The sequence below is a fragment of the Amblyomma americanum genome, chromosome 2 (assembly GCF_052857255.1).
Source record: "Amblyomma americanum isolate KBUSLIRL-KWMA chromosome 2, ASM5285725v1, whole genome shotgun sequence".
Classification (NCBI taxonomy): Eukaryota; Metazoa; Arthropoda; class Arachnida; order Ixodida; family Ixodidae; genus Amblyomma; species Amblyomma americanum.
Window position 1 is genome coordinate 50,310,534 of NC_135498.1, and position 71,439 is coordinate 50,381,972.

General features: G+C 49.0%; 2 protein-coding genes across 2 annotated transcripts; both read right to left on the reverse strand.

Annotated features, from left to right (window-relative positions):
• Positions 1-26,396: 26,396 nt before the first annotated feature.
• LOC144121195 (fatty-acid amide hydrolase 2-A-like) lies at positions 26,397-45,517 on the reverse strand. Its single transcript, XM_077654266.1, has 8 exons — positions 45,351-45,517; positions 41,407-41,659; positions 32,579-32,798; positions 31,779-31,988; positions 31,077-31,196; positions 30,039-30,193; positions 29,135-29,230; positions 26,397-27,572 (listed from the first exon to the last, which is right to left on the reverse strand). The coding sequence occupies exons 2-8, from the start codon at positions 41,593-41,595 to the stop codon at positions 26,985-26,987; spliced, it is 1,578 nt and encodes a 525-aa protein (XP_077510392.1). The 5' UTR covers positions 41,596-41,659; positions 45,351-45,517; the 3' UTR covers positions 26,397-26,984.
• A 3,478-nt stretch (positions 45,518-48,995) lies between these two features.
• Positions 48,996-58,879, reverse strand: LOC144118553 (fatty-acid amide hydrolase 2-A-like). Its single transcript, XM_077651462.1, has 7 exons — positions 58,642-58,879; positions 56,388-56,607; positions 55,064-55,273; positions 53,720-53,839; positions 52,238-52,392; positions 51,176-51,271; positions 48,996-49,904 (listed from the first exon to the last, which is right to left on the reverse strand). Exons 1-7 carry the CDS (start codon positions 58,828-58,830, stop codon positions 49,332-49,334), a joined length of 1,563 nt encoding a protein of 520 aa, XP_077507588.1. The 5' UTR covers positions 58,831-58,879; the 3' UTR covers positions 48,996-49,331.
• Positions 58,880-71,439: the final 12,560 nt, after the last annotated feature.

Sequence of the window (71,439 nt, forward strand, 5' to 3'; positions counted from 1 at the left end):
GCTAAAGGTACCTAATAAAACACGATATCCCATTTCGCACACATGAATTATATACTGTTATATAGCTATAGCGAAAGTGTGCATGCAAGCCACAATTCGGACTTTGAATTTTCAGCATCCGCAGCGTTTCGATGCAGATTCACCTTGTGTTTATGTGAACACTCGTAGAATGTCGCCGTTACATTGTTACAGGCCACAAAACAGCTGACAAAAAAAAAAAGGGTGAGCATAGAAGCTCTTCCCGGACACTTTGCCATGACTGGAATCGCTGCAATCGGTTCACACTCATAGCGCCGACTCTTAGTACACCTGGTCATGGGAAATTCTCAAGAGCTGGAACAATAGACATATTCTCAAGAGCGATCCCCCGCAGCCTACCAAAGCAACTGATCGCATCTGGTGAACGATGGACTTCATGCACAACGTTCGGCCCTATTTGCACCGCAGATACGAATTAAATCCCCTGTGAGGTATCGTTGTGAAAAGCATGCTGCTATTAACTGCGGTTCGTTTGCTGCTAAAATCTGAAAATAGAGTGGAGGATAATACATAAAACTGCGGCCGCCAAGAGCCACACCGTTCGACTAGGCGCGCGTTTGACTTGGGCCTAACTTGTTTCTATTCGAAAAAGTATTCTATAGCAAAAGCCCACGCCACTCGAGATGTTCGAAATGTCCTCCTGAAGTGCGAAAATACGTTTCCTAGACGCGCTCATTTGGGTGCCGGTGCTTTGATGTAACTCATGTCATTCAGTGACAAGTACAGAGTGCTTACCAAGGTAAGCGTCACAACTCGAGTCGGAAAATCGTGTTTAAAAGTTCATGCAAGTGTACAACTCCTGGATTCACTTTCCAGCAGTCGTATCACCGCCATTATCATCATCAGCCTGACTACGCCCACTGCAGGGCAACGTCCTCTCCCGTGTCTCTATAATGTCATTTCTGGACGGTAAACTTAAAGCAGATTCGTTCAACAAATATTTTCAATCAGTCTTCACTGTTGGCCAGATTGCTCCACAACAATATGGCCACGAGCATTTTGCCGGTACGCCTACAATTTCTGAGGCTGGTGTACTATCCTTGCTTCTAAATGTTGATGAAAAGAAAAGTAGCGGCCCAGATGACATTCCTAATGGTTTTCTGAAACGTTATGCCGAGCCTTGTAGCAAATATCTTTGTCTCCTTTTCCAGAAATCAATTCGTCAATGTCGTATTCCCTCTGAATGGAAAATCTCCAAAGTAATCCCTGTCCACAAATCAGGTGACAAACACTCCCCGAATGATTATCGACCCATGTCTCTGACACGCACATGTGGGAAAATTCTGGAACACATTTTCCTAAAATTTCTGACTTAATACGTAGAGGCTAAAAAGCTAATCCACCCTTGACAGCACGGGTTTAGAAATAAACTATCCACTATAACACAACTTGTTGAATTCGTGCATCATCTTCCGCAAGGTATTAACAATCAGTCGCAATTTGAAATAATTTTCCTTGACTTTTCCAAAGCGTTCGACCGGGTGTCGCACCAAAACTTGATGTACAAACTCAAGCATTTAATTGGTGATGGTACCGTCACACAATGGATCAACAGTTATTTATCTGAACGTTACCAATTTGTCCAATTCCACGGACATACCTCCGAAATTATTCCCGTGGTATCCGGTGTCCCCCAAGGATCTGTACTGGCGCCTCTTTTATTTTTGCTATTTATTAATGATATAACTAACCAAAAGGAAGTACAAATGAGACTGTTTGCAGACGATTGCGTCCTTTATCATGAAGTTAAACATCAGTCTGACCAGATGAAACTAAATAGCGCTTTGAATAAGGTTTTTCAGTGGTGTCACGATTGGAGTATGGTCATTAACGAAGACAAGACTGTTTCTATGTCCGTCACAAAGCAAAAAATTCCGCTTAATTTCACTTACGGTTCTGATAAGACTGCGCTATGAACTGTTAAGGAATACCGATATCTGGGCATCCTTATTTCATCCGACCTGAACTGGACAACGCACGTTCAGTACGTAGCAAATAAGGCAATGAACAAACTGCCTTTCCTCAAACGTGCCTCGAATAACTCGCCTCCCGGAATAAAGCTTCTGGCATACATTACGCTTATAAGCCAGCTGTTAGAATATGCTAACATTACATGGTTCCCTCATACAGGCACTAGCGTAGCCGCACTGGAAAGTGTGCAGCGAAAAGCCGAGCGATTTATCTATAGCCAGCACAGACGCACAGATTCAACTACTGAACTTTTGCATCGCGCAGGACTTAGCCTTTATCTATCCGATCGAAACTGCACCGCTTAAAATTCCTATACTTACTTCTGCACAATTCATTTAAGCTTAACTCTGAAGACTTCGTCAATATAAGCCACTCCAGAATCACCCGCCACAAACACCCTCTCACACTTGGGGATTTTTTTTTTTTTTTGCAATAACACATTCTATTTTTCCCTTTTTCCGCGAGCAGTGTGCGAATGGAATGCCCTTGACGCTTAGATTGTAATGCAGCCGACAGTCCTCAAATTTTTGGAGCTTGCCGAGCTGAGTATACTCTCACAAAACTCACTAAATATTGTTACAATGTTGGTGATATATCCCTTGTACTGTATCACTGATGACCTCGAATTTGTTTGTTCTTGTCTCTGCTTTAACTAAACCCATCCCTTTCATTGTACAACTGCTTACTGTTCTATAACTGTTTCATCTGGAAGTTGTGTATTTTTTAAAGTGCGCCCACCCCTGTAAAAACCCAGGTTGGGTTTGGCAATATATCGAAATAAAAAAATTAAAAAATTAACCCTGTACTGTACCAGCTGCCCCGCCACCCTACCCCGGCAAACTTCGTAATCTCATCCGCCCACCTGACTTTCTGCCGCCTCCTGCTACGCTTGTCCAGCAGTTATCTTGCCTTCGCATTGCATGCTCTAACCAAGCCCATTTCTTCCTCTTGATTTCGACTAGGATATCATTAACCCGCAGTTGTTCCCTCACCCACTCTGCCCGCTTCCGGTCTCTTAACGTTACAATCAAGGCGGAAAGCTGGGCTAGTTGGTGTTTCATCATGTTCGTTTAGCGCTCGTCCTGTCTACTTCTTTGTCTGTGTCTCTGTTATATGCGCTAGTCTTTTAATTCATGACTTAACGTTACACCTACCATTTTTCATTCCATGGCTCGCTGCGTCGTCCTTAACTTAAGCTGAACTGTTTTCGTTACCCTCCACGTTTCTGCTCCGAAGGTGAGCACCGGTAAGATACAGGTATTGTATCCTTTTCTCTTGAGGGGTATTTGTAAACTGCCACCCATGATCTGAGAGAACCTGCCATATGCGCTCCAACCCATTCGTATTCTTCTAGTTATTCCCCTCTCATGATCCGCGTCAGCGGCGGCTACCTGCCCTAAGTAGACGTATTTTCTTACCACTAGCACCGCACTACCAAGTGCGGACTGCTGTCCCTTTGCTAGACTCCTGAACTTTACTTTGGTTTTCTGCATGTTAATTTTAAGACCCACCGTTCTGCTCTGCCTGTCAAACTGATTGATAATGCTTTGAAATCACATTTCGGCGCACACAAAGACCAATACGGCGACTTCAGACACAAACCAGAACAAGGGGACGGCGGCGTACACAGCACACACGTCCCCCGGAACAAGTTAACGACCGCAATCCTGTCATTCGCGTCGCCACGCTGCCACGGTGGCCACGCCGAACGACCGTACACATCCACTACCCTACGACACGTACGCTGCGACAAAACCCCTTTCCCGCACCGTGGGCCTTCGCCGCCGCTTCGTTGACAGTCCAAAGGCAAGCGTACTCACTCGGCAGCCGGGGTCGCCGGTACCCCTAAACGGGCTAATCCCATTCGCCACGCTCGGCGGCGCGGCGCACACGTCGTCTCCGGGAGCCGCACAAACACACGTCCGGCCTCAGGCCTCACCTGGTCCCGCACTGACCGCCAGCAAATCTTCCCACGGTGGTGGCAACGGAGTCAAGTTGGTGGGGGGCAGGAGGTTCCCGGAGCAAAGTACTTCATTAGTCGTCTTCCGTCTCGCCGTCTCGTTACCGTTAATGCGCCTCGTCGTTAGCCTCAGGTACGCATTCCGTCTTCGGCAGTCGTCGAAGTCTTCTTCGCTGCAAAGCTACAGCTTAGCACGTAGTCGTGGGAACCATCTCCGCCCGCTTGTGCGGTCGCAGTGTGAGCGCCGGCACTCTGCGATAACCTTTAGCGCGAAAGTGTCCCCACTTTCAGAGCGGCGCTGCCCCTTTTTTCTTTCCTTTCCTATCGTTCTTTCTATCTCTTTCTTTCTCCGGTTCTCACGAAGAATTTCGGGAGAAAAACGGGGCTTCTTCCTTTCGGTCAGCCGGAGGGGGAAAAAGTGACCGCTAAAAGCAAAGCGAGTTGCCGGAGGGAGAGACAGAGGGCGCGACAGGTAAGAAAAATTGACCCCGCGGGAACCGCACCACCGCTTCCCTCATTTGGACCGCAGCAGTAGCGAGCGAGCAGCGGCAAGAAGAATGGAGCCGCGGGGAGCGCTTGACCAGCTCGTTCCGTTCTCTGCCCCTTCGTTCCGCCCCGCGTATACGCCGCACATACGTTACTCTGCGTCTGCAGGGATCTGCGCCAGAGACAAGCTTCAGGGAATGTCTCGTTGCTCGGTTTCATTTTTCTCCTGTTTTTTTCTCGCGACTTCTGCATTCTTTCTATTGTTCGTTCAGCGAGGAATATACGCGGGCAAAAAAGCGGGGCCGACGATGGGCGCCGGTGTGTATGGTGTGCATATATGGCCGGGGTTCTCTCGCCTCAGTTCCTTCGAGGTGGTGGACGTGGATGGCCCGCTCGTTTTCCCGACCCTTCTCGGTCGGTCCCCGTTCTCGGAGCGAGCCGCGCACTCCACAAAAGGCGCAGAAATGCGAGGACATTACTCATCTTTTATAAGAGCTGCCAAGACGAGCCTTTATCGCTGGGCCGAGCAGCGTTTCTTTGCGTCTTTCATATTTTCCCCATTCATATCGGCCAGGCGTTCATGAGCACCCGGGTATACGTGGCTGCTTTGCGGGAGGAGGGGGGAAGAAGGGTCGGAAAGGTGGCACGACGGAATGAGTCGACGTTTTTCGGACAGTCGTGACCCATACGTGCCGCAGCACCCCCTTCCCCCGCCCTCCCCTACGAAAATGGAAGATCCCTGGAAGACCTGCTTAACGTTGTTTTTGCTGTTCGGTGCTCAGACTGCCGCGATAAAGACAGAACTTGATTCATATTTACTCACGCGCATTTTCATAGTGCAGCTATTGTTGTTGGAAAACATCTAACCAAAAACGAAGAGGTTGTGTGGCGCACGCTCCAAACCGGAGTATTACCTAACCCTCAGCTTTATAGCAAGTGGCACCCTGAGATTTTCAGCCCCAGGTGCAAACGTTGCGACGGCATAGTGGACACGATCCATATGATATGGACATGTCCGAGCTTTGGACAACTTTACAGAACATATGAGTCCTGGGAGGCGCTGCTTCACAACGAGGACGAAACTAAACAACGTGAAGTCATCCGTCTCGCCCTTGCCTCTGCTGAGATCCAAGAGATCCCGGTCGACGGCTGAGGGGGAGGACATGGCTGGGACCGAGCGGCGCCTCGGATACCCATCATCCTTTTGACGGGTGCTAATAAATGTTTTTTTTTTCTCTCTCTCTCTGTGCAGCATTAGAAAACATATAACGCAGGGACCACACTCGTCAAACTGGTCGTTATAGTTCACCGTGGTCATCACCGTGATGACAGCTGGTCGGACGATTTCAGGGCCACTAAGCAGACGTTGTTCATGGGCAGCAGGCACGTTTACCCCCTGCCGCTGAAAGCCATTTCACACCGAGATGTCTCTAATGGACAGGAAAATTAGGCTACGAAGGCCTAGGAAAAACCTCGCCCCGTCGCTTCTTCCACACTTACACGGGGCGTAAACGAGGTTTTAAGCGACGATCCACTTGGCACCGTAGCGTCCCGAAGAACGGAAAAGGAACGCCGCGGCGCTTCCTACTGCGGAAACTGTCGCGGAACCAAAACCAGATGCCAACACAGCATGCGGCTGTATGCACGAGCCGTCAACGATCTCGCGCCGCCGCGGCGCGAATCGTTCAGCGAAGCACGAAACGAGGTCACCCGCAGCGCAAAAGCGGCGAGTCTCGAGAGCTCGGTTCCGCAACATTTTGATGCGTTCCGAGTGAAACTAATGCTCGGCGGTCATCCATCAGCCGAGAAAAAAAATTTCACGCCGCCACCGCCAATGGACGTTTCGGCAGCATTTCAGCGGCCGTCAACGTCGTCGCGCGAGAAACAAAACCTCCTCCTCCTCCTCCTCGCCTCCCTCGTTCTCACTCGAGAAAAAGCCCGCAACACGGAAACGCTTTCTCATTTCTTTCCTTGTTTGTTTATATTGCATCAAAATATCACTTTCTGCGTGGCATCTCTTTTCAAGAGAAACAAAGAAAGAAAGCAAGGGTTGTGTTAGTTTGCGCCCCCCCCCCCCCCCCCCCTCTCTATGACGGGGCGTTTCAAAGCTAACGGATAGCGCTTCTTCGAGAGGTCCTCATTTTGTTGCCAACGTTGCGTCACGCTTGCGGATGATGCATATACGTTCGATGCGCGATTAGGGCCGAATCAATCACCGGCTTGAATAAACAATCAGTCACTGCCGCGCGCAAACTGTGAGGGGCCTCTATGGAACGGCCTGGCCGCGCAGTTGAAATGACACTGCTGATACATCACGCGGCTTTATGTCGAGATATTTCACAACTTGCGGCGGCTTGATTGAGGAGCTGCTGCTTCGAAGACAAGGCGCGCGGCAAGAAGAGGCCGGCGCGCGTTGCGTACACGCGGAAAAGTCGAAAATCGCCGCGCCTACAGGTATACTGCGGACGCGACGCTTTCCGACCGGTTATATAAGCGCTCGCGACGCCTCGATGCTGGCGTGGGAAGAATCCCTTTGTTTCGCAACAACGTGTTTTGGATCTCGGGTACATGTTTTACTGATCACGAGATGGCGCTGCAGTTGGTGACACTTGTAAACAGCGTTGATGACAAGCGATAATCAGTAATCGTTACGTTAAGAGAGTGGATTACAAGGGAAGGAAAACCTAGCCAGTACCATGCAACGCATCAAACGAGTTGAGATTAAAATATCTGCAAAAATATTTGTGAAGCAGGGTTCGTTACACATCTTTTAGTGAAACCAATTTGGCCGTTGTTATTGTGTATGATGATGCCGATAATGATGACGATAGTGGCGATGTATGGTGGCGATTTAAACAGCACGTGCCGCCTTTCACAGATTTGATGTGAACTTACTTCAAACCGCTGCGATGCGTAGCTGAGAGCATTTTGAATGAAACACTGCATGCACTCTTTCACCACCGCTGGTCTCGGGTTGCATCGCGGAGACCTGCGGCCGCAGATTGTGCGCTGAACTTCGTATTAACTGTCGGCAGTTGGACACCATTTCGAAGCTTTCAATGTTTCATTGTCGCTTACTGCTCAAAGCTGCCAGAAGTGTCTGCAAAATGGTTATGTGTATGGATTTCTGTGCCTACACTGTGCACTTGACTGGCATACGTTCATCCAGATGTTGTTTTTGCTGTGTGAGTGGGCTTTAAAGATGGACCGCAACTTACGCTGCAAATTCGCGCTCCGCGGTGGGAGGTTGACCAGTACACACGTCGTTAACATCACTATTCCGTCAACCCGACATCGCGTTTTCATCCATTCACCTATAGCCTGTTCGAACGAGAGCAGAAGTGTCGAGTTCGATCCCTGAACCAGGAATGCTTTTTCTTCAAGTGCGGATGCTTCACCCCTTTCCTCTATGCCTCATTGCTGCTTTCAAGTCGATATCAGTGACAATTATTCTTTCGATACTTGTTTATTAATAAGCTTAGTCCGTTCGTTATTAGAATAACTGCATAAACAACACTGTAATAGTATATGTATCCCGTAACACCATATTGAAAACCTATGGACCTCCTGCATGTTTGTAAACAAACGAGGTGGCGCTGCAGTCGCTAGCGAGCTCGTGGTAGGCAAAAGGTCGGGGAGTGGCGTCGCGGATAGGTGTTGTGCGCGGGTTTTCAAGGCTTGTAGGCGCGTTTCCGGTTTCTGCGAATCACAGCAATGGTCGATGCTTCCAACTTAGTAATTTGTCGAAGTACACGAGCTCGCGTTGTCCACGTGCGGCCTATAAAGAGAAATAGTTTGCCACTGTGTATTGTATATATGGTGAGTAGTAAACATGTAGAAAGCGTTCCTGCCGTTTATTTACGCGCTAGGCATTGAATAAAACAAGTTTTGACACTCTGCACTAGCCGGAATGATATTACTTCGGGACAGTAGTGAGGGGAAGTGCTGGCGTTGTTTCGCCGGAGCAGACATGAGCTCATCGTCTGCTGACATACGTAACGTGTCGCGCTGCGCGAAAAGTGGGGACAGAGTCGTGTCCCCGATCTCCTGTCTCGCTTAGCGCTGTTTTTAGCCGCATGACCACGCACCAGCCAGGCCGACTTGTCCTCTTGTTAAGCTGGTCGATTTGGTGAAAATTTTTGATTTCTAGAATTATTTCCTTTCCTAGCCCTGAAGTCTAGTTTCGTGACGAAAAATTATAGCAAAATATTGAGTACAAATTTATAAATTACGCTTTTTAGAAGTGTGGTCGTCAAAAATTGTGAGGTAATTTCTTTGATTTCAGTGCCGCATTTCTTTGACCAAAGCGAAAGCGAAGATGCCATAAACGAGGGAATAAACTTTAAGGTTCGTTTTCTGACCTCTCACATTTTCTGCGACTGGATCACTCACCTTCGTAATTCGCATGAAAATCAAATGATTCCATTTGTCGCAAACTATTCCTGAGACGTTGAGGAGCGTAATAAATCTCTCGATTTTTTTCCCTACACGTGCAGTATTGTGTTAGTTATTTTTTGTAAGAAACGTTTTCATGTAACTATCCATGCATAAGTACTGATCATATAGAAAAACAACTAATCGCGTCATCATACAGAACAGGGCTTTATGCACACGCTGGCATAAAAAAAAAAACTGCGCACTATCTACTCAATTATTTGAGACCTAGCTTGGGGGGACTTGACGACGGTGTTAATTATAATTACCCAGAACTGCGCCAGGTATAGCTATAAATAAAAGGAATGACTGAAACTAGCATAGGAATTTCATATTTGCACCAAGTTTAGTTACATATCGCATGCATGAATAACGAAAACACTTTTCATGCCGCGTCCCCTCAATCTCGCCACGTGTCTGTTAGTAGCACGCCTGCGGCTGGTTCTTTCCAAACAAGCTTCGCGATCATGTATTACCTCATGAAACATGACACATGCATGATGCAATGAAAAAGCATATGGCGTTTAGCACACTTAAGGTACGCTATTCTAAGCACACCAACGCGACCGCGCAAGATTGACACAACTTACCAGACTTCTTTCTACTCGAATGAAATAATTACGTCGTCATATCAAGAAACAGTTTCAAGTAACTATTAAATGTCGCAAAACGCGCCATTTAAACATGGTGTGCTATTAACAAAAAAACGCATTCCTTGGGGGCGAGTGAACCTGTCGGCGCCCCGTACACTCCGGCTCAAGGTGATAAGTACGTGTGCAGCTACATGTCTTCTTTTTTTCCTTGAGCAATTATCAGCCTACTATCCTGAAGTTCAGGTGAATGAACGCAGTAACTTGCATGCATTAAGTGCATTGAGTGGCAGTGCCTATCGACTCCCAGACTTCGCGCTTTACTACCGTGGCCCAATGCCTGTTAGCCAGTTTCCGAATGCGGCATTTATGCGCGAGAAACCTATCGAGGCTAATTTAATATTTTTTATGCTACTACGCGGATCCAGCAGTGACGCAGCTGGTCAATATATGCTGCTTCTGCAGTGCACAGGCTTGAAGCAGCCGCCGGTAACTGCGGCAGCTGCGGTAGGCACGGGCAAGCGGAACCTGTTTTGCCTACCATGCGAAAGTCGCTGCTAACATCAGCGCCACCGCATTTTCGTGACGTCGCGGGGTGAAGGAGGTCCATACATTGGAACAGAAACGAATGGGAAACGGTAGCAGGGGGCAAATACCGTTATCGTGCCGAGATTACAAAAAAAAAAAAAGGATGTGCTACATTGCGTTGTACATGTCATACCACTATAAAAAAAAATATGAAGTACTGAAATGTAAATTAAGCCCTCGCTACCTGCAAGCTAATTATTTCTCACAGCAACCGAGGTGATCAACGGTGTTCTGACTTATAGCAGCATAATCGAATGTTTAATAATGCCATGTCTTGTCCCACAAGATATCAACGAAACAGTCAAAAGCACTTCTTTTTCGCCCTGATATGGTGCAAAAGGTCGTGGGACCATTCCATCTTTCGTTCACCTTGTTAAGTAAATGATTGTATTCTTCCTTAGCGCAGCTTTCCAATGCACTAAAGTAGAATATCACCTCTAATTATGTATAACACCTCATTAAAAAGTGAGTGGTCGTTAAATCTTACAAGTGTTTCCATTTTCTTCGAACCGGAAAAGTGCTACGTAAGCAAACAGCCACCTGTCTCAACCACGCATCACATGGCTCGGGCATTTATTATGGCTTCCTGTGCGCACTGCCACTATATTATGAATTTATCGCGAGCTCATCCTTCTAATCTATGCCGTGATTTCCCGCGCGGCTTCATTATTGTTGTTGTTCTGTGGAAGTTGTTCTTATAATAAGGGCTCGCGCAAACATTTAAAAACGACACATGGGTGCGCCTTCATAGCGTTTTTAACAAAAATGAGCTTATCGCTTTATATGAATTGGTCTGTATAATGGAGGTTAAATCTTGTCACGTTAGAGGCACCTTGTACATACGACACATACTGAAAATGACCAGTGGCCTCTCATTGATAAATAGCTATATTTCTTTGTTGTTTGCAAGTGCGCGGTATGACGGGGGGTGTCTGGTTTATTCTTTCCAAGCTTGGAACTTGCAATCACGTTTCCTTTCAGTGATACTTATTTATTGCTAAGAATTTGTGATGTTGCGTCAGAAGCAGCAGCTATAGCTCCGACAAATGACGCCTGTGAAGGGATCGAATGGGCAGCTGCGTTGAATCACTGTGAGGTCGATCACGCGCCCAGTCCGTGGGCTGCCAGGACGCGTCCCCAACACACTCTCGCCACTTCCGGCACATTATGGTTCCTGCTGTCTCTGCGGCAGTGATGAACAGCCCTAATGGGGGCCCACTCGGCTTCGAAGGTCAGGCACCTGCGCTGCACAACGCTGCGCGGGGACCGAAAGGCCGACGCTGCCCTCGCGCAGAAGGTTTTCATTACGGGAAAACGGGGTCTCTTTCCGAGGCGGGAGCATTTAGCTGCTCGCCTTAAACAAACACAGCCGCGTCCACCGCCGATGGCTCGCGGCGCCGCGGCCCGCCGCCTTTGCCGACACCCGACACACTGTCATTGCGTCCCGCGGGGGGGTCCCGTGCCGTGAGCTAATGGGGACGTCGGTTTCGGGGAATTGTCCCGGGCGGCGGACGTCCATTTTAACCCCCGTAAACAACAGATGCGGATCCCTCGTTGACGCCGCCGCGTGCATTAGTGGCACCGCGGACACGCCGGCGCCTCCTTGAAGCATCTGTCGAGAGACGACTCCCAGTTGTTTGGACCCTCCCGGAATGTTGTCGCGCCTCGTCCGTAACAGCGGCAAGCTAAGCCGCGTATGCGCACGAGAGGCGCCCCGCTGTGGTCCGATGACAGGACTAAGTGCGGAACAGCTGCGGGCCGGACGAGAGTCAAAGGAAAACGATTGCGCCTGCGGGCACAATGGGAGGTTGTTTTTGCTTTTTCTTCTGGGGGCGAGAGTGTGAGCAATACTGTGAAGGCATGGGGCGTGCCACCTAAACCTGGTGGGCCAATCATTTCGAGTGTCTATTCCCGGAATGCCATGTTCGTATAGCTATTTTGATGTTCTTTTCGTGTTGGGCATTTTAGGGAAAGGGTTTTGAACCTTGCCGAAGCGGGAAGGCGTGCCATACAGTTTTTGAACCAATCAGGTGTTAGTTGTTTGTGATTGGGTGATGCAAGGGGTGGGCCAGTCTCCTAGGTCTTTAAAACCAGGTCCGGAGCCGGGAAAAGGCGTTCTGAGCTAGATTTAGATCCCTTGCATCTTTGGCGATGCCAAGGAGGGAAGATTTTCCCTTAGCCAGTTCCATGTAATCATGCTTGCCGTTTATTCTGTTGTAAATATGTGAATTCCTGTATAAAGTTTCAGTTTTCCTTCCTTCAGTCAAGTTTTGCCGGATCTCGTCTGTTATACCGTCTCGTCTCGGACGGTGGGGCACCCGGTGGTGGAGCCCGGTATACGAGTTATACGAAATCTCACCACGACCAAGAAGAAGAACGAACCTATCTTTACTGGCGCAGTCGAGCAGGATCCTTTCGTTATCAGGAGATAGCAAAGGAGGAAGAGACGACGTTCCGGCAACGGGCCAAGCATCGGCGGCTGAGGAGGAGCAAGAGCTGAAGGCAGGAATCGGCAGCTTCCAAGGGAACCAGCAGCGGAGACTCCAAGGGTGGACCAGCAGCGCAAGGCGGTAGCCGGTCGGGAGAAGCTGCGTGGGGAAGCGGGCGGCGACAGAGAGACAGCGACAGCGACGAAAGTCGGACGCCAGCGAGGTGCATCTCATCAGTGGGTGAGTCCTCTTTGCCTTTCACCTTGGCGGGGGCATTGCTGTCTGGATAGGCGGTCTGGGAGTGCATGAACACCCGGTTCGCACACTTAAACCCGGACAGGCGGAAAGCGAGCACGATGAGTGAGGGAGAGGAAACGGTTGTTTCGGAGGACAGTTCGTCTGTGTCTGACGCTCAGATTAGCAAGATGGCTCTGGAAATTAAAAAAGAAGAGGCCAGAGCTGCTGAGGAGCACCGTCGAGCTCTCGAGGTCCAGCTTGAACTTGCAAAATTCCAAGCAAGCAACAAAGGAGTAAGCCTGGAGCAGAACGCCACGGCGTTGGAGAGAAGCGACTCGCGAGCGGAGTTCTGTCGGTACTCGAAATGGTTGTCGGGAGTGCTCCCGAAGTTCCCGGCAGAGGCAGAAGTGCCTGTCTGGTTCGAGTCGATTGAACACACCCTGGAGGCCTACGCGGTCCCGAAGGAACAGTGGGGCCAAATTGTATTTCCGCTAATAGTGGATAAGGTGCGGTTCTTGTCGACGCGCTTGACACCTTCGCAGCATAAGGAGTACGAAGTCCTGAAGAAAGTGGTGCTAGAAGAGCTTAAGCTCTCAGCGGGAGAATATCGCAGAAGGTTCATAACATCGAAAAAACTGCCTAATGAGAGCTGGAGGGCGTTTGCGACTCGCCTGCAGAGTTATCTCAATTTCTATGTGGAGGAAAGGGGGGTGAAAACGTTGGAGGGAATTGTTGAGTTGCTAGTGGCGGACCAACTAAAGAACACCCTGTCTGAGGACGCCCTTCGATACGTAACTTTGCAGGAGGGTGAGGGATGGAAGAAAGCGCCAACGTTGGCGGCATTACTGCAGACGTTCGAGGAAGCGCAGGGAAAGAACAGCGCAGTGAAAAAGCACGAGCAGAAAAAGGGGGAGAGCTCAAATGGTCGAGACGGAAAGCGAGATACGTACCAACCCAAACGGGAGGCGACAGGAATACAAAGGCCGGACACGAAGCAGAAGTATAAAGGGTGCTTTTCGTGTGGGTCGATGGGTCACAGGAGGGCCGAATGCCCGCATGGCTCGGGACGAACACCCACGAAAGCGCTTAACGCTAAAGGGGAAAGCCTTACTGCACGGGTGGCGACACAGGCACGAGCGGCCGCACAAAGCGAACTAAGACCGATAACTCTGTCTTGTCAGAATAGGCAAATTAATGCAATTCTGGACACAGGCGCAGAAATCACGGTTGTGCGGGAGAGCATAGTACCCCCGGGACTGGTGGAGCCACATGGGTCCATCGAATTGGTGTCAGCCTTTGGTGAAAAGGTACGGGCTAAGCTTGCAGTTGTGCCCCTGATGTTAAACCGCGGGGCAGGCATTTTCTCCGAGATTAAAGAAGCGGTGCCAGTGGTATGCGCTCTGACCGACAAGCTAGCGTCGAGAACGGACTGTTTGCTTTCGGAGGAAGCATGGGAGTCACTGAGGGAAGAGTGTGATATGAAGGGGCTAGTAGAGGCGAACGACGGTCAGGTGGCAGACCACGTGGGGGTGGAACGGGACAAGTTACACGGGCCGCTAGAAGAGAAACCAGTCAAGGAGGGCGTAACTCCCCACGCGGAAGTGCACGCGGTGGTCGGCAGGGCAAGCGAGAGCGGCGCATTAATCGCCGAAGACACAGCTTGTAGTGTAACCGAGGAAAGCAGCGCTTCGGCGGTTTTCAGGGAGGAGCAGCGCAATGACGCCACATTGCAAGAAGTGTGGAAAAACGCCAGGGCTGGGAAAGGTGGCATAACTGAAGTAGACGGTCTCCTCTACCATAAGGAAAACTTGCTTGGGCAACCAGTAATGCAGCTGGTGCTCCCTAAATCCCGACGTCAAGAAGTACTTAGGTTAGCCCATGAATCAAACTGGGGCGGTCACCTTGGATTCAGGAAAACTAAGGCGCGAATCAAGTACACGTTTTATTGGCCAGGTATTGAAGGGGATGTAAGGGCATACTGTAACAGCTGCCATGGGTGTCAGACAAGGGCGGATCGCCGCCAGACGGACAGAGTGCCGATAGAACCGCTAACGAGGCCTCGATACCCGTTCGAACAGGTCAACGTCGACGTTATAGGTCCATTGGATCCACCCTCAGGAAGGGGTCACAGGTACGCGTTGTGCATCATCGATTTGTGCACACGATGGCCTGAGGTGGTGTGCTTGCGCTCCCTCAGTGCGAAGGCCACCTGTGACGCGCTCCTGACGGTGTTCAGCCGGACGGGAATTCCGGAGGTAGTCGCCTCAGACTGCGGGACAAACTTTACGGCCGAACTCACACAAGAGTTTCTGAAGAGGCTAGGCTGCTCGCCAAGGTTTTCAACGCCGGGGCACCCCGAAAGTAACGGCGCGGTCGAACGTTGGAACCGGACATTTAAGAACATGCTGTATCATATCATCCAGGAGGAAGGAAAGGAATGGGACAAGTTTGTGCCCTTCTTGTTATGGGCGTACCGCGAGGTACCACATGACACGACGGGCGTCGCCCCGTTCCAGATGCTGTACGGGCGAGAACCAACCGGTCCGCTGGTGGTTTTAAAGCGCAGCTGGGCGGGACAGATAAGTGTACCAGCTATGCTGGGGCCGTCCCCATCACAGTATATGCGGGAGCTGAAGAGGCGCCTAGAGCATGCAGCGGAGGTGGCACAATTAGTGAGCTCGAAGCAGCAGAACGCGTACGCGACCCAGTACAACAGGCGGGCGAAGGACAAAACCTTTCAGATAGGAGACAGTGTGCTGGTGTTTGACGAGCAACGTCCTGGAAAAATGTTCCCGCAGTGGAAAGGGCCGGGCAGCGTTGACGGAAAGTATCGCGAACACTCGTACTTCGTGCAGATGCCAGGAGGTGCCCGAAAATTAGTACATGCCAGCAAACTACGGCCGTATCAGAAGCGCGTAATGACAGTTGGGGTGATATTTGATGAGGACAGGGCGTTTGGCGAAGTAGAGTACGTGCCTCGATCGGTGTCAACGCGGGCTACAGTATCGGTCCTCCCCAAGGACATGACGGCCCATCTGAAGGCGGAAGAAGGCGACCTCATTCGCAAAGTGTTCACCGAACACCGAGGCCTATTCGACGACAAGCCGGGAGTAGCGAAAATAGGAGAACACAGGATCGTTTTAGAGGAGGGCTTCACACCGAGGTCAGGTTACCCTTATCGAATGCCCGCAAGCCTAAAAGGCGAAGTGGGCAAGCAAGTAGATGAGCTACTTGAGATGGGTCTGATTTTTCCCTGCGAAAGCCCCCACGCCCATCCCGTGGTCTGTGTCCCCAAAAAGGACGGGTCGATGAGAATGTGTGTGGACTTTAGAAAGCTCAATGCGGGGACAGTGGCAGATGCCTACCCGATGTCGTTGCAGCAGGAGCTCATTCTGAGCGTAGGAAGGGCTAAGTACATTACGCTCCTCGACCTTAGAAGAGGGTATTGGCAGGTGCCCCTGGCACAGTCGGCTCAGCTACTCACCGCTTTTGTCTGCCATCGGGGGCAGTTTGCGTGGACGGTAATGCCGTTTGGGCTGAAAAACGCGGCCCAGACGTTTCAAAGAGCCATGAACGAGCTTTTACTCCCGCATTCTGCCTACGCGTGTGCGTACTTAGACGACATCGCCGTGTTCAGCGAGGCGTTGCCTGACCACATACGACACTTGCACGCCGTCTTCGCAGCGTTAGAGAGGGCGAACCTGAAAGTTAAGCTGGAAAAGTGTCAGGTGGCGAAAGGGTCAATCCGTTACTTGGGACACATAGTGGGCTCGGGAAATCACGCACCCGATCCCGAAAAATTGAAAGCCATTAGGGGACTGAGGGCACCGAAAACGAAGAAAGAGCTCCGTAGCGTGCTCGGGCTGTGCGGTTATTACCGGGGCTATGTGCCCAACTATGCGGAGGTGGCAGCGCCGCTGACAGAGCTAACGGGGAAAAGGATTCCTAACAAAATTCCGTGGCCCGCGGAAGCTGAAAGTGCGTTTCAGCGACTCAAGGCGGCACTCTGTGAAGCTGCGGCTCTCGGGACGCCCGATGCTGGCAAGCCGTTTTGGCTGTACACGGACGCCTCAGCGGTTGCGGCGGGAGCCTGTCTCTCCCAGTGTGCCGCGGATGGCTCCGAGCGGCCGATTGCGTTCGCGAGTTGCAGATTTTCTCCAACGCAGGCTCGATGGTCAACCATAGAAAGAGAGGCGTTTGCAGTCATCTGGGGGCTGGGGAAGTTCGACCTCTGGTTGTTCGGCGCTCAGGTTACTGTGGTGTCTGACCACAACCCCCTCTCCTTTCTTACTCTCACCACGCCTCAGGGAGCGAAGCTGACGCGTTGGGCACTTGCCCTACAGAGATATAATGTGTCAATAAAACACAGGAAAGGGAGCGCTCACGGTAACGCTGACGCGCTGTCTAGGTTGCCGAACGACAGCTGGGAGGCAGACAGCAATGATCACGCCGGGGGGCAAGGGAGAGAGGACATGTGTACCAAAGAGCAAACCCAGTGACGTGTGCTGTGGCAGTAACTGGAACTGCGGTGTAATCCGCTCGTTTGGGTGTTTGCAGTGTCGCAATGTGTTTGCAGTGTCACAATGTGTTTGCAGTGTCACAATGTGTTTGCAGTGTCGCAATTTGTTTGCAGTGTCGCAATGTGTTTGCAGTGTCACAGTGTGTTTGCAGTGTCACAATGTGTTTGCAGTGTCGCAATTTGTTTGCAGTGTCGCAATTTGTTTGCAGCGTTGCGATGTGTTTGCAGTAGTATCCCCACTACTTAGGTCGCCCTCAGAGCGATTTTATAGGCGAAAAGGGATCCCTCGTTGTGTTATAATTCTACAAGGTGCCATTTGGGCCCCTGGTAGAATCTTAGGGGGGGCGTGTGAAGGGATCGAATGGGCAGCTGCGTTGAATCACTGTGAGGTCGATCACGCGCCCAGTCCGTGGGCTGCCAGGACGCGTCCCCAACACACTCTCGCCACTTCCGGCACATTATGGTTCCTGCTGTCTCTGCGGCAGTGATGAACAGCCCTAATGGGGGCCCACTCGGCTTCGAAGGTCAGGCACCTGCGCTGCACAACGCTGCGCGGGGACCGAAAGGCCGACGCTGCCCTCGCGCAGAAGGTTTTCATTACGGGAAAACGGGGTCTCTTTCCGAGGCGGGAGCATTTAGCTGCTCGCCTTAAACAAACACAGCCGCGTCCACCGCCGATGGCTCGCGGCGCCGCGGCCCGCCGCCTTTGCCGACACCCGACACACTGTCATTGCGTCCCGCGGGGGGGTCCCGTGCCGTGAGCTAATGGGGACGTCGGTTTCGGGGAATTGTCCCGGGCGGCGGACGTCCATTTTAACCCCCGTAAACAACAGATGCGGATCCCTCGTTGACGCCGCCGCGTGCATTAGTGGCACCGCGGACACGCCGGCGCCTCCTTGAAGCATCTGTCGAGAGACGACTCCCAGTTGTTTGGACCCTCCCGGAATGTTGTCGCGCCTCGTCCGTAACAGCGGCAAGCTAAGCCGCGTATGCGCACGAGAGGCGCCCCGCTGTGGTCCGATGACAGGACTAAGTGCGGAACAGCTGCGGGCCGGACGAGAGTCAAAGGAAAACGATTGCGCCTGCGGGCACAATGGGAGGTTGTTTTTGCTTTTTCTTCTGGGGGCGAGAGTGTGAGCAATACTGTGAAGGCATGGGGCGTGCCACCTAAACCTGGTGGGCCAATCATTTCGAGTGTCTATTCCCGGAATGCCATGTTCGTATAGCTATTTTGATGTTCTTTTCGTGTTGGGCATTTTAGGGAAAGGGTTTTGAACCTTGCCGAAGCGGGAAGGCGTGCCATACAGTTTTTGAACCAATCAGGTGTTAGTTGTTTGTGATTGGGTGATGCAAGGGGTGGGCCAGTCTCCTAGGTCTTTAAAACCAGGTCCGGAGCCGGGAAAAGGCGTTCTGAGCTAGATTTAGATCCCTTGCATCTTTGGCGATGCCAAGGAGGGAAGATTTTCCCTTAGCCAGTTCCATGTAATCATGCTTGCCGTTTATTCTGTTGTAAATATGTGAATTCCTGTATAAAGTTTCAGTTTTCCTTCCTTCAGTCAAGTTTTGCCGGATCTCGTCTGTTATACCGTCTCGTCTCGGACGGTGGGGCACCCGGTGGTGGAGCCCGGTATACGAGTTATACGAAATCTCACCACGACCAAGAAGAACGAACCTATCTTTACTCCGCTATTGAACAAGAGCTTCAAAATACCCTGCCTGGAGCCTGGCACATACAGTCGCGGACAAAATAAAAATGGTCCACGGTTCCGGTTAAAAAGCGCGGGTCAGCGCCATCTAGTGGAAAAGCTACCTGGCGTCGAGACCTTTTCTTGAGCATGCGCACCCTAACTCGTATAGCCTCTCGAAAGTGCTCGCTTCTGCTCTGTATACGATCTAATCGTAGCGAGTAGCGCGGGACGACGCCGCTGTATACGCGCCGCGGATGATGCGCTGTCGGAGTGGTTTGGCCACGCGCAATTGTTCTTCCGCGTCCAGCTCTTGCGGCAGCTGCCTGCTGCTGCGTCGGTGCCGTCGTAGGCTGCATTCATTTTTCCCAACCGCATGAAGACAATCCTGCATAAAACGGCGGCCAAATGGTGCAGCCTGTCGTCTGCTAGGTTCGGAATTCTCGGTTAGCACCGGGTCGCGAGAATGACGGCCCGCAATCGGTCGTTGATACTGGCCGCACGGTATCTTACGCTGCAGGGCTTTTAAGCTGTATAGATGCAGTTTCGTGCGTCTGCTTTCCCTAAAGGTAAATCCCATACTCCTCTGCGCTTTTTTTTCCCCCTGGAGCGCGGGGTGCTGGACGCCGTGCAAAGACTCTACCGCCGACGGCTAGAAATTATCAGGCTTTCCTAAGAATGACCGCCTTGCCGTATAGCATGAAGCTTTTTTAGTGGGTTGCGAGTGCGACGTGCAAGCATAGCAGGGGCTAGATTACGCAACTGTGACAAATTCTGTCACAAGTTATTGACATCAAGATGACGATACGATGAGACGTCACCAAGTGACGCAACGAGGAATCAGCCAATTACAGCAGGGCGGCGCCCCGAGAGCATTCAAGAGACCGTCTGCTTATATTTTTGTAAAAAGAAATAAGACATAAGCAACGATGAAAATAACTAATATTTTATTTTGTCATAACGTTGTGTTTCAAGTTCGAAAATTTTAAGCAAAACAAGAAGCGTTCGAAGTTGTGCTATTAAACTGACTGGTGGGTAACTATCGGTGCCGCGGGGGTGTGCTGACGGCAGTAAAAAGGCCGCTTTGCACTAAAGTAGCTGTTTCACGCCGTGTTATTGTTTTTTTTTTTTGCACGGCGCGTCTGGAATTGAGCTACTGTGCGGTTGACCTAAGTGTGCAGAAAAATTTCAACGAATGCAGTGAAGGCTACGTGCCTGCTAAGCGAACTTGCAAGGAGCGCATGGAACGAAATCGACAAAAACAACACGTTGAAGTCTGTGTTGTTCGGCTCTTTCGATTGATGACAAAAACGCCAAAAGGTGAGGTGTTGCAGTATGTGATGTGTGGTGGTTTTCCCCTTGCGAAACAGAAGACGACCACCAAGCGCCATTTGCTGGGAAAAATAAAGTGCTTTACCAGCATAAGCGTGTCTTATTCATATGTAGCTGTGCGTCAGAGAGGTGACGACGGAACCCACCCCTTCTGCGCACCAACTTTACAAATTGCCTCCAACACCCGCTGTACGCATTTGCTCACCGCCAGTTGTGCGATGCAGACGTACGCCTCGTTACCAACGGCAGCCTGAAAGCCGCCCGTGGCAAAGAACCGCAGTCCACATAGCACCTGCCGCCGCACTGACAGCACACTAGCACGCAAACCTTCCAGTTCATCGGCGACTTCGTCGGACAGCCACTCCACAGTCTGCTTCTCCAGTCGACAAAGGCGTCGAAACAGCTCGTCCGGCAAGTCAAACATATTAAAACGTGTATTCGCGCGCTCTCCTTCGCTGTTGCTCGCGCCAGCGCAGCCGCCTCACTCGTATCGCCGCCTACACAGCCGCCATTTTCTGTCACAAAGGCAACGGTCAAATTGGCGGCTTCAAAACTGTAACAAAAAACTGTCAAATAGCGGCTACATAATTAGGTGTGCAACGTCACCACTTTTGCCACATCCGTGACGTCATCTGCAGCCACCCATGACGCAAAAAAAGCAATATGGCCGCCGGCCACGACCGACCAATAGGAGCGAGGCTTATTGACACCTTTGTGACAAGTTTTTGACAATTTTCCTAATTGACAGTTACGTAATCTGGCCCCAGGAGCCGTTGCGAGAGCTCTTAAACCTTATTTTTTTTTTTTTCATTTACGAGCGAATATCAGAGCTCAGATATCAGCGCACAATTTCAAAAAGTAAAAATTGATCTAGTCAGAGATACGCTACCCAACTACAGGACTACCCCACTACAGTAGAGCACTGTGTGCTTGTTTTGCCGAGTTTTGTCGATATTCGCAGACGGCTACAGCTCTCTATGATCAACCCGTTATGCACTTCTTTCGTTGCGCTTGTGTCCTGTGCCGTCGCTTAGGAAGGAGGGCGACCAAGTGGTCAATGGGAGCGACGGAGAAAGCGCGCTTGTTGGCGACTGTTTATTCGCACCAGTAGAAAACTATCTCGAATTGCTAACCAGCGACACTTTCTTCGCGTGTTGAATATTCAGTAACTACAAAGTTTCCTTCTGCTGACAAAACTTGAGCTACATAGATATAGATTCGTCCGTAAAAACTTTTAATTTTCGATGGTCCATTCCGCCATTTTCCTTGCGTATTCCAACCTTGTCCTTCTTTGTGATTCTGTGAGTCGAGGCTTCTGGGCAGTGATGTGGTTTTGCAGTGCAGCTTGTTGAAGCCTCCTCCGAATGGTTTTGCATGGCACATGCAGGGAGAGCGCCTCTCTGATGTCTCTTGCAGAAAGAAAAAGGTCTTCCACAACCGCGGCAACTATCAGCTGATCCTCTTTCGTTGTTCTTCGTCGCCATGTACGGCGTGCATCCCAGAGTCTGGCTTCGTCCCGGTATGCTTGAGTTATGCGACCTACTGCGGTTCTTGTTCTTCCTGTATGCCTACAGATGTCCCTTTGTCTTATAGACCTTCGATGTAAAGTCGCACGATGAATCTCTGGTCCTCAAGAGGCACTCGAGCCGGCATATCAGGTCAAGTTTGAATTCGTTGTTAAATACCCTTACAAAAATTTCGTTGCACAGTCTATAGACAGCCCATAGGCTTCTGTAAATGAACTCTATGGACTTTCTATAGGCAAATCTTAGAGTAGTCTATAGTCAATACAAATCCTATAGGAAGTTTATAGACGATTTATAGATTTATGGGCATACACTTTCAGGAGACTTTTCTCAATGGACAGTATATTGACTGTGAATAGACAAAAGTAAATATCCATAGGATAGCAATATAGTCTATAAGAAGTCTACAGACAGTCTATTCACAATCGTGTTGTGTGAAAAGCGTCTTCTCATACTTGAACAAAGCGCGGCTCAGGGCGATGGTCGTTCCGACTACCGGCGAGAGACAAATAAGTGAGCGTTCTGTACCGCTGCCGTCACGCTCATTTGCTTTTAAGGATGCGATAAGTTTGTCTGCTCCGGCTCCGCTGCCGTCTGCTCTTCGCTGTGCACTGCAAGCCACCGGTCACGATGAAGCGACCGGATTCGAGCACCAGGCCCGCGGCGTGCGTGACTTTGTTTACTGTCCTCACCATTTCTTTCATCTTGTTTATCTGCGCGCTGTCAGCGCTGCTGCCGGCGCATACAAGGCGACAGTCCTAAACGCGAGAGCAGAGCGCGGAGAACGATCTGGGCTGCAAGCCATTCCGACAGTGCATCAGCAACGGCGGCTACAGCAGCGTCATCTCGCGCTAGTCGTTACGACGAAAGAGCGCTCAAAGCAAAAGCGACTGATCCGGAGTTCCCGGGTTCGAACCCGACCGCGGCGGCTGCGTTTTTATGGAGGAAAAACGCTAAGGCGCCCGTGTGCTGTGCGATGTCAGTGCACGTTAAAGATCCCCAGGTGGTCGAAATTATTCCGGAGCCCTCCACTACGGCACCTCTTTCTTCCTTTCTTCTTTCACTCCCTCCTTTATCCCTTCCCTTATGGCGCGGTTCAGGTGTCCAAAGATATATGAGACAGATACTGCGCGATTTCCTTTCCCAAAAAAACAATTATTATTATTATTATTGTTATTATTTGGACAGGTTGCGAGCTAGAGGGTGCACATGGTCACACAGACTTATTGACACCAGACAGCGTTTCCACTAGATGGCGCTGACACGCTTTCTTTTTCTAACCGGAGCCGTGGTCCATTTTATTCTGTCCACGACTGTACGTCGATACTCATACGGACACAAGCCGTGCAAAACCTATCGGCAGACGCGAACCAGTTCACCACAGTTCTGCGACCATAACTTGAAGTGCACAAATACGGAACGGCACACTCATACATCAGCGCGCGCTCTTAGAAACAAGCGGGTGAAGGCACTTCCACGCCGCGCTCATTATGCAGAAAAATTCACACACAGTGGCTGCAGCTGCGCCGTTTGAAAAGAAAACGTGAGCTTGGGACAACAAACGCATTACTGTCACGAATAAATATCTCAAATTCATTCAGTTTTTCTTTCAAGTGCAGCCCGAACAGAGGTGGTTCTTGCATGCAGGTGTACCCAACCTAAGGCCCGTTTTACATGCTGCGACTGAACTGAAAATATTCGGTGAGGCCGCAGTGCGATTTTCGGTCGCTGCTTTCACATGCAACACCAACACCGCAAATTCGGTCGGAGGGACAGGCAAGGTTCGCATAGGCAACTCATAATTAAACGCGACAGAAACGTCACACGTAATGTGTTGATGATTTCATGACCAATGCATATTTTTAGATGCAAGACAATATTTCGCATGTTTTGATTAGAATAAACAGTATTGCTTCCGCGGCGGCAACAGCTCCCACGTGACCCCACGTCGCACGCCGTCTCGGCGCCCCCCATTGGTCAGTCGCAGAGCGAACACACCGCCGCTGCGACTGAATACCAACCGGACGGAACTCGATCGCAAGCCGTCTGCGACTAGACCGACGGCCCTCCCCAATTGCAGGCCGACAGAATTCGCAGCGTCGCAGGAGAAAATCGCATGTATTTGAAGCGGGCCTTACGCTGCTATAAAAAAGATCAACTAAAGCAAAGAACGCGCTCAAAGTAGGAACTAGTTCAGTGAAACAACGTCATCATCAACAGGCGCTGGCTGCCATATAACACAGCGCGAGCTGAAATGCATTCGTGACGAAAATAACCGCCGAGTTACATATTGGGGTTTTCGTAATGTAGCAGTCTGAGATCAGAAACTCATACTGTGCCTCTCGCACAAATGCTATTGGAGAAATTTGTGCACGCGTGAGTGGGGTTGATCAACGAGCCTCTCGGAACGAAATGTAAGCCATCTCTTGCCGAGGCGACCTTTCCTCAGCTTTCAAAATGAAGTGCCCGCAGGCCAGGGGTGGCGGCCAACGGCTCGGATAACATGGTTGGACGAATCCATATATGCGCAACGAAAGGGGAGACAGGAATCAGCTCGTAGGTTCCTTCGCGGTGCTTGTAAACGCTGGCCATTCGCGCCAGCAACGAATTTTATTCAACCATCACACTAGAAGCATTCCTCCAGCGTCGCTTGACTACAACTTTGACAAACATCCCGTGCTCCAGCTCATAGCGTTACAAAACACCTTTGGTGAAACGTCGCCGACGCGCACCGAGCCAGCGTCTACATGTAACAAGCAATGCACACCTTTCAATGAACTGCAGTCTCTGGTCCGGACTGGCGATAACGCAATGATTAATCAATAAATTTAATCCATCTCAGAACGTGAGTGTGCGTTTCCGGAGGTGCCGCGTAAATCGAGCTCACACGACGCTAACGCATACTTCCACTTCGGCAGTCATGCACGGACTAAGCGATATTTCTGGCCGCGCATCCACCTTGAAACACGAAAAAGCGAGCAGACAGCTCGCGAGAAGCGGCTTAACATCACGAGTATCACACCGGCTGCCTTTCCATGCACTGACATAAGCGGCATTCGTCGAGAACTCGAGGGCTTCCGCTGCTTATAACGCCGCCTATAAACGACGATAGGAAGTTTGTCGCTGCGAACATAATCAGTTCTGCACACACAGCCCTGCTTGGAGTGGTTTAGGAGACCAAATGAATAAAGAATAATCATGTAGACTTACCGTAATTGGACGATTAAGTTGGATTTCGATGAAAACGCAATCCACGACAGAACACGCCCACGGCAACGACACACCAGCGCACACAGTTGTTTGCAGCCCGAATGATATGCCGCCGTCTCGCAGTAAATTGGGTAAAACGCGAAGCAGATACCCATTCATTTCACGGTCGTATATTTACCGCTGGCACTCTTGCCGTGTGCAGCTTGATCTAGCATCCGAGACCACAGAGGGCAATTGGTTTATAAGCTTAAGTTCTCCACTGGTGCTTTAAAAACATTTTTTTTTTTCACGAAAACACAACCGAAGCTTCACTGCTTTGTCAATACGCGCCGCATCTCACATCGAATAGTATGTGGCACAATTTTCGAATAATAATTAAAACGTTGCATAGCATATATCTTTTTCTTCGTGTGTTCGTGTTTAGAAAAAGTGGCATGGGCGGCATCAGCGTGTGATCGGCTCCGAAGCAGCTGATGTGTATGGGTAGGAAGGAAAAAATGCTGGCTTTCTGAATGTTGCGCCACTGCACTTTTTCACGTTAATGCAAACTGCAAATGTATAAATGGCATATGTTAATCTCGCAGAGGATGGTGTTTCTAAGACATGGGCACATCCTTCAATTCTAACACCCGTCTTTCCCCCTTTATTTTCAGGACGTTTTAAAGAGAAATGTAGGATCGCTGATGAAATGTTTCTGAATTAAGCGCGTTGGACAGTAACGATCGAAAGATGGAATGGAATTGTCTCGAGCGATTCCTTAAAGGAAGAGCGTGTTCATTTGATGTAGTGCAGTTTGCGGGAACCCTTAATTACTTCAGGAATGGCTGCCTTTCTTTGCTTTACCTGTTAGCATGAAATAATATTGAATTGTATTCGCAATATACGTCATAGTATAATGAAATTGAGCTTTTCAAGGCTTCTAAAAACAATATACAGGAGGGCGTTGCATTGTCCTCAGACAATATCTTTTTTTCTCATTCCCGAAATAGCGAAGGAGGTAGAGGACTCTCAACATGCAGTGCAAAAAGAAATTGTCATCGTTCTGGAACCAGTCAAAAGGCAGTATATAGATTTTCAAATAAAGAGAGATTGTGATTGTTGTAGACTGGTCTATAGATGATCTATAGTATATAGATAGTTTATCTATTTATAGGTAGTCTGTAGACCATCTATAGACGAAAATAAATTAAGGCTGTTAGGCTTAGGCTATAGATAGTCTATAGACTGTCTATAAAAATAGTCAGTCTATAGACATCATCAGTATATAGACAGCATATAGATAAAAGGAAAATTAGGACCGTCTATAGACAAAAGGAAATTTAGGCAGTTACAGACTTTAGTCTATATATGGTCTATGGACTGTCTATAGAAAAAAAGGAAAAGTCTAAATGATGGCTTTGAAGTCTATAGAAAGTCTATAGACCATATTTATAAGGGATTGACCCCGCGGAGCGTCAGTGGTCAGCCGATCGGTCGCTTCGCACAGCGCGACCAACAAAGCGACTACCGAGCACAGCTTCACATCACGGTCCATGCTCCTTCAGGGCTACAGCAGCTCCGCATTCGCAGTAAAACAGGCATGGAGTGAGAATTAACTATGCGGCCATTCACCTGAGCGCAATGTTTTCATTCGAATACTTTAGAGACATCAGTCAGCTCTAACGCACCATTTGGTGGGCCAGAATGCCAAAAACTGCCGACAATGACAAATTTGACTACCGTGCAAAGAACGAATATTTTTTTAAATCCTATTTTCGCCCAAATTCCCCCGCAGTATATAACCGCACAACTGTGCCATCTCTGAGATAGGCCCGGAGTGTTAGTACATTTCCTTTTTTGTTCAACTGTACCTGATTTTTTTGTAGATTAACTTCTGCCCGCGTTTACGCTGCTAACATTGAACGTCTTGCATTCTTAGAGACTAGTATAATATTACATACATGCTTTTGGCACTTAACTCACGTTACGCCTATTGCTTTCACAGGCCAGCCCAAGGCTGAAGCCAACCACCGAACTGCCTCTCAATCTCCCGGGCCACAGCAAGGCACAGTCGGTCGTTGCCCCTCTTCGCCACGACTTGGACAGCGAGGGGCAGTCCGTCCTTCGACTTCATGACAGGACAGGCCGCCGCCGGCGTCTTGAGAATGCTGAAGAGTAACGTCATGCTCGCCGAGTCATTGAACAGCAGCTGTTGGTTGTGGTACGGAGACGTGCTCGGGGTCACCGGCAAGATGAGCACACCGTCCTCTCCTAGGGTTTCTTCAAGGCGGTCGCGAATGTGGTCAGCGGAGGCGAAGCACGCTTCGGCTTCGTGCTTGGACGAAAACTTGAACGCTGACGTCATTTTGGACAAAAACAGAGCTGGCAGGGTGTGCCGGCCGACGCCCAGCACGATGCGCACGAGCTCGGCTAGTGCGTTCAGCCCACCGGGCCTGAAAAGCTCGGGCAGAGGTTTGGGCGCTACTGTGGCACATGCCTTAAACCACTCTGCACCAAAGTCATAGAGCTCTGGCACAGGCAGACGCATCGCATTTATGCCATGGGCTTCTTTGAGGCGCCGTGTAACCTGCAACGAACAAGAAACAAAATACGGCTGGGTACGCAGACAAGAAGGCAGCTTTATTAATGTGAGTGAGTGAGTGAGTGAGTGAGTGACTGACTGACTGACTGACTGACTGACTGACTGACTGACTGACTGACTGACTGACTGACTGACTGAGTGAGTGAGTGAGTGACTGACTGACTGACTGACTGAGTGAGTGAGTGACTGACTGAGTGACTGAGTGAGTGACTGACTGACTGACTGACTGACTAACTGACTGACTGACTGACTGACTGAGTGAGTGAGTGAGTGAGTGAGTGAGTGACTGACTGACTGACTGACTGACTGACTGACTGAGTGAGTGAGTGAGTGAGTGACTGACTGACTGACTGACTGACTGACTGACTGACTGACTGAGTGAGTGAGTGAGTGAGTGACTGACTGACTGACTGACTGACTGACTGACTGACTGACTGACTGACTGACTGACTGACTGACTGACTGACTGAGTGAGTGAGTGAGTGAGTGCGTGAGTGACTGACTGAGTGAGTGAGTGAGTGAGTGAGTGACTGACTGACTGACTGACTGACTGACTGACTGACTGAGTGAGTGAGTGAGTGAGTGAGTGAGTTAGTGAATGAGTGAGTGATTTGTTAAGTCGTTTTTCTTATTTCATACCAAAAATCGGCGCTCTGTCAGTAATATTTCATTTTTGAGTTTGCGTCGGTTCCCACGAGTGCTGTTTCCTGTCACCTGCCGCTTAATGCCAAAAAAACTGCGCGAAGACGAGGGGAGAAGAAGAGGCACACAGGCGCACATACGAAGCACAGAGAATCTTGTTCGAATTCGATGTCTTACATCTTTTACAGAGGCACCTTACATCACAGTTATGGAATAAATTTGATGGCATGCCCGGTTGAGCTGGAAAGAATATAATCCTGGGTTGCTTCGCTGCACAGAGAGCCCATATGCTCGTTAAAACAGAAGAATCATGCGTGACCCCTCATGCTTCTTGGCTTTTCAGTGACCTGGTTGCCTGGCCACATAAAAATATTTTTCCGCGAGCCGGCGTCGCGTAAAGTTTTTTCCTGACTATACCTCATGTATACTATAGTACCTCACTGCTTGTGCCAGCTTAGCCTATAGTCTACAGCTGACATATGGGTTCTGTGGCTGTGCGCCTGTGATATAAAGTATATGAGAGCCAGAGAAGAGAAATTGCTCCCGGGGATATCTCTCCGCGACAATGATGACATATAGTTCGAGATTCGAAGAGGGACCCAGGCGCTTTCTCTCAGCGAGTTGCATGTGTGGTGATAGTGATCGTGGGCCATCAACCCACAGTAAAATCTGCGCCAACTGATATTCACGCCAGCCTTTCGTAAATTTCTTGCATTTTCTTTTTAAAGTGCGTGGAAAAAAATTGTCGGTAAAACATCATCGCATTGATAATTGCTCAGCTAGACGCTGTCTAGGACGACATATACGCGTTTCCAATATGAAGGTTAATGGGGGCCAAATTTATAGCTAGTGAATTTGAGTTCGGAGTACAGCGTCTACAGACCATTATCCAGAAGTACACTGACCTTCAGGACAGCCCCACGAGCCTCGGCCGTGACTCGGCTGAAGTAGGGGCTTCCTTCGTTATCCGTGAAGTACACCCTGAGTGTCTTGAGATCCACCTGCGCAGACACCCCGTTCGCTGGTAATAGTTGCGGCATACCGCCCATTTGCGATGAGGTAAGAGGTTGTGAAGACAGGAAAGGCTCGATCACTGCCCGGCATCCGCTGAAAAGCATTCATCTATAAAACAGCACAGTCTTTTAATACAATTAAAAAAGTGGTAGGGTTTTAACGTACTTTGACCGAATAGATGTGTGAAAGAATCTGTTTAGCCTGCATGGTTGGCTCATGGTTTTGCTTTGCTGGATTGTCGGCTCGTCTGGCGATGATATTAGTTCGATAGTGTTACGTTAATTGATGAAGATGACAGCTCGAAAGTGTGTTCCAATTTAACACGAGGCGTGATTGGCTGCGGAGATAGCATAGTGCTCTCGTGCAGTGGCCAGCGAAGCTGATCTGTTCGCGCCGACGCGGGTTCGAATTTCAGTAGCTTCGATATTTATATGTGTATTTATTCATTTATTTATGGTTTCGCCAAAGTCACCCCCAAGGTCAAGCTTTACACGAAGTCGGTGAGTCGTTTAGACCTAGTAAAATAGTGATTTCGCACTGGAAGAAACGTGTCTGAGTTTTTGCCCTTTATGTCTGCAGGGTGAGAGAAAGGCACCGGTAGGTGAGCGTCTAACGCCCTTGTTCTGTTACCCCCCCCCCCCCTTCTTCCATCACGCCAAGTGCTCGCATTCCGAGGCTCACCTTGACTGCATTCACACTAGCCAATACTGAAAGGCTCTTGCTGCAACATACGACGCAGTTAACCCGTGCGAAATTCCCTCATGCAGCTAACGTCGTGAAACACCGGATACAAACTTCTTCATCCAGTCTGAGCCGATCGGCTGCACTTCCGGCCAGGACTTTGAGGAGCAGAGCCAGGTCCTCGGAAAACCTTGCCATGGGGCCCACGCAGAAGCATTCCGCCATGGGTCCCTGGACATCCGGGAATAGGCCGCTGTTTGGAACCACACCTGTGAGTACAGTGGTGGGAAAAGCAGTACATGGCAGGTGAGCAGCCTGTCACAAAACTGGCTTATTCAGACAAACAGACAAACACCCAGCGGCTAAATGCGAAGAATGGCCCCAATAAATGCTAGTGCACTAAAAAAGTGGTAGGGGTCTAACGTAACACAACCGAGCAGACGTGCGAAAGCATGTGTTTAGCTTGATTGGCTCATGCATGGTTTTGCTTTGATACGTCGTCGGCACATCTGACGACGATATTAGACTCAGGTTAAGCTCTGATCGAGGTTAAGCTGATCTAATCTGTTCGCGCCGCAGATGGAAGTTGATGAAGACGACGATGTACAATGCACCGCACGAGAGTGTGCTGCAGTTTAACACAGCAACAACACGAGGCGCGATCGGCTGCTGCGATAGCATAGTGCCCTCTGGCAGGGGCCAGCGAAGCTGAGCTGTTCACGACGCCACGAGTTCGAAACGCGATGACGGCATTATTTATTTCTACATGCGCTGTTGCTAAGTTAAGTTTTACCAAGGTGCCATTGAAGGTCAAGCTTCACACAAACTCGATGAACCGGTTAGACCTCGTGAAGTATAGTGGTTTCGCACTAAAAATGCAACATTTATCAATGAAGAACCAACCGCAGCGGCTCGCTGGCTTTGATGTTCGACTGCTAATCCCAAAGCCGCAGGTTCGATCCCTGCCGCGGCGGCTGTATTTCGATGAAGGATCGCTATAGAAACGCCCGTGTGCTGTGCTGTGTTAGCGCACGTCAAAAATTGCCAGATGGTCCAAGTTCATCCGCAGCCCTATACTCCGGCGTCTCTCAGAGGCAACGTGCACGTTAAACCCCGAAGTTTACAAATCAGCAGTGAAGAAGGACAATGTACCGGCTGTCGGTTTGTGGCCGAAGATCCCGCAGTAGGCTGCCGGTATTCGCACGCTTCCGCCGACGTCCGTCCCGAGTCCCATCAGCGAGCCCGCCGAAGCCTGGAGACTACCTTCGCCTCCTGCGTCAGTCGTGTTGTTAGTAACGCTTTTCCTGCCATGGTGCATTCTAGCGACCATAAATATGGTCAAGTGCTACAGCTTAGCTTTAGATCGCGGCTCAGTAAATCAGCTCTACATATTTTATAAATACACAAAAAATATATGAAGATGAAGGCAGGATCGTTGTGCGAGCGAACGTCGCTAGGGAAGGCCTGTTAGACTTTCACCTGAAAGAGTGTGGTTCCGAGCCGCTTAAAGATAACAGAAACACTTGTTGCCCGCATGTCCTGGAGACTTGTGTCCCCGGTGCATCGATGTATTTCCACGTTTGAGCGCAAGGAGTGTGTTGTGTGAATATTTCCTCTAACGTATGCAGGTTTAGGCAGGATTGAACAGCGCACACAGGACGAGAACACTAAGAGAGAAACGACGAGACACGAGCGTACACTTTGTGTCCTCGTCCTGCGTGCACTGTTCAATCCTGCCATGCAATACCAACGCGCCCAAACTGCCACGGTAGGTTTAGGAGCCTGGAAGACCTTCAGTGTGCTGCTGTAGAAGCGGGGGCAAGATGTGTGGACTTGGGTCCGTGTTTGTCTCACCACTGCTTCCTCCGGGCACGCGCCGCGTATCGTGCGGGTTCCGGGTCGTGCCGTCCACCAGGTTTTGGGAGTCGCTCCACATGCAAAGCTCGGGCACGTTGGTCAGCGCCAGCGGAATGGCTCCGGCCTGCCTCAAGAGCGCCACCGACGGAGCGTCTTCCTCGGCACGCCGCCCGTGCCAGAACAGCGAGCCGGCGTCGTGCCTCATGCCTGGAAGTACAGAAGTCACAATGAGGAGTCTCAGTCCACTGACCAATGTTTCGACAAGAGGACTTGTTGCTTTCGAAGGCAGCCCCGTTCGGGGCAGCCTAAGTCTGCTGATCAATTTCTGCTGATCAGTTGATCAGCAGACTTAGGCTGCCCCCCCCACACACACCTTGTTCAAATTTATGCCTGGAAGCGTGCATTATATACATTTTTTTCCCTTAAGGGTAAAGGGGCGACCGGAACTGACGTGCTTATTCATGACAAAAAAAAAATAATAAGGCAGAAAAATTACTTTCCTGTTTATCTGAAACAATTAATAAACATGCAAAAGAGCGTTATGGATCGATCTTGTTTTTTTTTACTTATTTATTTACAAAATACTGCTAGAATCATTTCAGGCTGTGGCATATTGGAGCATAGTATAGCTCTAAAAGAACAAATTCAAAATAGTAAAAGCGTTGCTCATCCCTGTTCAAGAGCTTAGGACCCGAGTCAAAAGATTCCCCACTAATTTCAGGACTAAATGAATTAGGAAGCGTATTTCCCTGGACATTTGCATTGCTTCTTTGTTTTATATAAATGCAGGGCTGCACCTTTTACGGCGATGCTGTTTTTGACGCTGAACGGCAAGCCCAGCAGCGGCTTCTGGCGGCTCAGCTGGTTCGTGCTCATGGTGGCAGAGGCAACCAGCTGGTCGGCTTCTTCGGCCTCCCGGAGCGCTTCCTGGAAACGCTCCTCGACTACAGCGTTGATGATAGGCTGCACCTCGCGGATGCGTCTGACATACGCCGATACCAGCTCGACGCTTTTCACCTGTAACAAATAAAAGGAAATACCATGAGTATTCTTAGAAAACGCTTAAGGCACGTTAGGCACGGTTTATTGCAAGCGGCGTGTAATGTGCGATATCATTATTTGGGAGGAGGATGGAAGCGACTCAGGCTATGAGGGACGCCGTAGTGAAGGGCTCCGGAAATTTCGGCCCCCCGGGGTTCTTTAACGTGCACTAACATCGCACAGCACACGAGCCTCTAGAATTTCGCCTCCATCGAAATTCGACCGTCGCGGCCGGGATCGAACCCGCATATTTCGGGCCAGCAGCCGAGCGCCATAACCACTTACCACCGTTGCGGCTATTTGGGAAGAGGAGTAAGAAGTCTACTCCCCTTTACATATATTCTGCGTTCTGGTCACTTATAATGAGACCAGTTCTCTGATGCCACTAGTGCTTCCGTGACAGTCCATGCCTGCCATCCCTCACGTTTCTTTATAGTTCACCGTCGTGTATATTTTTTTTTCGTGCTCTATTTCTCAAGATGCTCAGTGATGTTTAGCAGCAAGTAATTCCTGGGTTTTATGGTTGGAATGTCTCTATTTTCTTCCCGTCGCGAAATCCTGACGTTTGTTGAGAAAATATATAGGGAGAGAAAACCTTGATGAGACACAGACGATGCCAAATAATCTTGGCTAGTTGGGATTACTTCCGACGTAGTTCGGTCATCTAAAATTGCTCATAAAGGTAGGTTTGACAATTTTCTCTTCGGCGAGTTGTACATATCTCGTAACGTCCAGGTTTAAAAATCTATTCGCGCAAACGCCGCAAGTATTACACAAGCAGCATATTGACCTTGCTGCCGTCGACAGATCTAGCTGCTCGTCAATCCGCGAGATGCTATCATGAGAGGGGAGACCGGCTTGCACCTTTGGCTAACGGGCTCGCGCGAAAGCAGCCCTATGTAGAGAATGCTCCAAGTAACGTCATCGACTAAATATGTTGGGATATTATAGGGTTTTTTCACTCGCTCTCTTACAATCTTGCAGAGATGACACAAAAAACTGGTGTGACACATGAACAACGCACTCTGGGATTTCGTGATGCCTTCTGGGCGTTCGCGTGACAAAGTCGAAAGACGTTTCGGCTGAACCTTAGGTGCGTGCGGGATGCTCATTCTACGCTAATAGTAAAGTTGACAAGTCATATGTTGACGCACTTCAACATACACCGTTCCTCTTCCCACCTCATCACTTTACAGTCTTCGCTGACGCAGATTCCCAGTAATCCTAGAACGTCACCACGAAGGCAACAGTCCAGATGTGTACTTAATGTAAGTATACCGGAACCGTTTAGTTTTTTTTCTACAATGAAATCACGAATAAACGTACACCATTTATAAAACGCCATCAGGTCACGTGATTTTCTCTTCAGTCTTGTGTAACGGAGCAAGCTTATGGCACCTCTCGAGTTCAAAATCTCTTAAAGGGACAATGAGGAAAACTCCATCCAATTATTGTTCACAGTAAAAATTGATAATTTTGTTCTTTCTGGGAATGTTTACGTTTTTCCGGCATCAAATAAAACATTTGTCTCAGAAAATGACTCCGAAATTTTTCCGCTATTGGATACGAGCTCGTGACGTCCACACCAAGAACTATCGGTTGCCGCCGTTTTGAAGTGAATGGCTGCGTAGCATGGCCTCCGGGATCCACGCAGAAATTCGGTGTCGACGCATGTAGTTTACTTGCGAAATCGACCGGCGATGGCGACACCTGTATTTCGTTCTGTAGTCTACATAAAGCGGCATATATTGTAAAAGCTCCGTTTTCGGTTAGAGTGATCTTTTTGTTGTTAGAATGCCGTAGTCTCTCGATACAGGCCAACTTAAGTTTGCCCTCAGTGTTCCCTTAACTGAGAGGAGTCCTCGTCTTTGCATTTCGAGACCTTTTGGTGTTAGGGGTTCCCGGGTTCGAACACGACCGCGGCGGCCGCGTTTCGATGGAGGCGAAAGCAAAAGGCGCCCGTGTGCTTTGCGATGTAAGTGCACGTTAAAGATCCCCAGGCGGTCGAAATTACCCCGGAGCCCTCAACTACGGCCCCTATTTCTTCCTTTCTTATTTCGCTCCCTCCTTTATCCCTTCCCCCGCCGCGGTGGCTCAGTGGTTAGGGCGCTTGACTACTGATCCGGAGTTCCCGGGTTCGAACCCGACCGCGGCGGCTGCGTTTTTATGGAGGAAAAACGCTAAGGCGCCCGTTTGCTGTGCGATGTCAGTGCACGTTAAAGATCCCCAGATGGTCGAAATTATTCCGGAGCCCTCCACTACGGCACCTCTCTCTTCCTTTCTTCTTTCACTCCCTCCTTTGCCCTTCCCTTACGGCGCGGTTCAGGTGTCCAACGATATATGAGACAGATACTGCGCTATTTCCTTTCCCCCCAGAACCACCAATTATTATTATTATTATTGTCAAGGCGTTTATTTGAAGTACAGGTCGGTTGGTCTTGGTTGACCGGCGACACGACGGGCACACTCACAGGCGTCGTTCGAAAAAAACCCAGCTGCACTTCGTCTGCTTCTTCGTTGTCCCGCTTGAACTCGTCCGCTTCTTCGCTGCGCTGCGCCTGTCGGTCCCATTACAATTACTCTCCCTCCGAAAAAGGAGCCATCCTGGCGACTTACGGAGAGGAGAGGATGGGTGGGTCATAGTAAGGCTTGAGGCGATCAACGTGCACAGTTTCGCGCCCCCGGCGACGGTGGTCCGAAGAAGGAACGAGCGGCTCAACGATATAAGTCACCGGAGAAGTTTGGTGGACAACCCGGTAAGGTCCGTGAAAGCGAGACAGTAGTTTCGTGGCGAGGCCGGGAGTGGAGGAAGGCACCCAGAGCCAAACGAGGGCGCCAGATGGGTATGACGCTGGAGGGTCCGGGGAATCCCGACGGTGCTTCTGATCCCATTGTTGCTGTGTGGTGAAAGAGCGGGCAAGTTGCCGGCATTCTTCGGCGTACAGGTGAGCTTCGGAGAGTAAGGTGGTCTCGGAAGGGTCAGGGTGATAAGGAAGGATGGTGTCCATGGTGGATGTAGGCTCCCGGCCATATAAGAGGAAGAAAGGAGAAAACCCCGTTGTTGTCTGAGTAGCTGTGTTATACGCGTACGTGACGAACGGGAGCACTTGATCCCAGTTGGAGTGGGCGGTGTCAACGTACATGGCGAGCATGTCACTCAGAGTGCGGTTGAACCGCTCAGTCATGCCGTTGGTCTGGGGGTGATAGGCGCTGGTGTAGCGATGGACGACTTGGCATTGCTTGAGCAGGGCCTCGACGGCGTCCGAGAGAAAAACACGGCCGCGGTCACTTAGAAGTTCTTTGGGGGCGCCGTGACGAAGAACAAGACTTTGTAGAATGAAGTGAGCGACATCGTTTGCGGTAGCAGATTTGAGAGCCGACGTTTCGACGTAACGGGTGAGATGGTCAACGGCAACGATGATCCACCGATTATTAGCCGAAGTAGTTGGAAGCGGGCCATAAAGATCAATGCCGACGCGGTCAAAGGGACGGCCAGGGCAAGGTAACGGCTGCAAAGGAGCGGCGGCGGAGTGGGGAGGTTTCTTGCGACGTTGGCAGGCGGTGCATGACCGAATGTGCTGACGTATGTAGCGGTACATACCTCGCCAGTAGAATCGCTGACGAAGGCGAGCATATGTTTTCAGTACACCTAAGTGACCGCATTGTGGAGCGGCGTGAAAAGAGGCACAGATTGTAGCACGGAGGTGTCGAGGGATGACCAACAGCCACTTCCGGCCGTCGGGGAGGTAATTATGGCGGTATAAGAGGCCATCACGAACGGCGAAGTGGTGGGCTTGGCGGCGAAGGGTCCGGGTCGAAGGATGCGGCGAGGGAGTGTTCAGGAAGTTTAGCAGCGAGGTGATCCAAGGATCCTTCAGTTGTTCGGAGAGCATATCAGGGATGTTGAACGAAGAGAATTCGTAGGCACAGACGAGGGCAGAGGTTGACTCGCATGGGAGTGGTGAACGAGAAAGGGCGTCGGCGTCCGAGTGCTTGCGGCCGGAGCGATAAATGACGTGTATATCAAACTCCTGGAGACGTAAAGCCCAGCGGGCGAGTCGGCCAGAAGGATCTTTGAGGGAGGATAGCCAGCATAGGGCGTGGTGGTCTGTGACGACATAGAAGGGCCGGCCGTAAATGTAAGGGCGGAACTTGGTAATTGCCCAAATGATGGCGAGACATTCTTTTTCTGTGACAGAATAGTTTGATTCCGCCTTGGTGAGGGCGCGGCTGGCGTAAGCGACGACGTATTCCGGATACCCAGGCTTTCGCTGGGCAAGAACTGCGCCCAAGCCCACACCGCTCGCGTCAGTGTGAATTTCTGTCGGACAGGCGGGATCAAAATGGCGAAGGATGGGGGGAGAGACCAGCAGGCGGCGTAAAGTGCTGAACGCGGTATCGCAGGCGGGGGACCAAGACGAAAGGTTCGGGCTGCCGGCAAGAAGCTGCGTTAAAGGGGCGATGATACTGGCGAAATTTCGGATGAAGCGGCGAAAATATGAGCATAAGCCTATAAAACTGCGAAGTTCTTTTAAGGTGGTTGGTTTGGGGAAGCCAGCGACGGCGCGAAGTTTGGCAGGGTCAGGAAGAACGCCGTCTTTGGAGATGACATGGCCTAATATTGTGAGCTGCGTTGCACCGAAGTAACATTTTTTCAAGTTTAGTTGGAGGCCGGCGTCAGTAAGGCTAGTGAGTACGCGCTGAAGGCGGTGCAGATGGGAAGGAAAATCTTTGGAAAAAACGACAATGTCATCTAGGTAACACAGACAAGTTTCCCATTTGAGGCCACTGAGAATAGTGTCCATCATCCTTTCGAATGTGGCTGGAGCATTGCAGAGGCCGAATGGCATCACATTGAACTCATACAAGCCGTCTGGGGTGACGAAAGCGGTTTTCGGCCTGTCGTTCGCTGCCATCGGGACCTGCCAGTAGCCGGAGCGTAAGTCGAGGGATGAAAAATACTCCGCTCCCTGCAAGCAATCCAGTGCGTCGTCGATTCGGGGTAGAGGATAAACATCCTTGCGTGTGATCTTGTTGAGACGGCGGTAGTCCACACAGAACCTGATGGAGCCATCTTTTTTCGTCACCAAGACAACAGGAGAGGCCCAAGGGCTGTGAGAAGGCTGTATTATGCCGCGCCGAAGCATGTCGTCAACATTGTCACGGATGACGCGGCGCTCGCTCGGCGAGACTCGGTACGGTCGCTGACGCAAGGGAGCGTGGGTACCAGTGTCAATTGTGTGAGAGACGGCCAATGCGCGCCCCAAGGAGGGCTGGGAAAGGTCGAAAGAGTTGCGGAAGCGGCAGAGAAGTTCCAAGATTTGGTCACGGTAAGCGGACGGAAGGTCGGGAGCGATGTTACGACGAAAGACGTCGATGGAAATCGGATCGGGCGCTGTCGCACAACAGGCTAAGGCAGTAACTGGGGAACAGGCACGGGCATCGGAGAACTCGGAAGCAAGAGCAGGGTCCAGTTCTTCAATAGAGCCGAGGCATTCGCCGCGAAGAACAAACGACGGGCAAGAAGATGGGTTGGTGACATAGATGGCGCAGTGGCCATCGGAAATCGAGACAACGGCGAATGGAATGAGGAGGCGCTGATGGCGAGTGGCCGCTGCGGTAGGTGTGAAAAGAACAGGGCCGCTGAGGAAAGAGTCGGGGCGGAGCGGAACGAGGGCTGAAGAGGAGGGAGGTATGTCGGTGTCGGCAGCTACAAGAAGCTTAGCGGAGCGCACAGGTAGGTCACACAACGAAACATCACACAGGGGAGAAAGCTCAAGTTCCGCACGGGCACAATCAATCACTGCACGGTGGGTCGAGAGGAAATCGCAGCCGAGGATGACATCGTGAGAGCAGGCGGTCAGCACAACAAACTCGATGGTATAGGCGATGTCGTTGATAGAAACGCGGACCGTGCAGGCTGCGATGGGGTGGATGCGCTGAGAGGTGGCCGTACGTAGTGAAAAGTCAGACAGCGGCGTTGTCACCTTACGAAGTTTGCGGCGAAGAGCATCACTAATTACTGACACTGCAGCACCCGTGTCGACGAGCGCGAGAACGGGGACGCCTTCAACAGACACCTCAATCACGTTAGCAGGAGAACACGGAGGACTTAAAAAGTTCGCAAAACACGCAGTTCTTGCCTCCTGAACTGCGGCAGTCAGTTTTCCTCTGGGAGAGGGTCCGGGCGTCGGAGCATCGGAGAAATGGAACGTCGACGAGGGGAAGGCGAGCGGCGAGTAGGGTACTGGGAGCGATGTGTAGAGGAGGCAGAAGAGACATTAGGCAAGGGTGGCCCGGAATCGTAGCGGAAATTGCGCATGAAATCGCCAGAACGAGGAGATCGCTGACGGCAAAAGCGTGCGACATGGCCCGGAAGACCGCAGGAATAGCATATCGGTCGATTGTCCTCCGTACGCCAGGGGTTCGTAGGGTTTCGGCGGGGTCGACGAACCGGGACCTGCGGCGGGGGTATAGATGGCGGTGGAGCATAAAAGGCCGGGCTGCTAGGGTAGGCGGCAGAGGTGGGCGAGCGCCGTGTACCGGTGACTGCTTCAGCATAGGTGAGGGGCGCTGCCACAGGAGCAGGTGGGGGACTGGATGGCAGAACTGCAGCGACCTGCTCCTGAATAGCACGACGGATAGTGGGCGTGAGAGATGGCGGCAGGTCGTGCGGAGGGCAGACGGGGTCGGGAATGTGATGCAGCAGAGAAAGCTGGCGAGCGATCTCTTCGCGGATGAAGTCTTTAACCTGCTGCATGAACAGGGACTGCTCAGCAGAGGAGCCACCAAGGGCCAAGCCAGCAAGACCCCCCGCAGGCGCGCCGGACTGCCGCGTAGATGCGCGTTGCTTGCGGAGTTCGTCGAAGCTTTGGCACAGCTGGATGACGGTAGCGACGGAGGTGGGGTTCTTCGCCAGCAGCATCTGGAAAGCGTCATCGGCTATGCCTTTAAGTATGTGGTTGACTTTATCCCCTTCGGACATGGAGGGGTTGACACGCTTGCACAGGTCAACGATGTCCTCGATGTAGCTTGTGAAAGTCTCGGAAGGGAGCTGAGATCGAGCACGAAGACGTTGCTCGGCGCGAAGCTTCCGGACGGCGGGGCGGCCGAAAACGTCGGCGAAGCTCGTTTTAAAGGACGACCAGGTGGGAAGGTCGGCCTCATGGTTGCGAAACCATAGGTTGGCAACGTCCGTCAGGTAGAAGAGGACGTTGCTGAGTTTCACGGAATCGTCCCACCGATTGTAAGTGCTGATGCGCTCATAGGAGGCCAGCCAATCGTCGACGTCTTGGTCATCGGTGCCACTAAAAGGAGAAGGGTCACGCTGGCGCTGCACCCCGTGACAGAGTACGGTGGCAGGGATGGGCTGCGATGGTTCACTCGGACCTTCCGGCATGGTGGCGGAGACGAGGAGCGTTCCACTTCGAAGTTCCAGGATGAGGACCGGGACGGGAACCGAGGCACCTCCACCAAGTGTCAAGGCGTTTATTTGAAGTACAGGTCGGTTGGTCTTGGTTGACCGGCGACACGACGGGCACACTCACAGGCGTCGTTCGAAAAAAACCCAGCTGCACTTCGTCTGCTTCTTCGTTGTCCCGCTTGAACTCGTCCGCTTCTTCGCTGCGCTGCGCCTGTCGGTCCCATTACATTATTATTATTATTATTATTATTATTATTATTATTATTATTATTATTATTATTATTATTATTATTATTATTATTATTATTATTATTATTATCCCTTCCCTTAGGGGTGGTTAAGGTGTTGGCTGATATGTGAGAAAGTTGCTGCGTCATTTTCCTTTCCTCAAAAGCCATTTTTTTAATCAACTTGCCCCAACGTCAAGTAAGAAGCTTTATCATAACGTATTTACGCAGCAACTAAGACTTATTGTTTCTAAATACACCGTTTCTAACGATGTTTTGGTCAGTGGGACAGACATATGCTTGCACAGGAAATCCTCACATATACTGTTCTGGATCTAGAACTTGAAAATACATCTGGCTGTCTTTTGACTCTTTGTAATTCTCTTTTCACCACATAATGCCAAAACGCGGGTGCCTGCTCATGGTTATCTTTAAATATTGCAGCGCATACGCATCAAGAGAACCTCACGATGTTGTGTGTGCTCCCAGGGAATGGCGCACATCTCATTGGCCGCTAAGGATGTAGAGGTGACGCTGTAACATCAGAGTCGCGGTACGCTGCATTGGTTGTACCGTACACTCACAGTGACGAAGCTCACAGTGAGGTTAAGAAGAAGTCACTTCGCTCTATTGATGAGAATCTAGACGGAACGGAGAGGAAATAGCCTTCTGGGCTCAGCGCAGTGGTGAGCAAGAAATGAGGTTAAATCACTCGGTACTTTTCAAATATTTCAAATATTTCATCCGGTAGAACGCGTCTTGGACAGTGTCACGTAAGGGATATTTTGGTCTAAATGTAGTTCAGGGACCCTGCACTTCTGTAGAAAGTATTTATATTAGTATAAAATGAATCGCAACAATTGCAACAGCCGAGGCGCCGTTCTGAAACGATGCGAAGCTGCACACAAGCACGTGAAGCGGAACTCGAGCTCACCTCGCCATTCCGTATGGCAGCAGCAAGAGAAGTCGCCGACCGCAGAAGAAGTTCGTCTTTCGCGGCTGGCAGTAGACGAGGCTTTTTCCAGACGTACAGTATATGAAAGAGAAGCCTGCACGCACTCCGCCACAAGCGCGCGACTAGTTCACCCAGAACAACTCCACAGGTCCTGACGAAGGAAGGCATCGTCCAGGAAACAGTTGCTGTGTTGGAACAGTTCAGCCTCTCCGCTGCTTCTGGTGCATAATATCTGCAGGTACACAAAGATTCAGGGTGGTATCGCCATTTCTAGAGTCCGCTAACTTGCTCACTCTTCTTCAAAACATGGCAGCACTGCTATGGCTTCACTTGCGAATTGTTATCGGAGTAAATGATAGTAAAAATATCTAACTGCTTACCCTCACCTACACGCACCCATCCAATGAATATCAGGCCATGAGGCCATGACAGGAAACACGGACATACATGTATGCACCCTCCAGCAGTGAAGTAAATCCCCTAGTCACGAACATCTAAAAAAAAAATTACGAGGCGAACGACGCTCGATCCGACGCCAATGCGAAAGTGTGAATCGTTTCCATGACTCCCTGACTCTCCGTTGCTTATACTTCATCTCACAAGTTGTTTGCAGCACTGTGAAAGGCAGAGCTCTCTCGTCCAATCAGGGCCAAAAAAGACAACAAGTAGTCCCTCGAATATTTTAGCTCTATTGTGAGTATTTTTCAAACAGCTATTGCATTAAATGAAAAGGTGGTTCAGGATGGTGGTTTAGGCATAGCGAGCGTTTCATTCCAGGCACGTAGGAAGAATTTAAGTTCGGGAGGGGCTCAAGAAAATTTTTGTACTCGGGGGGGGGGGGGGGGGGGGGGGGGCGGGTTGCTTAGCGTGTATGCTCAAAGAGAAACTTCTAATAGAGCTAGTGGGGGGGGGGGGGGGGGGTCGGTGGAATGAGCTCAGTTTCGGGGGGTGGGGCCTGGGCCTCACTCGAGCCTCTCCCCCCCCCCCCCCCCCCCCCCCTTGAATACGTGCCAGTTTCATTAACTGGTTAAATTAGCAGAGAAAACACGCCCGAAGTGATGCTTCTCTATTCGTGAACATGGCGTCCGCCGAGTCGGCGGAGTTTTGCTGCGCGCAGCGACTGCAGGTTGGCGATGTTTTCTTCCAAGGAATGTATAGACAAAATTATAAAAATTTTTCGATAAGGTGGCGATAGTTGGAGCGGCTTAGAACGTGTGTCGGGCGGGAAGGAATGGGAGATAACCGAAGAGCAGAAAGAGATCTGAGAGGGAGGAGGAAAATAGGAGGAGAAGGCACGCGCTGGCTTGGAGTGTGCGGGAGAAAATTTGAGGTGAAAGCAAAGTCTGTCTGCATGTGAATTGAAAAACGAAATTCAAAAAGCGTAACCTATACAGTCCGTCTCACAAGTCGTTTGCAGCGCTGTGAAGGCTGCGGCGATCTGATCCAATCAGAACGATGTGCGTTACAGAACGTGACGCCGCGCATGCGCAGTGAGTGTTGGCGACAGGTGCAAGTTGTAGCTGCAAGCTCACGACTGCCACTTCTTCGTACGGACGGTTGGTGCCTTGAGGAAGCGGATCGCGCCTGCTGCATTAATATTCATTCGTTGTCAAGCTCATCAGAGCTTTTTCTTCCGGTGTCCTTTGCCTTTTGTTCCGGCGAAATAAAGACTGATTGACTGATTAAAGCAGACAAATTTTCACGCACTCCCGGAGGGCGCGACATCTTCTGAAGAGGCTTGGTGGTTTTTATTTCATGTGCGCCGCGGACTCAAGTTCGGTCTTTATGCCGGCAAAAGTGGCGGGGTGGTCGAAATACATACACGACCGCGAATCTCGCGGATCTGAAAAACACGCGCGGTCACGTGACTGCTCTCAGAGCGCAGTGTTCGTTCCAGTGGCAAAACGTGCTCCTCCCCTCGGCGTGTCCGTGCTCTCCTCCTCGCTACTTCTGCTCCTGTTTGCCCATTGGAATGCGCCGTAAAGCATTACACGTCATTGCCGGTATAATGTAACGATTCCATTTCATTTTTGTGCTCGCAGCCCTTCGTCATCGCCTGAAGGAACTCCTTACCATGCGTTCGTTATTTGCTTTGCAAGCTAACGTACACGGCGCCGCGAAGTTTCGCGAGCTGCGCAGCTGCAGAACTGCACCGTCCGCAGCTATACGTGGACGGAAATCGTAGCCTGTCAACCAGAAAGACGACATTCTGACCCTGAAGTAACACGTTAGTGCTTCTCGAATCTTTCGCTGAAACGGAAGTCGAAGTGTGCTAAAATTAGTTCATTTGAGGCCGATTTGAATCATATACAATGGGGTTTTGACGTAGGATTTGGCGAAAGTTTGTGTAACTGAAAAATTCGTTGAGGTGACGTTTGTTCAGGTGACATTTCAATGCATTGCATAGGAGCTTCAAACCCACTCAAGCCTTGAGGTGTGCACGCGCAGATGCATCGGCAAGCAAAAAAACATTCTCACTGACGATTTCGATGTGCATATCTGGTTTCGTGTGAGAGCTTATCGTCTGTGCGCACAGCCACAAAATATCCCTCATTGGCACAGGGTTTGCTGATCCATATAGCGAAAAGCCTCAATTATACCAGCGAATTCAGTACACAGCCCGAGCTTGAGAATCCCAGCACATGACCTACATACTCGAGGGAGCCTTGATACAAGTATGAAGGTTCTCCAATTCGGTCGACGGATTAACCGATGGCCGAGGGTAACGAAGTGGATTCTAAGAGAAGGTTAGCGTAGCTGGGGGCCAAAGAATGTAAGGTGGGTGTACGAGATTGGGATGTTTGACGGGATAAGGTGACCGTAGCTGTCGTAGGACTAATTTAATGGGAGGTGAGTGGAAGAGGCGTTCTTGTTCTCGGTGCGCAAACTAAATCTGGTTTTATGATATGGCCGCGAATCTTTGCAGTGTTTGTTCGTTCATTTTTCAAAGCTGCCGGCACGTCGCTTTATTTGTTTGCGACGCAAGACACGACCATATTTATCTCGATTGATCGCATCCAGCCAGAGCTGATTCTACGTTGTTCCAGAATGTTCTAGCAGCTCTGCACGCTTTATCTCGAAAGTTCGCTATCAGCTTTAAATTGGGCACGGCCGACAGCGGCGGGCATTCTGTTCGACGGCCGCCGAGCACGCTTGTTGCTACGCCGCCGCCGAGTGATTCAGTCCGTTGTGGGCGCAGCCCTTCTGCTCTCCGTATCCACTGCAGTAACCCCTTCGTGACAATATGCTTTTCTGTTATGACTACTTTTCATGCAATGTTGCCGGAGTCTGTCTTTTTTCGCTACGCTGCATTCCATATACTGTACAAGAGAGCTGAAGCCTTGTCAGGCGTTACAGGCATTTTGCTTCAGCTTGCCATTTCTTTCTTCGAAAGAGAATAATCGTTGATTTGGTTTGTATTTGGTTCTGAGCGCTGTAACTGTCAGACGTCTACCGGTGGAGCAAGAGCCAGCCTTCGTGGGTTCGCGAGACGCGACGCCAGTGCCCTTGCACACGCGTGCAGCCTAGCCTACACACTTGACACACTTGCAACCGCTTGCCAAGGCCACAGCTGCCTCACCGCCAGGATTGAAGGCCGAAGGCAGCGACGCCGTGTCACAGACACGCATGCAGAGCGGGAGAGGTTTCCGTTATCAATTGTACGCTCGCAAGAGCACGTCAGCAGATATAGGTTCTCGCCTTAGCTCTGGTCATCCATAGCTTTACAACAAAGGAACGGGTCATTATACTTTCGATTATCTTATCTTGATCAACGGAGTTGCGCTTTGGACCCTTTGCGCCTTTACTGCGGTGTTATCAACAGAGGCCTTCCAGCCTCTCCTAACAGCGGAGTTGCAGACCAGGCTCGATATGTATTCCGTCTCATGCCTGCGATAAGAAACGCTGAAAAATATTTCGCTCACCTGAGACAAACTGAGGCTGGTGCCTTGACGGGCCGATCGGGGTGAAAACACGCCCTAGGTGCAAATCGTAAAACTTGGTGTAGACAAACCTAGGCGCTAAAGCAGCAACCGATCGTAATGCAAGCGGCGAATGCGGCCGCGCAGAAACTCCTCCAACCTTGGTTTGTAAACATCTAGTAGGCTGCGCGGCGCTCTCCCTCTGAAGGGCCATACGTAGAAAACTTCGCGAGGGCGCTGCAAGCGCATTCGCGTCATGAACATACGTACACATGCTTTCGCGCGTTGAATGCCTTTGACGCCGAGAAGGACTGTTCAGCGCTTGTGGAAGATCAGCGTTTGTGGTGTCCATTCTTCGTTGTGTTCCGGTGTTTTATTGCGCTGTTCAAATATGAGTGCGCCTTTAAGTGGGCGGATTTCGTTGGGCGCATATATTCTCGGCATGTTGGCAACCAACGAGATATTTTGTCAAATCGGTCAGGCTTTGTCTGTTCGATATTTGATATGTGAATCGTGCTCTATCTAAGAGGTACCTTGATGGCGAGCATCAATCACCCCGAAGAGCGCATTTTTGCGCATTTAATGGATTAAATGCCTTGCAGAAACTTTTTTTCGCATTGTACCGGGCAAACAGCAAAATTTTGGTATCGTTCCTCATTGTTTGAACCTAATCCCTGACTAATCGCCCAAATGTGTTGAATTCTCCCGCGCTTTCGCTGTCGTGACACTGTTAGTAGCATTTGTTGCATATGAAGCATGTTGTGCGTCACAGTAATCTTTGAATCATTTGAATGAGGAGCTTCGCACCTGTGTCGCATCCCACAAAGTTTGATGTGCTGAAGAAATCAGCTAGCAGGAAACCGTCCGATATGTAGCTACCTCGTTCAGCACAATGTCAATTCCGTATAATTAAAAAGGCTTCCGGCTGTCTTGGAGCAGGGATTGCCCACATAAAAGTGATTTTAAGTTTATTTCAGCCCAAACAATCTGATTGTTTCTTGTGACCTTTCCAACATATGAAAAATATAAATCGATTAGTTGGCTCGAGAAGCGTTTTTATAAAGCGTAGTGGCGATGGGGCTCTTGCAGTTATGTAAGCTGAAACTACAGTTTGTTTATCGCTCGATCGCAACCTGTCTGAAGGCAAACAGTTTATAGATGAATTCTCGCAGACAAACCGCATTCATCACTTGCTGCCCAGATAGAAGAAGCGTGAACTAATGGCAGCTTGAACATAGGTCACCGTCAGTGAGCTCCCTCGTCAATGTGTCTGCCGCTGATGTGCAGGTGCCTGCCAGAACGCAGAATCCGAAAAAAGAAGAAAAAGAGCCGAATTTCTTCACTGCCTATAAAGGCGCGGCATGACTGTTATGGTTGCACTGTGCATATGTGATGCAGGGAAGTATACAACACGCCTTTATTCCATGGCTTGCGTGCCTGCTTGGGCAGTTGTCAAGAAATTAACCTTTTTCTTTACTTCCGTCCGTCGAAAACTTTTGCAGGCGCCTTTACTTAGCTTGGGCAAATCCTCAAATCATTTCGTGCGGGAGCTTTGTGTGAGAAAGGTTGCCTGCGCGAAGGCAGCCATTCAGGTCAGGTTTCACATCCAGCAATCCCAAACAAACCACGTCTCTTTGAGCTAGCACGTCTTTAAACTTGACTGAGCGCTATTTGCCGCATTGTTAGCCATTTTTTTCGCAGTACCACTGACACCGCGTGATAATACTGCTGTCCTCTTTTATTTTTTTTCTTACCTTCGTCAGAAAGATGCCTCCTTTTTCATACTTGCGATTTCTTATTTCGAAATCTACTTCCTCGTTCTCAATACAAAAACTCGAAGTTGGTGGTCGATCGGCGAGATCAAACTCGTGTCAGCCGAAGCAAGGTATGAGGTTGCAGATGGCCTGCAGCTACTTTCCTAGTAACATGCGCAAGGAAGCTGATTCTCTGGAGATTTATGGGTGCAGTATGTTTCCTGATGCAGACGTTAACATGTCTCCAGATCCATTACGCGCACCGTACGCGGCTCTAAGCCATTCTCGAAGAACCGCAGTGAATTCACTGATGTCTCTTTTTTTTTTTCAGCGCACGAACCAAATAATACTGTGGTAAGCCCAGAGCAAGCATCGGTTAAATTATATAAAAAGTTCAATATCGAGAAAACATAAATGGCACTTAAAATGCTTACAATGAAAACAATGTACTTATATATTCACGGCCAGACTCTAAGACAGAGAATCGCGTCGCTGAAGCGATATCTTCAATGTCACGCTGAGTTCATCTCCTCTTTAGCGTTTAAGTTATGCATGCGCTCCTGTGAAAATCGCGTTGAATTGACATACACAGCACCACAGAACTCGAGCTACTGGTGATAATTGTCCATTATTCCTATAATTTTCGAGGAATGAGTTAAAACCAGGCATTTCCTTCCACTACGACCATCAAGAGCAGAGAAAAAAAATTCCGAAGAGCTTATATAGATCAAACAACGTCGCACAGCAGCAGTAACATTTGGAATATAGGGTCAAACTGTATCAAGAGACCGTAAACTTTAAGAAAAGGAATGTCCCAACCTCAGCGAAAAATCCTCTAACACTTATCGTCGTTGAAGCATGGATAACACTTCGTAACATATGGCCGCAGCGGAACCACATTACAACAAATAACGCATCCTTACTGGTCACCAGTTTGACGCGGCAAATGCCCCATTCCTAATGGTTACGAGATGATAACGTGATCGCGTTGTGGTGACTTGATTGAGTTTGTTGTTGCGGCATATTACCGTCTCTTACAATGACCACTGTGCTGACGTCGTAAACTTCGCATAAACTTACACACATATGAAGGAAGCGAACAGTCGCCGAAACCAAAGAGCATAGAAAAATATTTCTATTTTTTAGGTATTTTTAATTTTGACGTAGATGAATGGAACATTCATTGCGTAGTGCGCTGTGAATGTAATAAATCATAAACTGAGAAGAAAAATTGTACTTTCCGCGAAGACGACGGCAGTAATCTATAAAAGGCATTACAACGTGACTGGCCCATAAAAAGAAGCACACGAACGTAACCTGTTCGCAAAAAAGAGCATTTAAAAATTGCGCATATGCACGAACGTGGAACAAGCACGATTGAGAAGGCATATAATTGCGAGGTACTCTTGACGACATGGTTGCAAAGTTTGCGGAAGTAAAAAATTTACGAAATGCCCATAATGCTCAATATTTTTGCACGTTCACAGTGTCATGACCAACCTTTATCAAACTGGCAAAGATTATGGCAGCATCTGGCGTCTGTATTTTTTACGCGGCTTTAAAGGCTTTTCAATAAATTTGTGACTCAGAAGTGAACAGAAGACACGCATACACCGCGCCCAGCTTTATATCTTAACATGTTTTAGATTTGGTGGGGTAAGCCGCGTGCTGATGCATGGCACGTGAGTGGGACTATTTCAGCAAGAAAAAAGATTTTGCATGGAATGTTATAATTTTTCTCCTGCTGACAATAAATACGTTAAAGAAAAGTTGAAGAGAAAGACTGACAGCGTAACCATTTTTTTTCGGTAAAGCAAAGTATACGATTCTTTCCTTTTCTGAAGGCCACGGCTTAAAAAGCGCAAAAAATTTGTATTGAATTTTATCCCGCAACTTTGTGGGAAGTAGCGTGTATTTGTACTTCATTTTCTGCGACTAGAGTGAACAACGAGTTTTTTTTTTTCGACGGAAGCAAGCTTTGTCCTACAGGTAACTATGCTGTACTATATATCACTACATTACACAAATCGAACTCCCTTGCTTACGGAGATCGAAGATAAAACTTCGCAGTAGAAGCTTAATTGGTACATACAAATGTCGGCACTAAGGGCTGTAAGAGTTACTGCATATGCGTTACTACATATGCGTGCTTCTCAAGCTCTGCTCATAACTCGAAAAGCAGAAAGCTGACAACTCCAGTAAGGAGCTATCATTGCCAGCACTAGTCGACCTAAGGCTGAAGCCAGCCACCAAACTGCCTCTCAATCTCCCGGGCCACAGCAAGGCACAGCCGGTCGTTGCCCCTCTTCGCCACGACTTGGACACCAATGGGCAGTCCTTCCTTCGACTTCATGATAGGACAGGCAGTCGCGGGCATCTTGAAGATGTTGAACAGGGCTGTCATGCTCGGCGAGTCGCTGAAGAACAAGTCTTGACCGTGGTAGGGCGCCGTACTCGTGGCCACCGGCAAGATGAGCACACCGTCCTCTCCCAGGGATTCTTCAAGGCGATCGCGGATTCTGTCCACGGAAGCAAGATAAGCTTCGGCTTCCTGTCTTGACGAGAACCGGAACAGCTTCATTCTGGACACGAACAGCGCTGGCAGGGTGTGCCGACCGACGCCCAGCAGGGTGCGCACGAGCTCGGCGAACGCGTTCAAACCGCCGGGTCTGAAGTGTTCGGCCAGGGGTACGGGCGCTACGGCCGCATTCGTCTTTAACCACGTGATGAAGGCGTATTGAAGCCCTGCCACGTGCAGGCGGCGAACTTCCATGCCATGTGCTTCTCTGAGGCGCGACACGACCTACAAAAACGAAAGCGCTAAACATTTTCACGTGCCTCAGAGATACATGATTTACAGTTTGCGTTTCATGTCTTTGTGTTCTCAAATACCTCGAGGTTTTTCACCGGCTCAGTGCTCGTCCCTTTCTCGGTCAAAAGCTGCACTTAGTCTTTGTGGTCCCCTTCACTATAGTTCTTAGCGCCCCGATTTTCAGTTTCTTTTTTCGTTCTAAGGATGTATAGCTTGACAGCACACCTTGGGTTTAATTAAATTCAAACAATAACGAACTTCGGACATAAATCTAACCGTGATCTAAGAAGGAACTTAAAGGGCACCTTTATCAGGCTTAAAGAACTCGCAGCTTTTAAGGAAGAGCGCCCTATATATGCGTGCCTGCCTTGTTGACCACAATGTCAACGCTTACGTAAGATGATGGCGGCCAGGTCGGCGACATTCGTTTCGCCAGTGTGACTTCACAAGCAAGTGTTTGTCGATAACAGCGACAACTTGATGAAGACTGTACAGACGGAATCAATATGAAGGTAATACGCCGCCGGCCTAAAAAGTCCTTTACCACAGTTCATATTTCGAAGAAGACCGAAGCAAACCCAGTAGCATATCTGGCCCCTTCCGTCCTGTATACTTCACCGCCACTCTGTTTGGAGAGTGAAGAATCATCATATGAGAAAATATTTATTGGTGTTGGTCGGCCGGGACGAAAGCGATACCTTCATATTGACACTGACTGTAGATACTTAGGGCTATAGCTACCCACAAGCTCATATCGCGTTACCAGCTCAATGCCTGTACACGTTACTAGCAATTCGGTGCAAACGCTTCTATAGTTTCCCTGGCTGCCACCATGTGTCGCATGCCTCTCAACATTCACAAATAAAGCGTTGACGTCATTCTTGACGTCAGAATGGAATAGAAGATTGAGCGGGTGCAGAAGAGAACGTGATATATACCAGTCCCGGCGGCACTTCCTGGGCACTGTTCCGAATTCCTATAGGGTGTATGCACAAATGGCGGCGGCGCGGTGCATTGTGGGTGAGCGTCCTCTTTACAGCCGTCCTCTTTACAAACGGTAAGGATACTTATAGGCCGTCACTTACGAGCAATTATCACACACGTGCGTGTATCGGCGCAGCATGTTGCCATACCTACCGCGGCGACTGTAGTGGGCGTCTGCTAAGGAGTACTACAAGATGGCCGCTCACCCACAATGCACCGCGCCGCAGCCTTTCGTGCATACAGCCTATAGTAACGCTTGCGCAGAGAAATGCACTGACCTTCTTGACAACCCGGCGAACTTCGGCAGTGACGCGACTGAAGCAGTGGCTTCCTTCGGTTTCCGTGAAGTACACCCTGACTGCCTTCAGGTCTACCTGCGCAGGCAACACGCCCACTTGGAGGCGCTTGGCTTTTCTCACTTCACACCACTTTCCACGGGGCCAAAGAGCGCCCGCACCGTAAGAGCACACGTCACACGGTCACGCGCGTGTCAAGCGACCATTCCTGTGGCGCCTGGATCTCAGTGGCGAGCCACTGCACAAAAGGGCACTCAATATGCACGCCTTCGAATGACGTGCACACCTTCCCGCGAGGCTGCGGGCGCTCTTCTGCCGGGCAGTTGCAGTTTAACGATCCCGAAGAGCGACAAATTTGCATTGCAGTGCCTGAATGGAATCGCGGTGTTGGAAGTCTAAACTGATGTGGCCATGTAACTGAAAGCCAGATTCACATCTCTAACTGTATACATTGAGGCTATTAAATTTGATTCACTGCAGTGCGAGATATAATTTGGCTTCTTGTTAAAAACTCATTTTGGAAGTCTAAAAATTGATATGATATAAAAAGTAATATGTAACTGAAAGTCAGCTCCTAATCTTTAACTACAATGAGGCGCCAACATCAAGAGTTAAAAGTTCTATTTGATTCTAGTCACTGTGGAAGAATGGACAATTAGGCTAGTTTGTATAGGTTCGTATTGGGTCGAACAGCGCAAACGGACGAAAGGCAGAAAAGGAACGCGGACACGCAGACGAGAGCTCCTCTTTCTGTTCTTTCTCTGTATTTGGCCCGTTTGCGCTGTTACACCCCAAAACGAAGATTTTGGTCAAGGAGTTTACACTATAACACGCATCGCTTGTTACCTGACATCCGCCGCTACTGAAAGCATGATGTCAGATAAACCGTCGTTGTGGCACGAAAACCATACTTTTAAAGTGCTATAATTTTTTTTTTCTGAAACGCTTGCTAGAGTGCCAAGGGCCTTCTCTTCTCACGTTGGGGTTGGCCATTCTCCGCTTTATCTCTTTCTCACGGAATTTCTACGGGAGTTAGGTACACACCTGCTCATCTAACTTGAGCCGATGGGCTGCACCTCCTGCAAGAATTTTGAGAAGCAGTGCGAGGTCTTCCGAAAACCTCGCAAGGGGGCCCACGCAGAAGCGTTCGCCCAAGGTTTGTGCGACGTCTGGAAACAGGCCGCCGTTTGGCACCACTCCTGTGGGTGGAGTTGGGAATTGCCGCGACTTACAAACCACGAATACATTGGTGTGTGGAACTGCGGCATGTACTACAAAAAAATAGATCAATTTGCATTGGCCGATAAAAAGATGTCGACGTACGCAGACAAAAAAGCTTATGCGAAGGCATTTTGAGTTGTGAACAGCAGATATGCGCAAAAGAGACCAAAAACAGCATACTTCCGAGGGAATAACAAGACTGTTACGCAAAATCTACGCAAAGAAAAAACAATTACATATACTACAGCAAGGAAAATGTAAGCAATCTATCCAATCTATTACACTGATGTATGCAACTAAAACAGACACAACAGTTGTTCCTAACACAGAGACTAATGAATTAAAGGCGTGCATTATAGTACAGCTTCTACTGGCCATAACTGACTTGTTTATTTTAGGTAAGTAGCAGCTATTGCTTGCCAGCGTTTGTAATTATGGTTTTGGATGCCTTGAATTTGCAAGTGTTAATAGGTAGACTAGGCGTTTTAATAGGCAGACTGCCTACTTTGATTCCCAGTTCCTGCCGTCGTGTTCATGCCACTATGTAGCTTTGAAAACGGAATCACGCTCCTTCTAAAGCATAGGCAATGTGTGCATTAGTACTCTACATTGACGACGTATCACGCTTCTGAGTTACGTGTTTTGTCTTGCCCTGAGAAAGGCTTTAGCACCGCACTGCACGGGTTTGGGGTTGTGTCGTTCCACCATGCATCCTGAAATGCTCGGTCAAACTTGTGTTTTGAAATTAAACTTCTGGACACTACATTTGTGTGGGACACCCTGTATATAGTATAACAAAAGCCCCTCAAGGAATTAAGTGTGACGCCAGTCTTAGAAGGCTACCGCCCGCCTCCTTCCCTGCGCATTGCATAAGCGTTCTACGCTCCCATTGGCCGACCACCGTCACGTGTTTTCGCGCTCTTTTTTCTTGTTTCTTTTTTCTTCCCCCGCGGTGCCAAACATCGCAAGCGACGCTTGCAGGCACGAATAAGATACAATACTACACGTAACGCGGTCACCGCAGAGAGCGTACGCTAGTTCAGCACCGCATAGGAGGAGCCACGGTCGAAAAGGGATGGAATCAGAGGCGACGCAGGAGGAGGAGAGAGGAGATGGCGTCACTTTCATATCCAGGGTCTTTATGTACAACTGCGTTTCTAGGGCCTTGAATGCGCGTGGACGGGCCCGATTGGACTAGCAGAAGGATTTGTGGCACAAGTTGAAGCACAGTGCGCCAAAACACGGAAAGGCGTTAAGGAACAGACATGTGACAAAGACCACTCTCAAGACATCCCCGGCATTTACCAGCTGTGGGCTTGTGGCCGAAGATCCCGCAGAAGGAGGCCGGAATTCGCACACTCCCAGCGACGTCCGTTCCCAGCCCCATCAGCGAGCCCGCTGATGCCAGAAGACTGCATTCGCCACCTGCATTGTTCACCATTTGTTAATGAGGCTTGTCAGATAATCATCTATTAGAGAGGGGAAACGAAGGTGTTAAGTGTCATGTCTTCGCTCTATGCCGTGTTTTGAAACCAGGTGCATGAAGCCGTGCTTGAAGAGGAAATTATTCAAAGTTAAGACGGACAGGAAGGAGGCATGCACAAGAATGGACTAGCTTTACTGAAATACTGCGCTTACCCGCCCTGTTCCCCCGGCAAGGCTGGCCGGTCATGTCCATCTAGAGCAACTAACAGCAACAATAAAGATGACAATGATAGTCCGGAAAAACTATGATCTGTATATACAAAGCCATGCGTGCATCCTGTCCGTCATATATATTTGACTCCCTCATCAAACATGCAACAAATGCCATAGATCTTGTGGGGACCTGCCCTGCAGCCCCCTGTGATTGCTTTCCCGCGAGGCACCGTGCAGCAGCAGTCTCACCCCGAGGATGAACGCATTCCCTTGTCAGTTACATTAACTGGCAAGAGAGGGCGCCAGCATCGTTGCGGGGGAGACTTCCAAAGCCCGCGCGCGGGAGAGGGGGCTTCGGCTGGGATCGTCGGCGCGGGCGGACGTGTCGCTCGCGGCTCCGCTCTTCGCCGGCGGGGCGAGGAAGCGACGGGGAGACAGGCTCCCGTACTCGTCCCGTCCGGCCTTCGGAGTATATATCCCTAGCCCTAGCGCGGGCGAACATTCGCTCGGAACCTTGCTGGTGAATCGGACGACCTCTATTCATTAGCGTACCTTGTTGCTAGCTGGCGTTATTGTTTCTGTAGCAATAAATGCCTGTTTGTGTCAGCCAATGTGTCGTTCCTTTGTTCCCCCAGAGCAAGGCCCGCCGTGGTCGGCGAGCGCTCGGTAGCGTACGCGATCACGGGGTGGGGTCCGGGCGGCTTTGAACCGTGTCAGCCGCGATTGAGTGGGGAGAACGTACTTATCTCCCCAATTCAAACCCCACAATCTCGACCATTCTGCATGAAACGAGCCCTGCAGCTGATAGCAGGACGCGTTTTATGATTATTTAAATGCTGCACGCGTAATAAAATAGAGCACGTTTAATGTACACTTTTCGCGGTGCTCGAACTGCCATTGCGTGGAAGCCCTTCACGTGCAAGTATCCGCAGGCTCTTTCGCGTGGTAGAGATAGCTGTGCGCAGGCTTAGTAGTGGGGGCCACTGAATGCGCATCTGGATTATGGCTCACCGCTGCTTCCCCCGGGCACACGGCGTGTGTCGTGCGGGTTGCACGTCCGGCCGTCCACAAGGTTGTGGGCGTCTCCCCACATGCACATCTCGGGCACGTTGGTCAGCACCAGCGGGATGGCTCCGGCCTCTCTCAGCAGCGCCACTGAGGGGGCGTCTTCCTCGGCACGTCGCCCGTGCCACACCAGCGAGCCGGCATCGTGGCGCATCCCTGGAGGCGTGACAAGGACAGAGAAATGAAGGGGCTCGTTGGGATATACGTACGAAAGAAGCCAACAGCGAGGTATGTTGCGGGGCTAGTTGGTTTTTGTCCGACATCACGGAATCACAGTGCTTGTTGACGAGGACACAACTCAGTTGTGTGTATTTGTGTGTGTGTGTGTGTGTGTGTGTGTGTGTGTGTGTGTGTGTGTGTGTGTGTGTGTGTGTGTGTGTGTGTGTGTGTGTGTGTGTGTGTGTGTGTGTGTGTGTGTGTGTGTGTGTGTGTGTGTGTGTGTGTGTGCGCGCGCGTGTGCGTGTGCGTGTGTCCTCGTCTGCAAGCGCTGTGATTTCGTCAAGCCCCACAGTAGATGTAAGCCGTGAGGCGCTGCTGAACTTTCCTAAGGTTAACCTGCACGTAACGTTACTACCGTCGAAAGTAGACGGCGAAAAAGCCATCGCCGTATCTCAGTTGGCAGAGTTCTCGGCTCGCAACATGCGGAGGTCATGGGTTCGGACCCCATTGGCGTAATGTCGTTATTTTTTTCCCTTCATTAAAATTAGCTCTTACTCGTGATTTCTAATCTGCCTCGTGTAATCAGAAGTATTTTAAGTAAATAGTCACATTCTTTCGTGCTTTCTTTATTTCAAGGACGGTTTATTTCTTTTGTGCATCTTATATGCTTGAGGTGGAAATTTTAAACTTACTCATTATTGCCTATAGGGGCCGATGCGGGGCTGCAACTGAAATGTATCTGCACGCGAGACAGAGCGAAAGAAAAAAAAAAATCGTTCCTTCGCTGAAGCGCACTCCGGAAGATTGCAGCCGTTTTACAGTTACTATTCTCTCTTTTCAGACGCGGGAGTAAAATTGCCATCCTTTCTTTTTATTTTCCTATCAGAGAGGGGAAACTTGCTGGCCCTATTGCGAATGTACACCTCCTTCGCTATGCATATTCGGTGTCAGCGAGAGCGCCGTGCTCACCTGGTGGCTCCAAAGTTAAAATCTTCCATTACGCACAACAGTTTCGGCTTCCGCAAGAATTTTTAAGGGAGGTTAAGGATTGCTTTTGAGCCTACTTCACACTATACGTTTCGTTTTCTTCGGGGCAACTGCAGGATCACACCTTTTACTGCGATGCTGTTTTTGACGCTAAACGGCAGTCCCAGCAGCGGCTTCTTCTGGCTGAGCTGGTACGCACTGGTGTCACCAGAGGACACCAGCTGGTCGGCTTCCTCGGCCTCCCTGAGCGCTTCTTCAAAGCGCTCCTCCACTGCAGCGTTGATGACGGGCTGCACCTGGCGGATGCGCCTGATATACGCCGAAACCAGCTGAACACTTTTGACCTGTAAGAAATAAAAGGAGATGTGGCGGGTCAGCGCTCTGTCATGTGCGACAGCATCTGGAAGGGGAAAGGGGCAGCCTTTGGCCACCGAGCCCACACGGGGCCTGTTCTGCTTGCATGTATATATAATGAGGGCTTGATGGGGAAGTTTCTACAGCGCCACTGTCTTTGGTATTGTTTCTGCTGGCCGTTTGCCGTACGGTGTCATTACAGGCATCATACCTCCGCCCTTCTTTCCCGCTCTCCGTCGTCACATCCCCCCCCCCCCCCCCGTCCCCACTATCGAATAACTCAACACGAAGTTTTTGCCCTCACAACAGGTTTTTTTGTAGTTTTTGGCCACGAGCTCGAACCAACCACAGAAATTTTTGTAGCAGCAAGAAAGATTGTAGTAATGCGCAATCTCTTGTCGCAACGACCTAACTACAGAAAAGTACTACAGTAGTACAGAAAAATTCTTCGATACTAGCGAAAAAGCTGCCGTTACAATAAAATGACAAAGCGTTTTGTCGTATTTTGGGCACGATCATTTAGTCTTTTTTTTTCTACTGGCGCCCTCGATTTTGAGGCTTACAAGCGCGTACGTCCTCGGCTCTAGGAATTCCGGACCGCGCTGTCAATCGTTCCGTCGTGGAAGGTCTGTGAAGACCTGTAGATCTGCAATGAATTTTACAGGCTTATTTCAGTCTTAAAATATTGCGATAATGAGAGCCGAGGGTTGAGAGCGACAAGGCACTGAGAGAGCAGGATGAACGGTCAAAACTGTGTTCCGGCCCACGCGGTGTTCTAGACCACGAACCTTTTTCAGGCGTCGCAAAAGAACTCGGCGCTCTTGGCGTTCGGCTGCGTATCCCAAGGTCGCGGGTTCGATCCCGGCCACATAGGCGGTGTTTCGATGGAAGTGAAATACAAAAAGCTCGTGTGATGCGCGGACTCACCCCATGTTAAACAAATGGTGTAAATTAATCCGGAGCCCTCCACTACGGCGTCCCTCATAGCCTTAGTGGCTTCGGGAACCCCACAGTCCACAACCATCATTTCGTCGGAATACTTTTTAACGCTGGAATATGCCTTATATATACGTCGGTATGTTCTCTTTCCATTAACAGCACATTTCGTGTTCGCCAATTTTTGCCCATCCGTCCGTCCGTCCAGAAGAATTGGTCTAAATTTGCCAGTCAATGTGAAATAGAGGCCGTCTTCCCCCTACACTAAAGGGACAGGCAGGGGGTACCAACATGTATAATAATAATAATAATAATAATAATAATAATAATAATAATAATAATAATAATAATAATAATAATAATAATAATAATAATAATAATAATAATAATAATAATAATAATAATAAAAATAATAATAATAATAATAATAATAATAATAATAATAATAATAATAATAATTGGTTTTGGGGAAAGGAAATGGCGTAGTATCTGTCTCATATATCGTTGGACACCTGAACCGCGCCGTAAGGGAAGGGACAAAGGATGGAGTGAAAGAAGAAAGGAAGAGAGAGGTGCCGTAGTGGAGGGCTTCGGAATAATTTCGACCACCTGGGGATCTTTAACGTGCACTACCGTTTCAATTTTCCGTCTTTGCTCGAGCCTTTAGGAAGATTGGAATCACCTTGCTTCCGACATTGTTTTCGTTTATGATAACACCTGATTCAAATGTGATTGAGCTAACACTGTATAATTAAGAGTTACCGGGCGTTAGCATGCTTTGTTTGTTATTTTCAATTGTGCTCTAATGCTTTGTCCCCCTGCTCCCCTCTGTAATGCTTCGGTCCTGAGGGTAAATAAATGAATAAACTGCGCCGAAGGTCGTGTCCTGAACAGTTTCATCGAAACAAAATTTCAGCTGAGCGTAGTCAACGATTATTTCAACCCAATTACGTGTACGCGTCAAGTATTTATATTTTATAGTACAGTGATCGACGGTCATGTGGGAAGCACCGGTGCATACCACATGCCGACGTCATCCCAGTAAGAGAGAGCTGTGCAGAAGCGCGTGTATCGGAACGTGAGCTCACCTCGCCTTCTCTGATGGCGGCAGCAAGGGATGCAGCTGACCGCAGGAGAAGGTCATCTTTTGCCGGTGGCAATGGCTGAGGCGTTCTCCACACGAACCACACGTGGAAGAAAAGCCTTGCGGCGTTGCACCACAAGTACACGACCAGCTCCACCAGCACCGCCGCCCATTTCTCGGCGAACGGAGGCATCCTCCTGTTCCTCCTGGTAGCGGCTGTTATGCTCACTCGAGGTCAGCCTTCCTAGTGCTTGTGGAAGCAAGAGTTTGCGGTGACATAGAAATTAGTACCTCCCCATACTTCAAGAGTCAGTTATAGGCGTAATAACATCGCATGAAAACTTAGAATGACAGTTCCCCCCCCCCCCCTCCCCTGTTCCGAGGTTCCTGCTCTTATTTCTTTTTTACTTAGACCGACACAATTACAAGTTCAGCAATAATCAGCATTGAGGTATGAAGCAAATTTACAAAAAATAAACGTGGCTCCCAGTATTTGGCCGAATTTCCGACAAAAATTATAAGTACGCAATAAACGACTTTTTTTTCCCACGTTTGGCTGTGAATTGCAGACATTAGCGGTCCAAGTAAAAACACCAGAAATCATTAGTTTGGTAGTAGTGTTTGTGAGCTTTGAATCCAGAGGATATTACAGGAAGAATTCGTTTTAAGGAAAATATTTTTAAATTTCAGCCGAAATTACACTGCCCACGGTTCGATATGTGCACTTTGCTGCATAGCAGATTGGCACGCTCACGGTGCATTTCGTGTGTGCATTCACTACTGCACCTGAGAGCACTTTTGGTGCAACATGGAAATTAAATTATTCCTCCCTTCTGTGCATGTAGAACCTCTTGAAGCTTTTAACCGCATCCTACATCTGTATCTCTTACCGAAATTATTTTTAACGTCATGCAGTATCGCGTCCACGGGCACTTTGGTGCAAAGACTGAGCCACAGCAGCGCCAGACCCGAGCAACCGTCTTTGGTATGGCCTCCGTGATCAACTATTCTGCTATCTTGGAGGCTACGTGTTTTGATCCGTCCACAACACTGCCAACAATAAATCTAGCTCAAATAGCCAGACGGCGCTGGGAACAGGCGGTCTGCGACATTTTGCTAAAAAAGGCCGCTTTCATACGCCGAACGGCACACTGAATCAAGTTACCTATACATAAAGGAACCGAACATCAACTAACTTATAGTAGGGAACCATTATAAGTACCCTAACAAGTGTAACGCTACCTCAGCTGCCGCATTAAGTGAGCTTTAAATTGACGCACAGATTAGCGACATCTGTCGGCTAATAATGCAACTAATGCTCCAAGCGCATGAGAGAGCTGTGCACTGAGAGTTTAAGAGCTCTGCGCTAAGCGTTGGCGCGCTATTTGACGAGCTTAACAAGCGGCTCTAGATCAAGACGCTCAGACGCTGACTGGCCGAGCTTAATATTCGCTTTATGAGCCCGCGCTACACGGCGCTGGTGCTTCTGCACTTAGCATCTATGCCCTTGACCAGCCGCAAATGCGCTTCAAGGCCGCATCATCCTCGCTCTCCAAACTGGTCCAGCGAAGGCCGTTCGGAAACCTTGACCGCGACGGGCAACACCGCGCGACACACAAACGGGCAGGGAAGAGTTTCGAGGTTTCGAATATCGAATTCTGCCGAAAGGCGGCTCGGCAGTTACGGTTTCTCGCATCGACTGACTGGTATTATTCAAGTGCTTATATTGTGAGCGATCCTCATAGTTTTATAATAAACGAATGGGTTATCGGTTTTGATACTTTTCTAATGACTATGCATTTGCGATTCAAACCTTTTTTTTTGTCATTAGGAGAACATTGATATCCTCAAGTTGTCATGCAAATAAGCGCTTACGTCAAATCAAGTCAAATCAACATTTATTCATCTTTGTTTAGCACATGAGTTTTCCTGTCCAACCTAAGCACAGAGTGCTTGTTGGTTGTTCGGGCAGTACGGTGAATCACCGAATCTGTACAAAAAAATTACACACAAAACAATGACATTAGGCACACTAGTACATGCGTACAAGAAGAATAATTGAATACAAGAAGTTACAGTCAGTGCTTAGTTATTACGTTCTGCCTGTCGTGCTGCTGTTTAAGAGTAGGCTGAAAAATATTTTGCTCACTTTATTCAACTAAGGGTGGCGGCTATCTTGTTACGCATACGCAAGCGCGCACTATTCCACAGAGATGAAACTCCTCCTCAGCTGTGGTTCGTATACGTGACCAGTGGGGCACGCGGCGCACTCCCGTTCAGGCGTCCTACATGTGGGAAAGTGTGCGAGGGCGCTGCGAGCTAATTCACTTGCCGAGGGCATGCACGTCAAGGCGCGTTTGATGCCTTTGTCGTTTTACTCTCATCACTGTTAGCATAACGTAAGTACAAAATATTTTTTCACGTTTCGTGAGGTTCGATTGCAACATGGAGGATTGTATAAACTATTGAAGATTAACGTATATTGGCCAATTACTCCGATAACCATGACCGCCATCTCCTTATCTTGGGTGCACAGGGACCAACACATTTACTATGAAGGGAACATTTACCTGATCGTCATCGCCATGTTTTAAAATAAAGCTGCGAAGATTGAAAAAAAATGCGGATGGTTTAGCGTTGTTTGGCCAAATGCGAATTAGGTGCGCCTCACTTCGGTACCTATTCGAGGCTCGTTAAGGCGGCAATGCTATAGCCGTATGTCCTGGATCCATTGCGCACGGATGGAAGTCGATGAAGACGTGACATGCAAAGCACAGCGCGAGAGACTGGCAGTTAAACGCTCGAGATGTGTGCCACGCGGCCACTGATCTATGTGCGTCATGTGGGGACGCTGAAAGGTTAGATCATTTCATACTCTCCTGCCGGAGGTTCACACGGCAGAGAAATGAGTTTTTGCAAATTCTTCTCGCTCAGATTATGTGGAACGCCATTTGGATAAACTAGAAAACACAGTGTACACAGACGCAGCGCTTTATCCGCGGGATAAACGCACAAGATAATGCCTATTTATGATTAATATTTTGTTATTTCTATTTTATTTTAGTGCAATATCTTTAACCTTATAACAATGCTTTGTACTTACTCCCCCCCCCCCCCCCCCCATGTAATACCCTCAAATGAGGGCCTTTGGGGGTATTTTGAATAAATAAATAAATAAATAATCAATGCCGCCGCAGCAGTCGTGGATTACGCCGGCAAACCGATCACATACGCAACCCTACGGGGCCACACGGTAGCAGAGGGGGAGGAAGTCGCCGTTGCACTAGCGGCGGCCGAAGGCTATCGGAGAAACAAATCACTGATCATATTAACAGACTCGAGATCCACATGCAGGAACTACGCGCAAGGTAGAGCCTGCAAGGCGGCCCTAAGAACCCTCCTCGAAACAGGGCCCCCTAGCCAAAAAGTAACCCACAAGATGCTCTGGATACCGGCACACACGGGGATAGAGGGCAACTCAAGGGTGGACAGATTAGTTTGCGAGATCACGTTCCGAGCTGAGCTGTTGGAGACCCTAGAGAACCCTACCATAGTGGAGCCAGTATATGCGGAGCTGCTAAATTCCTACAGAGGGCAGAGGCTCAAGTAACCTCCGCCACACAACTCATTAACACAACAAGAAGCGGTGAACTGGCGGAGACTGTAAACAGGAACATTCTTCAACCTATACATTCCACACAAAATGTACCCCACCCAATTCAGGGGCACATGCCCGTGGTGCGGGGCAACCCCCACGCTATACCACATTACATGGGAGTGCAAACGCAATTATGCATTCCACAAACTCAAAACCCCGAGTGCGGAGCAATGGGAGGGTCTGCTCACCAGCAGCGAGCTCACAGCCCAAAGGGCCCTTGTGCAGCACGCATGCGAAGCAGCAAGTCTCAGCGGAGCCCTGGAATAGGGGCCCGACCTTGCGAAGAGGCCAGACGTCAACGATGAAGACGACGGCCCACCGCTAATCTCATTGAGATTTCAATAAATGTTTCTCTCTCTCTCTCGCTCAATTAGTGCTGCCGTTTACTCTTCCCGTCCTCCTTTCCTTCGGTGCAGCCGTCAAAGGTCTTGCCCTTAAGCAGGTGCGTGAGCTTCTTCCAGGTATGTTATCGAAACCGGAAGATTTTTGTGTTAACTTTTCGTTGCCTTTACTTATCTCTCAAAATTATTTTATTTCTGATTACTGCTTTAAACTTTATTAGTTTCAATTAAACCCACACCGTTTTGTTTCCTGTATTTGCATTCCGATTTTCTGAATATCTCTAGAAATTCGTTATTTCTTTTCATAGATTCCTGTGTTTATATTTACGAAGCGCTTGAGATAAACCTGGATGATTTTTTTCCTGTTTAGATCTGCACCAAACCCTGGCCAGTTCCCCAACGTAGGTATGCGCCATCGTTTTTGAGGCAATAACAACAACAACAACTCGAAATGTTCGGCTGCGGCGATGATTCAGTGGTCTAATGCAGTAACCAGCGCAGCTGATCGTTTTTTTTTTTTTTTGCAGGCTTTAACTTCTGGATTGTTTAAAACGGCACAGTGAGGAACACTTCAGCAACGCCTAGGCGTTTAGGCCAACCGATTTTTGTCAAGTTTCGCGAGGCTTGATCAGTATTTACTGATCAAGTATCCGCGATTGCGATTGCAACATGGTGAGGATCAGGTAACGACAGATATGTTCAAAGAAGGTGGGGAGATTGTGCTAGAAAAACTAGGCACCTCTTATGCACAATGATTTATGCCCTCAAGCGTACCGGAAGCTTGGAAGAACGCTAACGTCATCTTAATCCCTAAGAAAGGAACCTCAAGGACTTGACAAATTACAGACCGATCAGCTTACTGTCCGTTAACTACAAGGTATTTACTGATGTAATCGCTAATAGAATCAGGACAACCTTAGACTTCAATCAACCAAATGATCAGGCGAACTTTCGGAGTGGCTACTCGACAATAGACTGCATTCACACTGCTAATAAGGTGATAGGGAAATGCGCAGAATATAACCAACCCCTGTATATAGCCTTCATAGATTACGAGAAAGCATTTGACTCAGTTGAAACCTCAGCATTTATGCAGCCATTACGGATTCAGGGTGTAGATGACCCTTATTAAGAATACTGGGAGATATCTTTAACGGCTGCACGGTCATCATAGTCCTCTATAGAGTCGGCAACAAAATTATATTAATGAAGGGTGTCAGACAAGGATACACCATCTCGCCTATGCTATTCACCGCCTGTTTACAGGAGGTATTCAGAGGCCTCTATTAGGAACAGTTGGCGATAAGAGTTAATGGAGAATACCATTGTAATCTGCGATTCACTGATGACGTTGCCTTGCTAAGTCACTCAGGGAATGAATTTCAAAGCATGGCGAATGACTTAGACATGAGAACGGCAGGTCTGAAAATTAATTTGCAGAAAAGCAAAGTAATGTTCAACAGTATCGGAAGGGAACAGCAGTTTACAACTGGTAGCGAGGCGCTGGAAGTGGTTAGGGAATACGTACACTTATGGCAGGTAGTGATATCAGGTCTGGATAGCGAGAGTGAAATAACTAGAAGAATAAGAATTGGGCACAGCGCATCTGGCAGGTTCACTCAGGTCATGAATGGCAGTTTACCTATTGTATCTCTCAAGAGAAAACTATACAAAAGCTGCATCTTACCGGTGCTCACTAGGGGGCAGAAAAGTGGAGGCCAACGGAAAGCGTTGAACTTAAGTTGACAACGCAGCGAGCTATGGAAAAGAAATTATAGGTGCAACGTTAAGAAATAATAAGAGGGCAGAGTGAGTCAGGGAACAAATGCGGGTTAATGACATCCTAGTAGAAATCAAGAGGAAGAAATGGGCTTGGGCAGGGCATGCAATGCGAAGGCAAGATAATCGATGGTAGTTAAGGGTAACGGAGTGGGTTCCAAGAGAAGGCAAGAGTAGCAGGGTGCGGCAGGAGGTTAGGTGGCGGTATGAGAATAAGAAGTTTGCGAGGATGAGGTGGCTGCAGCTGGCACAGGACAGGATTAATTGGAAAGACAGGGGGAAAGGTCATTGTATCGCAGTGAGCGTAGTTAGGCTAATGATGATGATGATGATGATGATGATGATGGTGCACGAGGAATATACAGGGCGTCCAGCCTAACTTTAGCCAAGTGTTAAAAGATAAAATATATGAGGTAGGCCAGGGAACCACTTACATACACCTACCAACCGGCTTGCGCATCATAGGCAATTTTTGTTTTGCAATTAATTAATTAGCAATTAAGATATTTTTTTCTAAATGCGTAAATATTGACTTTAGGCAGCAGATGTGAACAGCAAAGTTGGAGAGCACCTTCAGAAACAACCATTCCATTTGCGATAAAGAAAGTCTCGCGTGTATCTTTTTTCCGAGCTCCAAAGAAAGCCCGCGAAATACAAAAAAAAAAATCACGTGGCTAGCGCATTCACGCGCCACGACTGTGCTGCTTTCAACCCTGCAGCTTGAGTGAACGAAATCAGCTGCTGGCAAGGCACGACGACCCCATTGCTCCGGCAGGCCGATATGTCGACGGTGGTTGCGACGCCGAGCCAGTCTGCAAGCGTGACGCAGCAACTTGCGCTATATGGGAAGGTTTATGCTGGACAGACGGGCCGTTGTATCAATGTCCGTCTGAAGGAGCTTTTAGGGGCCTTATCTTCCGGCCCACATTTACATGTAGCGGCACATTTCACTGTATGCAAAGAAGGAAGATGAAAGACAAAAAACAAGGGTGCCGTCCGCCATTTTGAAGCAATAACATTATTTTCCGCCATAAGGTTCGCCTAACACGAAAGATAAAAGAGGCTTATTTAATCATGAAAAGAATTCATACGTGTGTTAGCCAGCCTCCTGTTTTACTCGTACACTGTGAATCTTCCTGTCATGACAACAATTAAGTGAATTGTTATGGTATCGTCACCGCTTTGATTGCTGTTTGCATAGCTGCTGTTTATTATGTGGTTATTTTTGGCCTTTCTGTATATATTGCTCATGCATGTCCCAATGAAATCGGCTGGGAGTCTGTCCATGTCAAGCGTTTTAAGTGGTTGTCTTGGTCTTTTTAACGCAGTAAAGTTCTTTCCGTCATGAGCCATCGCCAACTAGCCCAACTTGCTGCTTTATTATTACAAAGTTATACATACAAAAGACAAAATATGGGGTATGGTGGAGTTAAGACACGAATAATGCTGGAGTAATGATAAAAAATAGATGCATAAACGTACACAAAGTTACGCGATTGAACGAAGCAATACAAAAGTACAACACGACATACGTAGATCTAATTACACGGGCAAAAGACGAGTTCCAGAGAGCGGTGGTAAGCGGTGGCTTATCTGTGCAGTGGTTAGGATGGGTTGCAGCAAGCTCCGCCGCGCTAGCCGGGCTGCAGATGCTCACTGTCGGGCTGATGTGCTGTCGCGGATGCAAATAAGCTAGGGCCACGTATGGTGCTTGGTTGGTCACGTGGTGCGGAACAGCTGACGGCGGCGCGGCGCGCCGGCGAAACCGAGTGGAGTGAGGGGGAGGAGTGGAGAGGGGGAGAGAGTGAATCACGTCCAGGGACGAAGATGAACACGGTGTAAGAATAATGTACTGAGGTGTTGACACTCTTCTCCCGCCGCGCGTGAGAGCGCCGCCCGCTCGCGGCCACAATATGTTCGGGAGGAGGGGGGGGAGGGGGTGTTGCCATGGCAACCGGTCGCTGGGCGGCTTGGTCCGGCGTGGCGCCGCACTGCGCACGTGTTTTTGCCACATTTCGGAGTGTGCGGCTGCACTTTTGTACTGTTTTAAACGCGTTCATTTATTTCGCTTCGGGACCTTGTGATTGGCTATCGTCGGCAGAGTAGCGTATACAGCTGGTGACTGCTGCGCAATGGGAAGAAAGTGCTTCGTGCCGAACTGCAATTCGGGCTACCGGACTGGTTTCGAACCCGACTGCGGCGGCTGCGTTTTTATGGAGGAAAAACGCTAAGGCGCCCGTGTGCTGTGCGATGTCCGTGCACGTTAAAGATCCCCAGGTGGTAGAAATTATTCCGGAGCCCTCCACTACGGCACCTCTTCTTCCTTTCTCCTTTCACTCCCTCCTTTATCCCTTCCCTTACGGCGCGGTTCAGGTGTCCAGCGATATATGAGACAGATACTGCGCCATTTCCTTTCCCCCAAAACCAATTATTATTATTATTATTATTATTATTATTATTATTATTATTATTATTATTATTATTATTATTATTATTATTATTATTATTATTATTATATTACCGGACTTGTGCGGAGCGTGTGCCATTATTCAAAGCTCCGTCCGACAATGTTCGTTTGGAGAAGTGGCGCCGGGCGATTCCTGGGGCAGACCGGACGTCTTGTGATGAGCACAAGGAAGAAACAGTGGCTCAGTTGCTTCGCTGTTATGTTAGCATGCAGATGAGGCAGCAATGCAGGCATGTTAACATCAGCATGAAAAAGGAGGCTCAGGAAAAAAAGAAACTGGCTAAGCTTTGTTCCTCTTGGCCGCAATTTTCATTAATATGTTCCTATATGCCACAGTTTTTGCGACTTTTGCTGTTTACGTTAGATGGAAAAGTGCTGTTACCGCGCAGTGACACTTTGTATATCTTTGACATTTCACCCAGTTACTGCATTTTTTGTTTGCACTGGGTATATGGTGTGTAATAAAGTTCGAAATGTTTCATTAAGTTTTTTAAATTGTGGGAGTACATGACAGTGTAAACTTCTGAGATGGTGTTTTCCTTATATCTTTTCACCACATTGTGAGTTTCGAAAGCGTACTCGGCTGGCTCAGTGGTTAGGGCGCTCGGCTACTGATCCGGAGTTCCCGGGTTCGAACCCGACCGCGGCGGCTGCGTTTTTATGGAGGCAAAACGCTAAGGCGCCCGTGTGCTATGCGATGTCAGTGCTCACGTTAAAGATCCCCAGGTGGTCGAAATTATGCCGGAGCCCTCCACTACGGCACATCTTCCTTTCTTCTTTCACTCCCACCTTTATCCCTTCCCTTACGGCGCGGTTCAGGTGTCCGCCGATATATGAGACAGATACTGCGCCATTTCCTTTCCCCAAAAATCAATTATTATTATAATTATGAACGCTGACCCCTGCACACTTGACTCCTTCAAGAGCCATTTAGCCTGCAGTGGAAAGGAGCTTATTGAAGATTATGTCCGTTCTATGATAATTTGCACTGGAATAGAAATGCCGTTTTCTCAAGCTTTCGTGTTGGGTTATGGGTCCATGATCCGACGCGCCCTTTCATCCCGTCTGATACATTTCCTGCGTGAGAAAGTTTTTACCTAATACGCAGCCTCTTCAAAACTTTAGTCGTAAATATATTAGCCGCGCTATACTAGCGCGCTGCATCTTCAAAATCAGCCCACTCAGCGAAACAATGTTTGATCGGTCTTCATATAGAGTGAAGAAGCAACGATAGGCGTGAAGCAAAAAATTTCCGGTGCAATAATTTTCTGCCATTGTGAGCGGAAAAGGGTACGAGGACCCCCACTTATATTTATTATGCTTAGATCTATGATTAGGTCGAATGAAGCATGAATTGAGCGAGGAAACGAAATGTGAATGGGCTTCGAGTGCTGCTCAACTGAGTCCATATCATTAACTGCTTTCCACAAGATAATTTCCTATAAACAAAGTTTTAAGACTGACACACTACTGATTTTAATTTCAAGCAACGAATTTCCTAGCGTTTTGAATTCAATTCACGCCACCAAAGCGAAAATCGAGCTTGGGAAGCGGAATCTCAAGGCGCCACCACTGCTCAACTGGGCCCGCTGACATCGGCGCCATCTGTCGGCTTGCAGCCGAACTGCAAGGCGCGCCCGCCGCGGCCCATAATCTGGACGATCCAGCGGCGCAGTGTCAACACCTTAGTATTCTTGCACCGTGAAGATGAAGAAGGAACGCCCAGCGAAACGGAGCGGCGAAAGACTGACTTTGCAATTCGACTGAGCGAGTTCCACCCGGCCAGCTGTAGCTATCGCGTCACTCCAGGTTTAACCAGAGCTAAACCACAGCCGTTTTTTTCTTTTCTCTTCGTCCCAGGAGCGCCCTACGGCGAATCCTTGCAAGCGATCTAGTTCTTAACTGAACTTTCAGGCTCCCTGCCATGGATTTTAAAACATGGGAGGAAACCCAGCTGCGATGAGTCGCTAAGCCCGTTGGCTGAAGCTGGACTCCGTGGAATCAGTACAGGACCAGGTGGGGGCATTCAGAATTAAGTCACAATTAGATAACGTTTCGTTTCACTAGAATAAAGTTGGCCAGCTGAATGATACGATAAATCAGGTTTCGCCTGCCTTGATTCATAGGACTAGCAATCATGGGCGGAATAAAAAAAAAATAGCCTTCGGTGGAGAAATTCGATAGGGTGTTTTAACGGAAATTCATGGGTCACCTCAAGGAAGCGAGGGCGTCCAGAAAAACCTTTTGAACGTCATATATGCCTGTCTGGGAAGGTTCGCAGGCATGATCCAAAAGGACAAGGTATAGTCATCGACGTACCCGAAAGCCTTGATTGCTGGGAAGGCTTTTAAGAGCATGGGAGAGACCCTCTTTCTTAGACGCGAGAAACAGGTCACTCAGAACACCGGCAATGCAGGACCCAATACACATTCCATGTCTCTGAACGAATATTCCTCTTTCCAAACGGAGAAGGTAGAACGAAGATCAAATTTTAGTAATTGAAGGAAGCCATCGACCAAAACAACAGCGTTGCTATTAAAAAGGCAGAACACCGTGGGCTTCAATGGCTTCTTGAGAGCCAGAAGCAATTCTTCCTGAGGGGTAGAGTCAAACAAGTCCTTGACGTCGATCGAAAAGGCGCTGGGGCTGATCCTGGGGCGGGGGCGTCGAAGAGTCCCTGGTGAACAGAATGGTCGTCCAAAGAAGGCATTCGTACCCTTGTGGTTAGGCTACAGTTCTTGTTCAGTTGTTTTGATTTAGTTATCATCCCTGCGTCCGCGAGTATTCTGGACTGATAGGCATGATAGATAGATAGATAGATAGATAGATAGATAGATAGATAGATAGATAGATAGATAGATAGATAGATAGATAGATAGATAGATAGATAGATAGATAGATAGATAGATAGATAGATAGATAGATAGATAGATAGATAGATAGATAGATAGATAGATAGATAGATAGATAGATAGATAGATAGATAGATAGATAGATAGATAGATAGATAGATAGATAGATAGATAGATAGATAGATAGATAGATAGATAGATAGATAGATAGATAGATAGATAGACAGACAGACAGACAGACAGACAGACAGACAGACAGACAGACAGACAGATAGATAGATAGATAGATAGATAGATAGATAGATAGATAGATAGATAGATAGATAGATAGATAGATAGATAGATAGATAGATAGATAGATAGATAGATAGATAGATAGATAGATAGATAGATAGATAGATAGATAGATAGATAGATAGATAGATAGATAGATAGATAGATAGATAGATAGATAGATAAAAAGGAGGAGGGAAAGACAGGGATGAGCTTTCTGACACACCCTATAAAGCTCAACCCGTGCATATTTTCCTCCCTCACCCTCACCTCACCACCTCTGCCCTCCCTCACCCTCGCCCTCATAAATTTTTGCACGCTTATTTTTCCTCATCCTCACGAGGACGTCGTCATGAGGGCTTGCCCTCGTGAGGATACCCATGTCTGGAGTTGACACAGAAGCGCTCGAGGAGCTCTGCGTGGGCGGAGAGCAGCGACGCTGTGCAATGGTACCTTGGGTTAAGTAGAGGATAAACGCTTATGAGCAACTTGTCCAGGTAACGTCGAAAGCGTTTCCGCATAACACTGCTCAGAATACATGCAAAACAGTGCTCTAATATAAGGAACCATATTTCAGACTAGTAGAACTCATTTCCGCAAATGGCCGCATAAAATTACCTAAAGCGGTGTTCCAAACAATGACTAGCATATCGGGGAGACCGGTTCACCTAAATTAGCATAAATCCAAAAAAGGGAAGGTCGGCCTATAAGTTCGAGATGCTAGCCTGTGCCAGTTATCTAACCCGAAACTACAGAAACCGTTTAAGGGAATCCTTTAAGGCACTGTGAGTCAAATGGCTAAATAGGCAAAGGGCTTGAGCCGCCGGTGGTTTTGTCAGCTGTGTACTTGTCGAGAGTCGTCACTGTGTATATGCGATTAAAGCACAGTGCCTGTTGGTTCATTTTCTGTTCCACTAATAGACGCTACTGCTCGGTTAGGGCGTAGCGGTCTCCACATGGCTTCTGAGGCAGCATATAATTAGACGTTCAGTGGGAAATGCATCTACAGGTGTAATTATACACGATTTGGGAGGCGGTTTTGTTGAGGTTCGTTGGAACTGCTGCAAACGGGAAATCTCCAAAAGAATGAGGTGAGGGGCGGAATGAATTTTACTTCCAACATGCAGGTTGTCTTTTTTCCATCTTCCTCGCGTGATAAAAGTGCACTAAGGTTTCAAAACAAAACTTATATGCTTCAATATCGATCAAACACGTAACCTTCATGCATCTTTGTTAGCCTCAGAGATCTGGGACAGACAAAGATATGCATTTTGCCCGATACCATCACCACGCTTCTACTTGCGAGGTTAGCCTGTGGTGGCGATACCTGTATCTCTTTTTTACCTTACAAGAGGTTCTTTTTTCAGAAAGAGTGGTGTTTTGAGTGTGTGTGTGTGTGTGCGTGCGTGCGTGCGTGCGCGCGTGCGTGTGT

What these genes read in the sequence shown, in the direction of transcription:
- LOC144121195 (XM_077654266.1), bottom strand. Translation starts at nt 41,595, where the DNA reads ATGCCTTCCTTCGTCAGGACCTGTGGAGTTGTTCTGGGTGAACTAGTC. An exon ending in GGCTCAGACTGGATGAAGAA is followed by an intron (nt 29,231 to 30,038) that starts GTTTGTATCCGG and finishes GTGTCTGCGCAG; the next exon opens with GTGGATCTCAAGACACTCAG. An exon ending in CTCGTGGGGCTGTCCTGAAG is followed by an intron (nt 27,573 to 29,134) that starts GTCAGTGTACTT and finishes TGTTCGTTGCAG; the next exon opens with GTTACACGGCGCCTCAAAGA.
- LOC144118553 (XM_077651462.1), bottom strand. Translation starts at nt 58,830, where the DNA reads ATGCCTCCGTTCGCCGAGAAATGGGCGGCGGTGCTGGTGGAGCTGGTC. An exon ending in CGGCCACAAGCCCACAGCTG is followed by an intron (nt 52,393 to 53,719) that starts GTAAATGCCGGG and finishes CTCCACCCACAG; the next exon opens with GAGTGGTGCCAAACGGCGGC. An exon ending in GGCTCAAGTTAGATGAGCAG is followed by an intron (nt 51,272 to 52,237) that starts GTGTGTACCTAA and finishes TTGCCTGCGCAG; the next exon opens with GTAGACCTGAAGGCAGTCAG.